Source organism: Ixodes scapularis, unplaced genomic scaffold, assembly GCF_016920785.2.
Source record: "Ixodes scapularis isolate PalLabHiFi unplaced genomic scaffold, ASM1692078v2 PGA_scaffold2__306_contigs__length_199485367, whole genome shotgun sequence".
NCBI lineage: Eukaryota > Metazoa > Arthropoda > Arachnida > Ixodida > Ixodidae > Ixodes > Ixodes scapularis.
In genome coordinates, this window is record NW_024609857.1 from 75,601,702 (window position 1) to 75,673,790 (window position 72,089).

At 47.2% G+C, this 72,089-nt stretch overlaps 2 protein-coding genes across 2 annotated transcripts; both read left to right on the plus strand.

Moving 5' to 3' along the window:
- The first annotated feature begins 4,797 nt into the window (after nt 1-4,797).
- On the plus strand, nt 4,798-49,625 carry LOC8026177 (serine/arginine repetitive matrix protein 1). The gene is made up of 6 exons (XM_042291453.1): nt 4,798-5,467; nt 5,576-5,773; nt 30,763-31,187; nt 32,344-33,123; nt 38,283-38,464; nt 49,104-49,625. The coding sequence occupies exons 1-6, from the start codon at nt 4,798-4,800 to the stop codon at nt 49,258-49,260; spliced, it is 2,412 nt and encodes an 803-aa protein (XP_042147387.1). The 3' UTR covers nt 49,261-49,625.
- Nucleotides 49,626-67,016: 17,391 nt separating this feature from the next.
- Nucleotides 67,017-67,466, plus strand: LOC121836537. Its single transcript, XM_042291454.1, has one exon. The coding sequence runs from the start codon at nt 67,017-67,019 to the stop codon at nt 67,464-67,466; it is 450 nt and encodes a 149-aa protein (XP_042147388.1).
- Nucleotides 67,467-72,089: the final 4,623 nt, after the last annotated feature.

A 72,089-nucleotide genomic window follows, 5' to 3' on the forward strand; every position in this document is an offset into this window, starting at 1 on the left:
AATTTTGGTCAGCTTTGCGTCGGTTTCCCTAAAGGAACAATGGATGGGTTGCCGTGGGCGACTGAGGGAACTCAGCCACGCCGGACTGGCACCTAAAATATTTTTCAACGAAAACCTTTCTCGGTCTAACCGTGAGCTTTTCTGGAAGGCGAGGATGAAGGGAAAGGAGAAGCAGTACAAGTACATTTGGACGAAAAACGGGCAAATCTATGCAAAAAAAAGCGACGGCACAACTGTCCTACGGATTGCCTCCGTAGGGGATATTGAAAAATTGGTTTAAACCCTGGCAGCTACATTTGCGCAGTATAGTAACTTCTTGGACTTTCAGACTTCGCTCGACCAAAGAAAGGAGAGCACTTTTACATGTTTGCACGTGAACATACGAAGCCTCCGCAAATACTGGGATAATTTTCGAATAATAGTTCGAAACATAATGTTTCATTCGTGGAAATGGAGCGTGCTGGTTAAGTTACGGTGTTTGTGGAGAATAACATAGAGGACGAAAACAGGACGACACGTTTCTCGTGTCGTCCTGTTTTCGTCCTCTATGTTATTCTCCACAAACACCATAATGTTTCATGTCGATGCGTTTATTTTTACAGAAATCAATATTCCGGAGTTCATGCTGTGTCAATACACCCTTTCAGACTACAATACCTTTTTTTCCACACGATCGAAACGAAGTGGCGGTGGGATTGCGGCTCATATCCATCAAATATGGCAGGTCTCTCACCTCGATTTAACTTTTTCTCAAAGTGAGGTCCTTTCCCTAAATCTTGATAATTCGAATTTCTCAATTTCTCTACTTTGTTTTTATAGGCCTCCTGCGGAAAGTGCTCGACTGTTTCTTGGTGAGCTTGAATCAACACTTTGCAATTTCTCCTCTATGCAATGCCTTTTTCTGGTAGGCGACTTTAATATCGGCATATTAAACACAACGAACCCTATTGTGTGTGACTACTTAAACATTTTATCTAATTCTGGTTTGGAATGTGTTATTTCGGCCCCAACACGAGAAGAGATCTTAGGGACCAAATTAGTCTCTTCATGCATTGACCACATTTCCATACGAACACCGAATGGTCAAGTGGAATCTGCTGTAATTCTCGAAAAGTTATCCGATCACTACTTCGTGGCATGTCGACTAACAGATGATTTAGCTTTCAAACCTGAATGCGGAGCTTCACGACAAGTCCAGATTATTGATATTGTTTTGTTTGACAAATTGGTTGCCTCATATGATTGGAAAGGCTTTCTGGCTTCAGTTAACACTACCAACGTGTATCCAAGGTTTGTGGAGGCTTTTAAAAACTTTACCGAATCAGCAAAAAGAACTGTAATTCTAAGCAGACGCAGACCTAACCATCAATGGCTCAGCTCTTATATTCTTAAACTAATTAAAGAAAAGGACCTTCTTTGGAAACGATGCCGGAGGTCTCCTAATAACAATGATTTGCGTAATGAGTTTCGACAAGTTAGAAATAAGGTAAACGCAGTAATTCGCTCTGCAAAGCGAAGATATTTCATATCAAAATTTGAGGAATCAAGGTTTAGCTCGGCTAAGACATGGTCGCTGATTAATCAATTTCGAGGTACTGGTGCTGAGCGCTCCATTGATGACGCCCTTGAAAGAAATTTTGGTTCACTCACATTCTCACTAGCCGACGATTTCAACAACTTCTTTGCTAAATTTTCTGGCGTGTGTAGAGACCCAGTTGATAACCCGTGCGCATTGAGTGGTACGTCTTTAAAGTCAGCTTTCCTTCTTTCTTTAAATGAGATTGATCTCCATTCTATGTTGTTTAGTTTTAAAGCAAGCAAGTCCCCTGGTGCTGATGGCATTCGCGCATATGATCTGCAGAGAAATTTCACACGAATTAAGGATGTTCTTCTAGTCATGCTTAATAGCTTTATTACTTTTGCCAACATACCTGATGGCCTAAAGGTTGCCATCGTTAGACCCCTCTTCAAAGGAGGCGCCCGATCGAAAATCGAGAAGTATCGCCCTATTTCTTTATTACCAATTTTAGGCCAAATTCTCGAGAAACACCTATTTCAGTCGATGTATAGATTTTTGGATACAAATGAAATCTTCTCACCCACTCAGTACGGTTTCATTGCTGGAAAAGGCACGCAGCCAGCCCTTGACGATTTTTCTGACAACTTATATTCCACATTTGAAAATAATATGTTCGCATGCGCGCTTTTTCTTGACGTGTCTAAGGCCTTTGACACTGTCAACCACCAACTGCTCCTAAGGAAATTACATCGCCTGGGTTTTCGTGGACCTTTTTATTCCTCACTAGAAAACTTCCTTTCTCACCGTTCTCAACTCGTGTCAATCGGTGGCTTTAGGAGTTCTCTTCTTTCTCTTAAGGCGGGGGTGCCTCAAGGTTCAGTGTTATCACCTCTACTTTTCAACATTTTTGTTAATGACATGGCTAGCGTCGTCAGTGGATGCAAGCTCCACCAATACGCCGACGATACCCTTCTTGTGTCGCGTCATATTAATTTCCATGACTCTTTCAAAACACTTGAAGAGAATGCTACCCATATAATGGACTGGTTTGCTGAAAACATGATGGACATTAATAAGTCTAAAACAAAGCTAGTTTATTTTCGTAATCCTCTCAAAAGCCACCCTACTAATGTAAAGTTTATTCTTCACCGATCTAAATGTGATCCATGTACATGTATACCAATTGAGTCGGTTAATCATGTTAAATACTTAGGTGTTTATTTTGATTTTGATATGTCGTGGAACACACATATTTTATACTTATGTAGCAAAATACGAGCTGTATCTTGCATGCTTTACAACACTAGAGTCTTTATACCAGTTGGTGTAAGGCTGCTGATAGCTCACGCACTTGCTTACAGTGTCATTCGGTACGGCGTAACCGTTTTTGGAAATTGTTCTGGTCGCTTGCAAACCAAAGTTGATACCTTACTGAGAGGAATACTCACTAGCGTTGCATATAATACACCTTTGTCAACAGCTGGGGATATTTTCAAAGCTCTCCAATTGCCAAACCTCCGTTCACTGTATATTCAAACTGTTATATTACGCAACTTTTGGAATAAGGATTTCAAAACACCATCACTTACGTCTCGCTCATTGCGATGCACCCCTCGTTTCAAGGTGCCACGTTGTTGGACCCGTTATGGTAAATGCACGCGCGATTATTATGTTCCGAGTTTATTCAACGCTCTGCCGGACTCAATCCTGGACATCACCTCACTGAAAGCATTGAAGAAGGAACTGAAATGTGTTGACTTGGATATTACTTAGTGCAAGCCTAGTACCAGTGTGTGCATAGTGAATTTGCAGGGCTATTATTTTTTTCTCTGGCCCCTTCTTCTTCAATGATTCTGAAGACATTTCTATGTCTCCTGGCATTTTTTTTTACATTTATTTGCTTTTCTCGTGCCATGTAGTGTCATTTTGTAACTGTGTTTCATTTTGCTTTCTGTTTTTTTTCTTGTTTTTTTTATATGTGTATTAATTTGCTTATTCACTCACTGATTTTTTTTTCTTTTGTCACTGTCTGATGACAGTTACGACTTTTCCTTCTACTTTTCTTTTCCTTGATATGTTTTCCCAACGTCGTGTTTCCATTCAGTATAGTTCTGCTGAAAATGTTTAGTTTTTACTTACTTTTTTTTTTTTTTGCTAAGATTAGCGGCATTTTTGCTTGTCGCTGATGATACTTTCATTTCCATTGGTCTAATACAGGGGTGGCCAGGCTGACCCGGCCTAAGAGCCGCAAACGAAACCACGAAACTTCCAAGAGCCGCGGGGGGGGGGGGGGGGGGGGGGGGGCAAATTTAAATGTTTTCAGAGTCTGACTGCACGTATAAGTGCACAAGGCTGTACGACAGTACAGCCTTGTGCACTCATACGTTGTAAAGTAATACGTAATAGAGTAGCCAAACCGCGAGCCATACTTTATTCTGCCTGAAATCCCTTTTTTTTTTTTCCTGGGAAAACGCGGAAAGGGGCGGGGGGGTCCCTTTTTTGGGATCCGCGAGCCGCACTTGGACCAGCAAAGAGCCGCATGCGGCTCGCGAGCCGCGGTTTGGCCACCCCTGGTCTAATAGTTCTGATGACATGTATGTATAGTTTTCTCTCCTGACAATGTTTTCCTTTGCTTCGTCGTGTTTTTTTTTTTTTTTCTACTCTTGCATTTTGCCGATACCATTGTTCTTTTTTATTCTTTTAGGGCGTCATCACACAAGCCTTTATCTGGCTTTGATGTGCCCATACATATAACATTGCATTTCTGATGGGCAAATAAAAATTATTATTATTATTATTATTATTATTATTATTATTATTATTATTATTATTATTATTATTATTATTATTATTATTGACTTTGTGTTTACTTTTTATAATTTTTAAGTGTATTTTTCTAGGGCTTGTCCGTTGTTTGTGTTGTCCGTACTATTGCTTTATACCCTGTTCTGCCTTACATGTTAACACAGTGCACCTGTACCAAGACCGCAAGGTTGTTCCCGGGCACGAATAAAAACATTGATTGATTGATTGATTGATTATTATTATAATATTTGAGCTGCAACGCTTGACCCGTGTGCTTCGTGAGGTGAATCCGGACCTGGTCAGAACTGTCGTTTTTGGCCTCGGCTGCCAGGGCACGTTTCCGCCTTATTACCCTGCAGAGCTTTGTGTTCGTCCAAAGCCAGCTGTCCAGCAAGACCATCTTCGCGGTGAGCTAGTCGATTTCTCGTTTATCTGCACGAGCCTTCTGAGCAGAGATTGAACTGGTGCAGACCATGGCTTCAGGTGTGGAATGCGCTAAGTGCAGCAAAGAAATTCGGAACGATGGCAAACACCTGATTTGTGCGACCTGCAAGAACGCTTTCCATCTTACTAAAAACTGCGCAGCCGTTTCTGAATCAACGTTTACCGCCATGAGTCAAGTGAAGAGAGACAATTGGATCTGCAGGTCTTGTCGCAATAATGAGAGCCTCTCAGTTCCAAGCCCAGCGCATTTCAGTGCACCAAATCCATCAAAGGAAACTGGCTCCTTAAGGGAAGAACTAGCATCCATGAACGCAAAACTTGAAGCCTTACTCTCCCTGAAACAGAGCGTCGACTCCTTGGAAGTGCTCCCCGCCAAGCTTGACGAACTCCTCGCCCTGGGGCCTATTATTGAGTGCCTCCAGACGACAGTGAAAGACGTCCAAACATCGATTGCTGACTTCTCTGCAAAATATAACTCTCTTTTAACGCTAGCAACATCAAATAATCAAACGGTGAAAGCCCTCCAGGCCGAGGTCTCGGATCTCCAAGCCAAGGTACAGTCCCAAGCAGCAGAGATCCTAAAAATACGTACTGAGCAAACTGACAGCGAACAGTACTCGCGTCTTGCTAACATGGAACTGCACGGGCTGCCGACCTCTCCGGGAGAAAATCTCGTAGCGTCTATAGCCGAGCTCGCGAGTAATCTGTCTATTGCTAAGACATTCCAGTGTTCTGATAATCAGGAAGTACATCGCTTGCCAGGCAGGCGGGACGGGATTGCACCAGTCCTAATCCGATTCTCTTCAGTCAGTCTGAAGGAAGCCTGGATGGCTGAGCGTGGTGCCCTTCGTTTGCTGAGTCAAACAGGGGGCATCCCACAGCTTTACTTCAATGATAACCTGACCCGAGCGAACAAGGAGCTGTTTTGGCTAGCAAGACAGAAAGGCAAGGCTCAGGGCTACAAATTCGTATGGGTGAAAAGGGGAAAAATATTTGCCAAGAAGAGTGAGGAATTTTGCTCGAGTGTCAGATTTTCACAGACTTCGTAATTTGTTTTGAAGATTCTCTAGACTCATCCTGCACAGTAGTTCATGTTAATATCAGGAGCCTTCGAAAACATTGGAATGAATTCAAAGTAATATGTAGTGATATCAACACTTCAGTTGACGTTTTTGTTCTCTCCGAAATAATATTGCAGCAGAAATGACAAGTCAATTTTCTATGCCAGGCTATTGGCGACGTGCGCGACCGAAAGCGTCGCTGTGGTCGGCCTTTCACGATTGGCCCAAAAGCTGACTATGACGTTGGGAAGGGTATACCATCGACGGAAATAAGAAGAATGAAAGAACTTTAATTTCGACGGTGTTGGCAGTGTTCCTTTGAGAGCGAAATGATTTCAGGCTTCCACCATGCTATTTACAAACACCATCGAACGTGTTGTTCGCAAGGTAATGACGTCACAAGGGGGAACCATAGGAGGGCGCCACCAAAACATCTCGCCGCTAATAACAGTACATTTACCACTCGGCCATGTGGCAGAGGGGGTGGTATTGCAGTCTATGTTCGTGACAACTGGTCCATGAATAACCTAACGGTTACGTTCAATCACGCCGAATGTATTGCGCTCAATATCACAAATGAACTTAGCTCTATATGTTTTTTAGCAATATATAGGCCTCCATCAGAACACGTACGCGATTTTTTGGATGAACTAGATGGTGCTCTTCGGCAGTTGTCCACTTACGATCAATTATGCACCCTCGGCGATTTTAACATCGACATTTTGACCCCCTCAAAGCCTTCAGTATGCTCTTACCTCAACTCTCTCTGGTAACGGGATTAGCAGCTTGATAAATGCTCCGACCCGTGAAGAAATTCTCTCGGGTCGGTTAATCGTCTCATGTATAGACCATATCAATCTCCGAACTTGTTCACAAAGAGTCCGGTCAACAATTATCACACAGAAGCTTGCAGATCATTACTTTATTTCATGTCGGTGGTCCAATGTTAACCCTTCTCCGCAAAATAGCTTACTAGGCACTAGAACATCTGTTATTGACACCGCTAAATTTGATCGTCTTGTTTCTTCCTTCGACTGGAATTGGTTTCTTCAATCAGTTAGTTCCACGGACGAATACCAAAAGTTCGCTCATGTCATTAATATGTTTTACGTTTCCTCAAGAAAAGAAATCTGCGTTAAAAGACGTCGGCCTAATCACTACTGGTTGAATGCAGACATTTTGGCGGCAATAGCGGAAAAGCATAACTTGTGGGCTCGATATAGGCGTTCGCCTAGTAATACTGTACTTAAATCGAACTATCAAATTTGCAGAAACATGGTAAATGCTATGATTCGCTCAGCAAAGCGAAAGTATTTTCATAAAAAATTTTCAGAGTCTCGCTCGAACATGACACAGACTTGGATTCTCGTCAATGAGTTTCGTGGCAACCCTTCTACAAGTTCTGTTGATAACGTTTTGAAAAAAAACTTCGGTCCAAATCTTTCAACTGTTGTAAGAGATTTAAACAGTTTTTTTGCAACCTTTTCTGGTAAAAGCAGAGATTCTTCCATCACTTTCGACAATGTCGTCGCAGCTTCTGCTTTTCTTCCACCGCTCAGTGATGTCGACCTGCACTCGTTACTGTTTAGTTTCAAGTCTTCCAAATCTCCAGGCATTGACGGCATCCGAGTTTCCGATCTCCGCAGAAATTATGAGGTTATCAAGCATGTATTGCTTCATATGTTGAATGGCTTTATTGAGAGTTGCGTTCTTCCAGATGAACTAAAAACTGCTATTGTAAGGCCCTTATACAAAGGAGGTGGAGCAAATAAGATTGAAAATTACCGCACAATTTCTATATTACCAATTATTGTTCAAATCCTAGAAAAACACGTATTCCAAGTTATGTCATCCTTTCTAGACGTGCATAATGTCCTCTCACCTAGTCAGTTTGGTTTTATTCGGGGAAAAGGAACTCAACCTCTGCTGGAAGACTTTTCTGATTTACTCTTTTCCGGTTTTGAAAGAAATCTTGTTAGCTGTGCCCTTTTTTTAGACGTATCGAAGGCGTTTGGTACGGTCAGCCATTCAGTCGTCTTGAGAAAGCTGCATAGCTACGGCTTGATCGTGGCCCGTTTTTTTTCTTTTCTGTCCAATTACCTTTTAAATCGCTCACAGCTTGTAATTGCAGCTGAGTCCCGCAGTCCGCGAACAATGCTAAGAGCAGGGGTCCCCAGGGCTCAATTTTGTCTCCACTTCTATTTAATCTGTTCGTTAGTGATATTTCAACATCCCTCTCTGAAGCCAAGCTTTATCAATATGCGGACGATACCGTAATAGTCACTCGACATCTTAATTTTGAAAATGCCGCCCGCTCACTACAGTGTGCTGCGACTACAGTCATGGACTGGTTTCAGCGAAACCTTATGGATGTTAACGTAAATAAGACTAAACTTATCTGTTTCCATAATCCCCTTAAATACGTGCTTCTGGATTTCCCTTTTGTTTTACATCACTCAAAATGTGTACCACGCAAGTGTTTCATTGGAATATGTTGAATCTGTCAAGTACCTTGGAATTTTATTTGACTGCGGCCTAACTTGGAGTGCTCAATTCGTGTCACTTTATGCAAAGCTAAGGAGTGTAAGTTGTCTTTTATATAACACCAAATCGCTTATGCCGTTTTCTGTACGTAAAATAATCGCCCACACACTTGCATATAGCGTGTTAAGGTATGGGATTACAGTGTTTGGAAACTGTTCTACCCAGTGGCATGGTAAAATAGAGAGCATTTTAAAAAATATTATGAAAAGTGTATCTTACGGCTTGCAAATACCTGACGACAGTGACCTGTTTAATTTCCTGCAATTCCCATGTCTCAGAAGTCTTTTTACTCGAACTGTTGTCCAACGTTACTTTTGGTTGATGATTTCAGGAGAGAAAACGTACCTACTCATTCCCTTCGTTTTCAAGAAACATTTAAAGTCCCTTTTGTCCGTACTCGATATGGTAGGAATACGCGCGAATATTATGTGCCTGAGACGTTTAACAATTTGCGCTCTGAAATTCTGCAGGCTAATTCTTTGAGCAGCTGAAAAGAAGTATGAAAGTTCATCTTTCCGGAGGAGAGATTACATAATGTTTATATTTAGTTGCGTATGTATTTGTGTACGTATTATTCATGTTTTGTGCACTCCTAACTGCTTTATTCTTGTTTTTCACGTCCACGTTGCTTTATTTTTGCGAATTTTTGTACTAACTTTGTTCTTGGTCGTTTCACAATTGTGTCTATATTTACTACATTTGCATTTGTGTATATATTAGTCATCCTGTCTTGTGCACTCCTAACTGCTTTATGATCGTTTTCTTTCCCGTTTTCTGCTTTCTTTGTGCTAATTTTTTTACTGACTGTGTTCTTGGACATTCAACCTCTGTCTCTTTCTTTTTTTTTTGGGCGGCGTCACACAAGCCACCGTTGGCTTTGATTGCCCCCGCACTCCTGTATGAATTTATGAATGTTCCTGAATACAAATTTATTATTATTATTATTATTATTGAAACTCACGATCGATACTATGCGCAACACCATTAATGAAATGCAAGCATCCCTGAATTTTGTTTCTTCTCAGTATGATTCGCTGGTGAATTCGACGCAAGCCCACTAAAAAGCTGTCAAAGAGCTTCAGACAGAAACCAAGGCCGTGACGTCATTAATATCGGACCAGGCGCTTGAAATACAGCAACTGAGAGCGGTACAGAACGACGCCGATCAATCCAATCGTACGTCCAACCTTGAAATCCATGGCATTCCCTTTCAACCAAATGAGAATCTTGGAGGCATTCTCACTAACCTTGCAGGGCAGTTGAGCATTGAAGGCTTTCGGCCAGCGCATGTCGAGAAAGCACATCGCCTGTCTGCTAGACGTGATGCCGTGCCCCCCATACTGGTTCGTTTTTCATCGTCTCCACTAAAAGAACGCTGGATGATGAGTCGTGGCCGCTTGAGTTCTATTCCTTCCGGAGACTCACAGCCTCGAATCTATTTCAATGACAATCTTACCGACTACAACAAAAACCTCTTCTGGATGGCGAGAACCAGAGGAAAGGAAAAGGACTATAAGTTTGTGTGGGTTCGACATGGACACATTTTTGCCAAAAAATGCGAAGGATCAACTTTGCTTCGTATTATGAATGTTGTTGATTTGGAGCAAATAGTGTAGACCCTAATGGCGCATTTTTTTCAGTTTAAGTGTAGTGTAGACCTTAATGGCTCAATTTTCTCAGTTTAAGGACCTCAAGTCTTGCTCTGAACACTTTAATGTGAACCCAGGGACATCTTTTACGTTATTCCATGTCAACATAAGGAGCTTGCACAAGCACTGGGATGAGTTTAGATTAACCGTAGATAGCGTGCTTCCGATAGCTGATGTGATCATTCTCACAGAGATTAATATCCACAGTGACGACATTGGACAGTTTTTGTTACCCGGATTCAACAATTTCTTTTATACTCGCGATAAAAAGCGCGGTGGTAGTATTGCTGTTTTTCTCAAATCCACATTGTTTTATTCGGAAATTTCTGTATCATTCCTATCGTGTGAGTCACTGGCGTTACGTGTCTTTACTTCTACATGTGAACTCTACCTACTGGCAATTTATAGACTCCCTTCGTATAGCATTCTTGACTTTCTCTCCGAACTTCGCTGCTGTATACAGTCGTTGCCACTCACTCCACCTCTTTGTCTTACAGAAGACATTAACATTGACCTCTTAAAGCCTTCCAAAGCTATTGTTTGTGAATACCTCACTCTATTGGCCGAATGCGGAATAGAACCATCTATTCAAGCCCCGACAAGAGAAGAATATCTAAACACAAGACTTGTCAGCTCATCCATTGATCACATTAACCTAAGGGCACCTTTCTCAACAATCAAATCAGCCGTTATAACCCAGAAACTATCAGACCACTACTTTATAGCCTGTCAGTTGGAATTTCCTGGTGTATAGTGGGTGCTGGGCCCAATACTCAATTCCGCCAGATTGAAATAGTTGACCGTCAGAAATTTGACAAGCATGTTTCCGATTATGACTGGGTAACATTCCAACGGTCTGTATGTCCTTCAGAAGTATATTCTTCCTTTGTTGAACTCTTCCAGAAGTTTGCTAACGCATCAAAAGAAGTAATTTTTTTAAAGCAGGGAAACTCCAATTTACGCTGGCTTAACAATGACATATTAGCTGCAATTAAACTTAAAGAAATTGCTTGGAAACGCTGCCGGCGCTCACCACAGAACCAAAGCCTGCTTGTAGAATTCAGATCTATCCACAACAGAGTTATACCCCTGTTACACGGGCAGACTTAACCGCGGTTAACTCAGCTTTAACTGCGGTTACGTGGCAGCACAGATGCCGCACTATACCCTCGGACAGCTATTTCAAAAGAAGTGAAGAGAGCGCGTGCACTGCTTTGATGGGTGCTCAAGATGCTCAAGCGCACGTTCGCCCATAGCTCTGACTGCATCGCCGCAGAATGTTGTCGGCAAGTATTGTGCGCTAATTGTGGTTTAGCGTAACCGCAGTTAAGTGTGCCCGTGTAACAAGGGTATTAGCGCACTCATTCGCTCTGGTAAACGGGCTTATTTTCAAAAGCAGTTTTCTGAATCTCGGAGCAACGCTGTTAAAACCTGGTCATTGATCAACGAATTGCGCGGTGTCTCCCCGCGCGTGCAAGGAAGCATTTTAAAAGGCACCTTTTGTATTAACTCGCTTGCTGCTGCAAATTGTTTTAACGATTTCTTTGCTTCCTTTTCCGGAACAGCCAAAAAAAGCTCAATCTGTTCATCTATTCCTAACTCGAATCCTGCTTCCGCTTTTCTCCCTTACATGACAGCAAGCGACTTAGAATCTATAATACTGAGCCTCAAATTGAACAAATCCCCTGGAATAGATAAAATACGCCTTAGCGATCTTCGAAAAAATTTCACTTACATTAAAGATACACTCCTTTTACTTGATATAATCGAGACTGGTATCATACCCCATGCATTAAAAACTGCTGTTGTCAAACCCTTATTTAAGGGAGTTCAGAGAAGTAAGGTAGAAAACTATCGCCCAATATCTGTTTTGCCATGTCTGGCACAAACAGGGTGTTGGAACGAAATGTTTTTCGTTCCGTTTTCATTTTCGTTCCCTACAAAAAAGTTCCGTTCCGTTTTCGCTCCGGAACGAAAAAATAATGCTCCGTAACGGTTCGTAACGGTTTCTTTCTATGAAAAAAAAAAAAAAATCGCAGCAAAAATTAAAAGGAACGTAACGTTTATTTTTACACAAAAATAGATAATTCAGGCGCTCTAGAGGAATCCGCGGAAACGACATTGCTTCTGAGATCATATTCATTTCCTTGAGAATGAGATCATTATCAATAAGGCACCGAGCATGATCTCAGAAGCAGCACGTCATCAAGTGTGCTCGGTGAAAGGCAAGACCTCTGGTCCGATAAAATAAATTTCAGCGCCGAGAAGGCCCTGAAGGCCCATAGGGATGAAGAAGTACACTTTTGCAACAGAGTCTCAGGCTGCCGTATCCGTAGAAAAACAAAAGATGGACTTCTACAACGCCGGGTCACAAACTTCCCGCGCTTGCCGTGATCTGTTGTCTGTCTGTGTCGTCCGAAGAAAGCATGGAGGGAGAGGGCGCAAGAGCCAAGGAGAGCATTGCGAGCGTGTGGAGGCGTCGCGCCACCGCGCTCTCATTGGTGGGAAGCAATGGCGCCTTGCGTCATGTTTTTTGTTTCTCGTTGTATTTTTTGTCTTTGTTTTTGCTATGCTTGTTCGCCCGGAGTTTAGACGCGGGGGCGATGGCTTGCTTGTCTTCTCTTTAATTATGGTACAAACCAACGGCTGTCTCTTCGCTGCGTGAAACGAATTACTGAAATACCTGATATTTTCCCTTGAACCGAAAACCGATAAGAAATTTTTTTGGTTTCACTCCGGAACAAAATAATAAATAACGTTTCGATTACGTTTCCGTTCCGCCAAAAAATATCGTTTTTTTTCGTTTTTCGTTTTTGGTTTTCGTTTTGTTCCGATACCCTGGGCACAAATATTAGAAAAATATGTTTATTTGACGATGGCATCCTTTATTGATAAATATAAGATTATGTCTCCGAGTCAGTATGGCTTTATAGCTGGCCGAGGAACACTACCTCTCTTGGACACGTTTTCTGATGACTTAAATTATGGCTTTGAGAATAACTTGTTCACTTGCGCATGCTTCCTTGACGTGTCAAAAGCGTTTGATACTGTTAATCACTCTATACTACTTAGAAAAATTTCAGCCATAGGATTTCGTAGACCTTTCTTGTCACTTTTAGAAAATTTTCTGCTTGGGCGCACACAGTTGGTTTCGGTGAACAATGTGCAAAGTTCCACAGTTAGTTTAAAATCTGGCGTTCCGCAAGGGTCCGTTCTTTCTCCACTATTGTTTAACATCTATGTCAATGACTTATATAGCGTGGTTTCAAACTGCATTATTTACCAATATGCAGATGACACCCTTTTACTAACACGTCATACTTCCTACCCAGAAGCGCTTCAGATGCTCCAGCAATCCTCCAACAAAGTCATGGACTGGTTTTCTCGGAACTTGATTTCTATAAACGTGTAGAAAACAAAACTCGTCTGCTTTCGCAATCCCTTGAAAGTAGTGTCCTTAAATATTCCTTTTTTGCTACACACATCAAACTGTAGCTCGTGCCACTGTGCTGAAGTGCCGTATTCCGACTCTGCAAAATACCTTGGCATACACTTCGACTCCGACCTTTCGTGGAATTCTCATCTAACGAAAATATGTTCGAAGTTGAGAAGCGTTTCTTGTCTGCTTTATAGCATCAAAACTTTCATGCCCCTCGGCTTACGCAAACGCGTTGCCTATTCGTTAGCCTATAGTCACCTGCGCTATGGTATAACTGTTTTCGGTTCATGCTCGAATTTATGGCAAACGAAAATAGACAATATCTTAAAAGGGATTTTGAAAAACATGTGGTATAACCACAATTATTCTCATTTAGACCTTTTTGAGACATTGTCAATGCCGAACTTTAGATCTCTTTTTTTAGAAACAGTTGTGATCAATCACTACTGGTCTGACGACTTTAAATCTCCTCGTATCGTCTCACGGCAATTACGAAACGTTTCGAAATATCTCGTCCCGAAATGCTACACACGGTATGGCAAAACTATGCGTTCATTCTACGTTCCAGACATTTTTAATCAATTACCATCAGATCTCTGGAACCTTACGTCAAAGAAAAAACTAAAAAAGCGCCTCCGTCGTATGGATATACTAAAAGAAAAAGGACAACTGTCTTTTTTTTTTTTTCACATTTCTGTGGTGTATGTTTTTGTGACTCCGAGAGACTCATCACCTGGAAGTTCTGTCCCTCATATTTGTGTCGATCTTCGAATGTGCTGTGAACAGATCGTGCCGTGTGAATGCGCCCTTTTTTGTTCATTCTGCTTGACTCCTCATCCCGAAGTTCTGTGCCTCAAAGTTTTGTGCCGATTTTCTTTTAATGTCCTGTGACCAGACGGACAAACCAATTTTAACTCTTTTTTTTTCCTATTTTCTTCAAATAATTTATATTGATTAGTACCGCTGAAGTGGACATTTACTGTGGTCTTCTAGCGTCTTAACGTTTTTTTTTACTTTTTTTTTCTTTCTGACCGATTATGTTACCAATTCTACCTAAAGGGGTTCAGTCACACAAGCCCATGTCGGCTTTGACGAACCTGACAGCTTCATGAGTATAGTCCTCGAAAATAAATGTATTATTATTATTATTATTATTATTATCATACATTGTACATTAATTGTACAATGGACATGTACATTGATTCAACATGTAGTTCCCTGAATTATGTTGACATTGTTAAGTACTTAGGCATATTCTTTCATTCGGATTTGTCGTGGTCAACGCATTTAACCCACGTTTCTGGCAAGCTTCGCAGCGTGTGCTGCTTACTTTACAATAATAGGGTATTTATGCCATTTGCCGTAAGTAAGTCAATTGCTAATGCTCTTGCTTATAGTATACTAAGGTATGGCATCACATTATTTGGTAAATGTGCAAAAATATGGCAAACTAAAATTGACCACATCCTTAGGAATCTGTTAAGAAGTGTCGGTTATCATTATGATCTTTCATCAGAAACTGACATCTTTGAGGCTCTACAACTGCCTAACTTCCATTCATTTTTTTTTTTTTGCAATGTGTTGCGCTTTCTCATTTCTGGTGTAGTGAATTTAAACATTCCTTTGTGACCCGCAGAGATTTACGTACCTCGGATCGCTTTATAATCCCCCGGTGTTTTACAAGGTATGGTACTCCCCGACCACTTCTATGAAGCTACAAGTAGGAGCAAATTGTAAACTCTACTGAACACTTTTACGCTCTAATTCATTGTATAAATTCAATAATGTACCGCTGTTTGATATTTTGTATCTAATATGTTTGCTGTGACATTGTGAGGTGATTATTTTTCGTTTCTCGTATAGTGCAACACATGTTTTCAATGTGTGCTATACGGACGTCTTCTGTGCTATCTGTGGCATTCCATTTGTTTCGTTCTGTCTTTCAAGCCTCTACTGGCTTCGACACACCCGTTGCCTTATAGTGTTATGAAGGTATATAAATAAATGAAATGAAATTATTATTATTATTATTGTTATTATTATTATTAAATTATATGGCCCGAACGGACACCAGAACAGTGGCTTTTGTCGTGCAGGGTTCAGCACACGCACAAGTATGCCACCTGCCGTACAGGGGTCGTATACGAGATTCCGCTCTCCTGTGGGAAAGTGTATGTGGGCCAATCTGGCCGGTGTGTCAACATCAGACTACGTGAACGCGCCCTTTCACTCAAATCATTTCCGGGAGGACACCTCGCCCTTCATATCCGAGTCTGCAAATGCACCCCTATAGGTTTGCTAAAACTAGAATCCTGAAGCAACACGACAGCCAGAGAGCCAGGGAGATCTATGAGGCTGAAATCATCCAAGTTGCTTGCATTAGGGCACCGTCAATAGCCTTATCTGACAGAGAACTCCAATACCTCAATTTGTCTTCTTAAAACGCTTCACTTTTTCAATTTTTTTAAATTTCTCTTTTGATTTTTTGTAAACTTCTTTTTTTTTCTTCTAATTTTTGTTCCTAATTGTGTTTTTGTTATTTTCTTTCTCTGATCTCATTTCCACAGTCCTGTATTCTTTTTTAGCTTTTCATCAAAAAAATAATATTTCCCTCCCTTCAGTTTGGCAACCTTTCTCTTCCTTTTCTATCACTAAAAAGTCTCCAGGTTCGTTCTCCTCTCTCACATTAAAAAACGCTAGTTGATAGTAGCGCTTTGTCCTGTCCTGTTCTTCTACTTGTCCGTGTCTTTTGCGCTCTTGTCTTCTATAATGCATTATCGACTAGCCCAGCAGTTAATTCTGATAAAAACTTTCAGCCTTTCCACTTTGGTGAAGAAGGAAGACCAGCGGAGCTGTACAATAGAAAGAAACGGCCGGCCGCAAGTCGGCAAGCCAGAGTGTAGGGTGCTTACATGTCTGTCTGTCTCAGGGTGAAGACATCCATTGTTGCCCTGAGTGTGCAAGCGCGTGACGCTCTCGCGCACTCGGTGCGTGACTTGGGCGGTAAAATGGCGCCTACGCATTAGCCAAAGCTACGCGCTCGTGCTGAGTGACACCAGATTGCCCGCACTTCAAAATGCATAAAAAAAGATTGGGCGGAAAAATGGCTGAGATGTCACCACTCAAGCAAAAGCGCGCGTGTGTATGAAGGCACTCTACCAAAGTGGAAATGCTGCCGCCATCTATGAGCGACGGCGGCAACCAGATACGTGGCTTGCCGCCGTCGCTCATAGATGGCGGTAGGTGTCCAGAGTTCGGTGTCTTTTCTTTGCGGGGGACACGATCCTGGGGAAACTCGCCCTTGACAGCTCCGCTTTAAAATCACGCTTGGCGTTTTCTACAAGAACTGACAAGCAGTATTGGCGAACGCGTGAGAGGCGTATCACGAGACTACGAGCGAGAGCCGCACCACAGTTTCTTCTTAGGGACCGCTCCATAGCCGCTCACTTCGCCGCCATTTGCTTCCAACTGTCCCATGAGTCACGGGCTCCTACATTGACATATTTGATGATTTGATGACGCTTGCAAGACATACAAACACATCAAGGGGATCTACTGAGGGCGTGTGACTCCTCGGTGTGACTTAGGGACTCGCGGAGAGTGAGGTTACGTGGCAGGCTCATACCGCTAGATTGGCTGCACAGGTTGTGGCATCGGCCGCGGTCACTATAAAAGTGAAAGCTCTTTGCGCGGCAGCAGACACAACACGTTGCCATGGCATCACTACGTCATAGATGCGGCGCCTCTCATTGGTCCTTTTTTGTGTGTGGTGTAGTACAGAAAGCTCACACAGATCATTCTCCGGCAAAACGGCAAAACTGATCTCGGCAGTGTTTTAGGCAGTGTCAGGCAAAGGACTCGTGCCGCGAGTCGCCGTAAGTGCAAGCTCGTGAAAACAACAGCAACAGCAACAAATGTTCTCGCTTGGAACATTTGTTACGTGAGTCGCCATCTCGTTGAACCCATTGAAAATGAATCTAGCAAAAACGACCCTGTGAAATTTATTTACACCAATACACAATTACTAAAACATTTGCTTCCCATAAGTGTCTTAAAATTAGGACAGGAGACACCTCTAGTACGTACTACCATTCGTTTTGTCACTGTTGTCATCTAACTGATTTCAATTTCCAAAATTGGCCCAAAATGCGCTCGAAACAATCAAAATGGTCATATATCTCAATTTTATTAAAATTATCCAGCACTCTCAGCGGAAAATCCAGGGGTCGTACGACCTTTATGACATCCTCAGAATCAACCTAAAAAATAATCAATACTCTGGTGCATTCCTGAAACGCAGGGTTGTGTTGCGGAATTTGCCTCGGTAAGACAAGAGAAGGTCATCAATAGCGGCTGGAATCTGGCGCGTGTAGCGTCTTCAACCGTGTTTTGTGGGCTCACGTAAATAAACTATGCATCGCAGAAAGCTTAGATTGCGTGAGAACGGGACGCTAGCGATCTTGGGATAGAACACGAAACTCTGAGAACATGACATTATTTAGATCAAATGATAATCGAGAAAGATGAAATTTCTTTATGGAGCCGACCCTTCACCTACCTTACTTATAATATTATCAAAACAAGAAATTACTTCGCGGAAACTTGTGTCATTTATATCAATGAAAAACGCTTGTCAGCAAGAGAGAGAATGTTTTGTTTCCAGCTGACAAGTTTTTTCCTCCACTGAATAGACCATACACGAAATACACCGGAACTAACTCGTCCCCGTCGAAGGAGTGGCCAACACCTTCCGGCTTTCCGCTACCCTCATCACTTACTACTACTACTGCACAAAATACTCAGCGCAGCTGGGACGCCGAAGAACATGCTCTCGTTTCACCAGTTGGCTTCGGCGCTGGCATGGCGCGAAGGCGTAGTCCTGAAGAATCCTTCGCTCGCACCAGCACTCGCGCTGAGAAAGCGCTCTCGAAAATAAGCGGCCGCGATTTGCCGCGCCACCGAAAGCCAAATTTCGAGGTGAAGTGTACGTCCATCATGAAGTGTACGTCCACCATGTGAGAAACCAACGACCCGTGGGGCGACGAGCACGTACATGGGCAAGAAGAGCGTAAGACAATACTAACCCTTAGCTCTCAGGCGTGGGTGAGGAATCGACGGCAGTGAGAAGTATAGACCTCGACTCCTACCGGCAACGACACGAAATTGACAAACAGCAGAGGAATCTAAACGTAACAATGAGGCAGCGCACGAAGTGCTGCAGACGTTCGAACAATTTCGCATACGGTCCTTTTGGGTATAGCTTAAGTGGACATGTTCCCAAACTTTCGCCTTCTAACCTTAGCACATAGCGTCGCAATCTCACAAAGTATGAACTTTTTGCGATGCATATAGGTTATCTACGCGGGCACACGGTTTTCTTTTCTCAGGAACTCACTGTGTCTAGGGTATTCACTGGGAGCCATACTTGAGCGCGTTTTAGAAAATCGCACTGACGACTATAAGGTGGAGGCGCCCTAAGCACTCATCGATAAAGTGAAAATGTTACCGAAGTTTATTAAAAATGAACTGTTGCGTATGATCAGCAGAATATAAAAAAAAGGACCAGGCAAGGTCGTGAGAACTGGCATGCGCGACCTATATACCTAAATGATTATAATCTTTCGCAATGGCAAGAAAAAAAAAACAATCAGTATTTACTGGGTAGAAAACAACGAAGTTGAACAAACATTTCAGAATAAATTTGTCCAGGCTTTGTCGAGGTTCGCAAAGTTATAAATCAAGGCGAGAAATCGATGAGTCCGTCCAGCGTATGTCTCCCGGCTGTCTCTGGCGTTACGTCTTGCGATTGCCCACAGTGGACGTTACGAGCCCTCGCAGCCAATCCGGAGAGATAAACGAACCACGTGACTACGCGCCCCACGCGTCACGGTAAGGTCACGTGGTACTCGGACAGCGCTGGATCGGCTTCAGTGGATGGCAGCGTCCGCAGCGCTCCACCGTATATAGCTGAAACAGAGTTCAGTAGCAGGTCGATACACGCGGACCTCCACAGCCGCGCTCCACGCGCGTCGGACGCAGCCGACGGGGCACCGCGTATTCGAGAGAGTGTATTGATCAGCCCCCGCAAGGGGAAGAAGGGGTCCGTCCCCGGGGCAACTCGCGGCGAACGCGCGACGTGTCGTTCGTTCACAAAGGTGCCAACGCCGGGGGCCAGCACAAGCGTCGTCCACGACGACACATCGCTGCCGGATGCCCGCGTCGGAGCCGCCTCCGGCCTCCCACGATAACGCAGAGCCTCACTGGAAAGTCCCTCTATCTCCAACGGAAGGTACGATACCGAGACGCGCCCCTCGTACCGTAACTCGGGGATTGGTATATATGTGTACTGCTACCGCGCGGCGACCACGGATGGTTGGCGGAATTCAATGCCGTCGGAGGCATCGGAGTGTTTAATCGAGTGTTGACGCTACAAGCCGTATCTGTGTCATCGCTGCATCGATTTAGTTCCTTTTTTGTTGTTGTTGGTTTTGTTGTCTCGGCGACGACGACTGCGCTGCAGCTGGCTGAACTATGAAACGTCTCGTCGCCGGGTCCTTGCCGTTGCAGTGATGTTTGACGACGAGCCCGCGGACGACGCCAATGCAGAAGAACGACGTCCCGTCCCTCAGAGTACCGAGCGTTTCCACCGGGGCCGTTGAGAACAGCGCGGACGAGGACGAGGACGACGACTACTACGATGGTGAGTCGTCGTGGCCCCCCGACTGAATCCGCTCTTAGGAACAACGGAAGCGGTGTAAATCAGCTGGTTCCAAACATGACACCCTAAGGGTGCTTTTCAAACACCCTTAGGATGCTGGTAAGCGGCCTAAAATTAGAATGCTGGCTATCTTAGCGACCTCCTGTACTCGTTGTCAACTAAAAAAAAAAAGTGTTGCGCATTGTTTATACGCTGCACGAAGTAGTTCTTTCAAGATTTGGTTGTCGGCAGTGTTGGGTAAAGTACATATAAAAAGTACTTGAAGTAAAGTACAAAGCAAATGAGAGATTATCTGCTTCAAGTAAAGTAGTAAGCACACCGAGCCCAATGCACATGAAGTAAAGTACTATAAATGCAACGTACCGGGCGTCCGCGAGAAAACCGAACACTGTTTTTCGCATTGCAAAAATAAATTAGACACCGCGGATAGCTCGAACTCCGTCAGAACGTAGCCCCCAGTCGTTCGAGCAAGATGCCAAAGTTTCAGCACCAACCGCTATCTAATTAAAAAATTGTAAGCAATTTTCTGAAAACTTCAATGGAAAAACGACGCCGACGGAGTTCTCGAATACTTTGGGCTATATGGCGCCAGATACCGAAAACGGGCGAAAATGGTCTCCATTTTGCCATTGAAAATGTTAGAAAATCAGTTATAACTTTTGAATCTTGCGCTGAAACTTTTGCATCTTGCTTCAACGGCTGGGGCTACGTTCTGACGGAGTTTGAACTCTCCGTAAAGCCTAACATGGCGGGCGAAATTGGGCCCGTTGAGAACGGAGAAATGCAAAGATATAAGAGTACATATCAAAACTACAGCTCGTATCGTGGAGGGGGGCGAAAATTCTATCGTGTAGCAGGGTATCGAAGGCTTTGAGGGCGTCAACTTTCACGAGCGCATGAACCTGACCGCCAGTAGGAAATAGGAAGGTTTCTTGCAGTAGAAGAAAAAGATCCTGGGTGGACATGTGAGGGCGGAAAGCAATTTGGTTGTGAGTCAGGAAATTGATTTTATCGAGAAGATCCTTCAGACGAGTAAGCGCCATTCGTTCCATGGTCTTTTTAACACAAGGTATAAGAGAGATGGGTCTCAGATTTGCAAGGGTAGCTGATTTGCCAGGTTTCGGAATAAAGGAGACAATGAAAGGAAGTCCATTCGGTTGGGAGGCTGCAGCTGCCTAGTGAGAATTAGTTTGGAAAAGGAGAAATTATTTGTCAGTGTCGGAGAGATTTTTGAGCATTGAGTAGGTGATCTGATCCTCGCATGGGATGGTACCGGCTTTACTCTGGGCCAGAGCGAGGTTCAGTTCGAGGAGTGTAAAGGGTTGATCTAGATCTAAAATGGGAGGGCTTGAGTACACGGGGTGTAGAGGAAAGGCAGCAGAAGAGGTATATACAGCTCGGTGGAGTGTACTATTTATAGAGAGTCGGGACCATACATGAATATGTGTTTTTGAAGAGTGGGAGGTGGGGACAGGTTGTGGGCCAAGAAGTGGACGAAGTAGATACCAAGGAAATTTGGAGAGCAAGGTTCGATTAACTGAGTCGCAGATGCGATTCCCGTTCGTAGTGGCGAGTGTAGTGCAGTGAGTGAGAATATCAGAGTGTAGGGTATCTAGTGCCTGTCGGAGCTGTGAATTTCGTGGTTGGCTGCCTGCGAATGCGGGTGAGTAAGCGTTTGCGGAGCTTGAACAGCTTCGTAAAGTAGGGGTGGGGTTGATCCGCCGGGAGATCCGCATGCATGTTAGTGGTAGCCTGGATTGCGCTTGTCGCAACAAGCTTGTCCAGGAGGCGTAATCAACGCACGACTCTGAGTTCCGAATCCGGCAAAAACGGTCTCCGTTTGTGTGGTGATACGCTTTTGGGGCTTATGTATAAGTGAAAGAATTATCTTGATAAGGTGGTGGTCTGGAAGTAGGGTGTCAGGCAAGACTTCCCAAATGTCGGGGGGGATGAGGACCAGTGTGGAACATGAGGTCTGGTGTGGTACGTCCTTGTGCGGCGTGTCCATCTCGTGTAGGCAAGTTCGGTGTGTTTATAAAAGAGTATGTCTGTATCATGGTGAGTGTGTGCAGAAACCGTCCTGGACGGAGTGTAGCGGGGTATCCCCAAAAAGAATGTGACGTATTAAAGTCCCCGGCAAGAATGATAGTACACTGGGATGTGTAGGTGCGGAGATACGTAATGAGGGGAAAAAAAGAGATGATGATTTAAGAGGGTTATAGGCATTAACTAAAGTGAGAGGTAAAGATGGGGGGTCTGGATAGCAGGGTACGGCAATTACGTAAGGGAGGAGAGTGTCTGGAACGTCGCCAGAGACATATGCAATGTCTTCGCGAACGTAGATGGAGGAGAGCGGCGACAGCGTCGGCATGTATAGAACTTCGTATCCCGGTATGCTTTTGGCATGCCGTATTTCTTGGAGAAGAAGAAAGTGTGGGAGTGTGTGTTGCGTCAGGAACCATTGACGTAACGAGGTATGATTTTTGGAGAGGCTACGACAGTTCCATTGTATCAGTGTGATTGCCTTGGTTTTATTTAGAAACGAGGGTTAGGAGGGATGAAGAGGGTGGCCGGCCGAAGTGTTGGAAATTTGCCGTCTAAGGCACTTGATGGATTTGGTTTGCTCGTCTATGGGTGCAGGGATGTCAGTGAAATTCTTGGTGAATGTATGTGTAAGGGTTTTGAGTGATCCTGTGAGCGTGGTTATTAGTTTCCTCGAGATGGGCCATGTGTTTGTCCTGGGAGTCGAGACGCCTTCGTATTACTTGTTGGGCTTGTGTGTCGTCGCGCTTCACCAGCTCTTCGCAGTACTGTCAAGTCTATCAAAATGTTGGAGAAGGGCGGGAGGGAATGAGGCGGGCCCGGCGGGCCGCGGCTGGCTCACCTCTGTCGTGTCGATAGCTAGCTGCAGAGAAGCTGGGACAGTGGAGACTGATGATGTTGTGGCTGATGTTTCGGTGGCAGCCATCTCCAGCAGAGACTTCATCGGGTTGTTTCCGCATATGACAAATTTTGGCAAATGGGGAGTGATGACCCTGCCAGTGTAGACACCAAGTTGTGCAGGTATGAGGTTCGTTTGGGCGGGCCAGGCTTGTGGAACACGTGAGGCGACGTCGCTAATTGCCCGTGAAGGCCAGCTTACGGTGCCCGTACTTGAGACAGCTATATTGCAATGATAGGCTCGAGGTTTGTGGGGGGACGGCAGCAAAATTCGAGGCGGTGGTAGTACACAGTGTAAGGAACATGTATTCCGATGAAGGTGGTGAGGGCTGAATTTGTTGTGCCGATTCGCCTTGCATGTAGAATGCCAGCTTGAGAAGACTATACAGGTCATTGATGATCTCGTCGGGGGTGGCTCCCGGGACTATTTCATGAATAACTTCCCGGCAGGAGTTAGTTGGATCGGCTAGGTAGATGTGGACGGAGAGGGAAATGTTGTGTAAGGTGATGCTGGTCATGCGAAATAGCCGGTTGACGATCGCTTCGTGATGGGTGCGGAGGACGGCGAGATGGTTAATTTGACGGAGTTGAAGCGGCACATGTATGAGCAGGGAGCTGTGTGGCTTGCAAGAACGCTGGAAAAATGTCAAGGGGCTGCGCAGCTGTGCCAGCGGGAAGGATTGGGAGATTTCCCAATCCTTCCCGGATGTTTTGCACTATAACTGCGTGAAGTTCGGGGTTGGCGTGAGCCGGAAGACGAGATTCGCGGGTATTTCCAGGGGTGAACCATTTCCCATTAGGTCGTGTACCTCTAGAAGGATTTCCGTGTCCTGGCTCGGGATGGACGCAGAGATATTGATGAACTGTGAAGCGGCGGTGTCGGCTGTAGCCATTTGGCTCCGCACAGCTGTGGCGGCACCACAATCTAAAAAGAAGGGTGTATTCTCACACCGTTTGTCCCATATAGTACACCCCAAAACTTCAGTTCGACGTACAGCGCACTGACGTCGATCTGACCCTACTAACTTTCAAGAGAGACTTGGTAGCCCGTGTGGTACAACTTATTAAAATAGCTAATGTACGTGTTACTGACTACAAAAAAAAATAATCGGGGTTTTCTTGGCCCTACTGCAAAACCTCAGTGTTTTCTTTCTGTGGTCCTTGATACGTGCTTTAGATATATTTCATAAGTTATATAGCACCGTTTTCTAGCCCCTCGTAAAATTTGAGGCCGTCTGTTCAACTATAGCGCGCTATAAGTCGAACTACAGTTTTTGTGTGCATTATATGGGACAAAAGGGTGTAACATAATACCCCTTTCTTTTTTTAGATTGCAGGGCTAGCGGGGCCGTGTCCGCATCAAACGTTTAAACGGCCTTCGAATGGCAAAACAAGAAACGAGCGGGCAAAAAACGTTACTAGGAGAGAGCTGTGTACTTGCCGAAAACGATGCAGTAAAGGACTCAGGTGAACGGTGAAGGTTTCCGGAGTATTCGGGTATTTTCGGAGTATTCGGAGAGCGTGACGCAGGCACTGTGTTCCAATGAGCTCGCGCGGCGCTCCCCCGCGATCACACAAGTTTGCTTATTACCGCTGAAAAGAGTAACGCTCGTATTGGCGTGGAAAGCGAGGTGTACTGAAACTACAATTTTCTTAAAATAAGTAAAACCATCACACTCATGTTTGCACCCTCCCACAAACGAATGACCAAACAGACAAACAAACAATATCACAATGAGATTCTAGACCCTGACGAAATTGAAATTTCTCGTAATTTAGAAATCTTTCGTGGTGATGTCCTATCAGAATACACATGCCTTCGGGACAGTCACGTAAATTAACTTAGTCCAAGGCCCAGGGTCGTAGCACGACTTTTTCGTCACGATAGTTTTCTTACCACAAGTGTAAAGTAATTTGTCCATTAAATATTATTTTTTTGCCATCTTAATTGTTGCCAGCTTGTTTGCTGCAATACTACTCACACGAAACCTCGTGCGCCACATTGGCAATGCTTAGAAAGCACAGTACGCGATGGCTATTCGAAATATAAAAACATTAGACGTGTGTGTTAAATTTATACTAGTACCGCTTGTAATTACGAAAAGAGAAAAAAAAGAAACACTTTGAGGTGACCGCGTTGGTATATTGTATAAACTTAAGAAATAATTAATCATAAAATGACAGACAGAATAGATTTTAACTTTTCAACTGACCCCCTCCTGCCCTTCTCCCTTTCCCTTTTCCCTGCTGCGAACTTGGGAAGAAAATTTAAGAAAATGTCTGTGTTAAAAGCAGGTACGTAGCCAGGGGGAGGGGGAAGGGGAAGCATGGAGGCCCCCCCCCCCCCCCCCCCCCCCTCTCGAAATCTTCCATTTTGCTGGGAATCCTGGCTACTTGCCTGGTTGAAAGAAATATGTACTGTAAGTGCTCCATCATTCTATTTTTAATGATGTCTGAAGTTTTCCCTTTGTTTTGTTCTAAAGATTGCTTGAAAAACTCGTTCAATTGATTACACACATATACATTCACACAATTACTTTATTTTTAATCAAACTGGCTCAGCACACGGGTACTAGAATCTGGCCCTGTGTCGTGCCAATCATTTCTTTTTTTTTTTTTTTTTTTTAAACACACACTGTGTGCAATTTCTTTTCGTTTTCTGAAATTGAGTGATATAGGTTTCCGTACCAGCCTTGTTCGCAATGTGGTTTTGGTATTGTTCTGCAATTATATATATATGTATATATTAAACAACCAGATTAAGGGTCTTGTCAAGCTACGCTGGCCTTTTCCTTGCGCGAACTTTTCTTGGCATTTCCGGGGAGAGGAGGAAAGCCCGCGCACAGCTTTATCCAGCGCTCAAATTTGGAGGGGAAACGCGTGCTTGTATCTTCTACTGCAAGTGTCAAGAAAAGTTGTCGCGGAGTATAATTATGTAAATAAATGAACGATAAAGACCTCACTGGGCATTCTGAATGCGGGTATGAAAATAATTCCTCCAATACGTTTTTCGTGTCAGCTTTATTTTTCTCATGTACATGTGCGAAGGGTAAGTGACGTACCCAGAAACTTTTTTTTCGGGGGAGAGGGGAGCTTGTTCGCGCCCGCGCCCGCGCCCCCCCCCCCCCCCCCCCCCCTTCTCGTGTCAATATCCTTTACCCAGATATTAACATTGCTACAGTTGATTGGATTCCGAGCAGTCACGTCAGAGACGTCAGTGTTAGGTATATTTCTAATGCCAGAGCCCCAATGGAGTGACAAACAGAAACAACCAACACCGTGACAAGCCTCAAACACGTAAATCGCGTGCACGCGATGATACCTTTGGCAGTCTCCCTCGGAGCTCGTGACGTAAGCACGAGTGACTGCAAGCCTGTCAAAGGCACCTTCGCGTGCTTGCTGCACGTGTTGGAGGCTCGTCGGTTGTTTGTCGCTCTAGTGGGACTCGGGCACAATACCTCGCCACACAACGCGCAGTCGCGTGTCGTGCACATGGGGGAGTGTGGAAGCAGAGCAGAAGAGTGTGCTATTACGTCGAACCTGCCTGCACGTACTTTACAATGACTGTCATTAGATCTCTTGGGGGGGAATATAGCCGTGACGAAGTCGTGCGTCGAACGTGACGTGGTTAGACCCGTCTTGCTTTGCATTATGTATGAGGCATATGCATGGATAATTTAGATTAGTCTTCCTGGTGGCACCCGAGACCTTACGTCAGAGGACCTTCATGCATTCAGAGCGTTCCCTGCCTATAGTGAGTCATTAAGAGCCCATGAACAAGGAAAATGAATCCCTGCTCAGGGGTATCTTGCGGTGTTGGATAAAATACTCGATAAAAGTATTTAAGTTAAGTTACTAAATACCTGCGTCATAAAGTATTTAAAATACTACTCAAGTTAGTTTCACTGTAAAGTATCTTGAGTAGAGTACAAATACTTAGAAATGTATTTCAGTTACTTTTGAGGGTACTTCCGTATTGCTTAATTTGTATCGACGTCATTGACAACGACAATTATGCAGCTACGCAAATCTGGGTTAGCAGAAAGGTTTATTATCACGCAACAACCCAAAACGGGAAAAAGTATCGTATTTTATGCAGTCAGACTATAAAGAGCAAAATATTGTCACGAATGATAAATGATGAGGTGGCAAATAACTGAAGAAACTAAACGTTTAATGGGGAAAACTTGTTCCAAAAACAAAAGAGAGAAAGGCTAGCGTCGCAGGCGTCGATGTCGGCGAAACAGCAGAATCGACCGCTGGGGCGAGACTGACTCCGGACCGCCACTCGGAGCACCTTTTGTACCCGCGTGAGTTTCTGGAACATTCGGCGTAGAAAGTTCGGCGGGTAGGACATTCGTAACTCAACCAGACGACAAAATTAGCGAACTTACCAGGACGTCCAGTTGAAGAAGTAAATAAAAGAGAAGTCCGCTTTCTGGTATCGAACCCGGAGTCTCCGCGCGAGAGCCTCCAACGAGAGCCAAGCGCGGTAACCATTCGGCCACGCGCTCCCTGGGCAACGCACGTGGCAATATCACTGATAGATGTTACAAAACATTTCTGGGACAACAAGAGGTCGTTTTTGATATTGGGGGAGATCAGACCGTGGTGCCCCAAGCGGTTAACTAATAGATGGACGGAAACAACAAATGCAATGGCTCAGCGCTCGGCTGACTTAACCGAACGCGGCGTCAGCGTTCGGCTGGAGTTCGTGTCCTCTGGTGACGGGGAGGAGGGGCTCTTTTGTTACCACTCCGGCCTGCATGAACAATGCAGCATGCACCCTGCCCAGCTCAGCACAAAAGCCCAAGTGGGTCAAGTTCGCATCCTCTGACGACTGCTTTCGGGGGAGATCCGGCACTTAACGTCACTTCACTAATTGTTGGTGTTTTTTTCATTACACTATGCCCCGAGCTCTATTAAAAAAAAAAAAAAAAGATGACACGAACATGCCACAAGGCCTGTGGGCATGTGCATAGGCCTTGCGTTGGGTAAACACCGAGGTGTAGGGGTGACAAACGGGTCAGAGCGCTTCGCCAATAGTGGCATCGCTGAATATCACATCCTGCGGCGCACCTTAGACGCATCGTTTTACTAAAATTCATATTCCCTATACGGGGAGTTCACTATAAACGAACTTGGGACACGAATATGAGTGAATGGATTAAAAAGAGAACCCACGTAATAGCCACGGCAGTGGTAGCACCTTCTTCAAGTAGGTTGCGTTCAGAAAGGCACTCCGCGTTGGGCGGCGCTTTGTTGGGATTTTGAGAGGTCGTCCAGCTTGCAGTTCGTTTCCTGTACTGTTCTCTGCTTATCAATGTTCCCTTGCAGACAGTGTTCGCGAGAGCTATAAGTGCCGGACTGACAACACAGAAAAAAAAAATTATAAACCGCGACGTTTTGCTTTAGCGGGGTCAAATATACAAAAAGCAAAACAAAAATGTCTACCTTTTGGTGTGTGTCCACTTTTCATTTTCTTCTATTTGTTATTTCTTGACACTTAGGTCTGCACTGTTCTCGTAGGTCGTTTCCCGGTCTGCTTGCGCCTCCGGTTGGCATGTTTACTTCCGTAAAACCACACCTTTGGTTTAAGGATTTTTTGGGGGGAAACTCTATAGAAACAAAAGGTGCCTTTGGGAAGGCGCGGGGGGAGAACCTTCATTATACGAACTTTGGGATAAATATGAGTCACAGTCGGCAAAAAAGCGATATTTTCACGAGCTCAGTTAAAGTCACCGTAGCTAATCGGAGCTAGCAACATGATTCGGTTGCTCGAAACAATGTTCACGTCTGCTCGTGCCACGCCCACCCCACTTCATACCGAAAAACTGGGAAAATGGCGGAATGTCAAAAATGTATTTAAGATAATGAGTACAAGATACTCGGAATTGTAATTAAAATAGAGTATTAAATACTCTCCATCAAAGGTATTTGTAAGATACCAAGATACTCAAAAAAGTATTTAAGATACAGTATCTTGAGTAGAGTATTTGAGATAGGCACAAGTCTGGACTGTGTTGTCAGGTGACAAAATAAAAAGCGGTTAAAGGGGCCATGAAATGAATTTTGGGCTGCGATATATAATTTTAGATTGTAATCTTACTAATCGCACATCGTTTAGTAGGTCAAAAGAAAGAGGGTAGAAAGTAAAAAAAAAACTGCCTTTTCGGTACAGAAATCTGAAAATATAGCCCACTCTTTTGTACATCCCTACCTTTCGAAAGATCTGTCTTTTCACTATTATACATCCGCGATACCCACAATCTAAAAAAAATCCGTGCGTCTACTTTCCCGCACAACACTCGGAGAGCCAATCACCGCAACTCACGGAGGCAGCTCAGCGAATGACGATGCAAAAAACATGTTTAAAAAAAAAAAAAAAAAACGAAAAAAAAGTAGTCTGAGTTGTGACATTAAGCAATGCAAAATGTCACGCTCCATTGCTTAATGTCACAACTCAGACTGCGTTTTTTTATTTTTTATTTTTGTCAAAACATGTTTTGTCAGCGTCATTCGCTGAGCTGTTTCCGTAAGTTGCGGTGATTGGCTCTCTGAGTGTTGTGCGGAAAAGTAAATGCACGTTTTTTTTTATTTTTTTAGAGTGCAAAGCACGTCAGTCGACCCCCCAGCTCACGCATGGAACACAATCAGCGCGTCACTCCCGGACGTATGCGCCGTCAACTAACAATCTGTCAACGAATATTTTGATTCGCGTTTGTGGCCAATGAGTGCCGTCACGGTACTTACATTTGCGAATGACAAGTTCCGGTGCGCTTAAAAAGTACGGTGGAAGCTTGGAGTCATCGCACCAGTGCCCACGCACGTGACACGATCACGTGATTTTCTATTTCGCTTCAGAGTTGAGGATTAAATCTAAGCAAGAAGTAGAAAAATATTTTCATGGTCCCTTTAATGAGATGCGACGTATAAAAAATTAGAGGGGGGGGGGGCAATGTTATTTTTGTGTATATCGATCCTTATAAGAGCATAGAGCAAGGACCTGAAACACGCTGTCGCCGCTTGCCTCCTTTCGCGTGGAGGAGCTCCCGTAAACTCTCCACCTCCACTCACTTTCGTACGAAAATGAGTTAAGTTTGTCCGGAGTCGTGCCCAAAAGGCTGCCGCCATAGCGAAATAATGTCTGGAGGGAAGAAAGAAGGAAGGCAATAGCCCCTTCCCGGTCCTCACTGTTCCGACGTCAGTGTTGGCCTCTCTCTCTGTGAGGCAGCACGGAAAGGCGTCTCCAGCTTGTGCTATCGCGGGGGCGGCGGCTATTGGATCTAGCACATTCGCTGGACGTTCTAGTGGCCGCGGCTGGATCGAACTTTCAATCTAGACTACAGCATAGAAAATTCAGGGCGTGTCTAGAGCGTGTTCTCAGCCAATGAAAGTGCGCCATTAGCCGATAAGAAGGCCGAAGACCCAATCACGAAGAAGGAGGTGTGAACACAATAAACCGCACTTTGCGTTTCTGTCAGTGGCTCCAGCAGCTCCAGAGGTCGAAGCCGCGAACCTCAGTGCCGCCAAGATGGCTCCCTCTCGGTACAACTATGACTTCGTGTGAAACAGAAAACGTTTCCAAGTGAACCGTCAAGCCGTCGACACTGACGGCCGTGTTCTTTGCTTTTACTTTCAAGGGTTCACGGACGACTACGAGTACGAGACTGCGCAGAGGTTGCGCGAGGTCAACGCTCAGCTGCGGGCAGACAACACCCCGGTCGAGTCGAGCCGCGAGCGGAAGGTCAAGTTCCGAGACCCCATCGACGCCGTCGTCCGCTTCACGCCTGACGACGACGAGTCAGATGCCGAAGATGCCGACGACGACCCGGGGCTCGAACCGGAGCCAGCAGACGAAGCACCGACCGCGGCGCCGACAGAGAGCGGAGAAGTCGACGGCCTCTTGACGGCCGCTCCTGCACCGACCGGTGCGGGGAACGATCCCAGCGGGCTGAGGAACGGTCGGAGCGGTGACGACCTCCAGGAGACTGACGTGGACAGCGGACTCTCCAGCGACTACTGGAGGAGAGGCTCAGGCTCCAGCGAAGCCACCGACGAGGATAAGGTACGGCTCGTGCTTTGAACGAAAGCATGGCTGGTCTGGTGCGTGGGGAAGTTGTGACGGCCTGAAGCTGAGCTAGTTCGTGTGACATGCTTCCATGAATACCAGCTTCAGGCCGTCACAACTTACCTTTCTGGTTCTCTGAGCACACCGTTTCTCCAGAAGCGTGTGTCCTTGTTTTCTCCTCTCCTTCGCTTTGCCTCTACGTTCAGCTGGTATTCAAGTGAGCGTAGGGAATCCATGAATTCCGATGCAGTGCACGGTCTGACGGCGCTGAAAGCTGGAAAGTACTGCCATGATATTTAGATATTTAGGACTTCGCGGGTATATTTAGCTTCTACTGGCGTGCGCGTGAATGAAGCGTAAAAGGGCGATTTTAATCATACGGCGGAAACAGAAACTTAAAAGCTTAGGAAAAAATGAAGAAAAAAACACATAAATTGTAGTAGTTTTTGTTTCACTGTTTTTAACATTCACGGGCTCATATCATTCAGCTACCACTACCAATAAGCTGGCAGCAGTGTGCAGTCTACGTTTTCATTGGACTAACTGTCGGCCAAGCGGCACCACGCGCATTCTCAGTAGTTTATAGTTGGCTGGTACTGCGTCACTTCAAGCATTATATTGCTTGTTTCAAAATAAGCTAATTTTTCGAAATTATTTTGAAGAAGCACGCAAAAGTTTTGATATACTCGAATGTATGTTTGAGGTGTTTTCCAAACGTATTGTGGTTTTTACGAGGTGACAGTAATGTAGTGGTGTGAATTCACTTGGGCTGCTTCTGTTTTCGTTTCAAGTATAGTGTTAACTAGCAGAAAAATGAAAAGCGCCGCGCGCGGTCGCTTAAAATATTTTCGCAGAGCTCTCTACGATGTTTGCGTTACTTCAATATACAGGAGCCTCCTCATACGTGCCTAGCGTTCAATTGTAATATTAAACTTTACAGAAAAACAACATCATTAGATGGTGACTTTCAAGTTTGTTGGCGCGAATACTTGTTCCGCTTTGATTTTGTCCCATGCATCCATTCCCACAAAGATTGATTATATATATTAATTTTCACACATACGTGATAAAAGGGAGGAAATATTTCTTTAGAACGTTTGCTCACTTTGTTTTATATGGTTCCTCATTCGAGATTCTTTGTATCTTTTTACAGAACACATCATACAGTTTTGAGTCGGACAGCGATTCTGTGAGCGAAGATATATCGGAACTTTCGGACGATCGCGTAAGCAGCACGAACCAAACGAACGGATTCGAAGAGACACCTGGTGATGAATCTCCAGACAGACTCACGGGAAGCCCGGAATCAGAATCGTCGCCACACTCCGAAGACCGAGACTCGCGAAGTGCGACCAGCGTGAGTTCCGAACAGCTGACCTCAAACTCAGGGGCGTCAAAGCCAACTCAAAGTGTCTTCAAGAGTCCGTACGACTCAACACAAACTCAAAAGTCGAACGGTACCTCCGCGAAACAAAGTGTTCCAGGTGCCCAAAGTAGAATTCACCACCGTAGTTTGCTAGGCCAACCCATCTCCACAGTGGACGTGACAGGGAATACAGGGGCCAACTCAAGGCCTCACAAGTCGGCAAGACCTAAGACCGCATCGGGACCTCTTGCTAGGCCTAGGCCGTCTTCAGCATTGCCCGCGAGATTCACTGCGTCTCCTCCGTCGTCTGCGACGCAGACCACGAAGCAGAGGCTTCCGGAGTACCGCGGAAACCCTAGGTCTGTTTATGGACTACCTCGCGACATGAAGGCTGAACTGCTGAGCAGGAGGCGGCAGCAGAAGCTCCTGCAGGAGGAGAAAGAGCTGGAAGAGAAGAGGGAACGTGAGCTGCGCAAGCAAGAGGCTGAACGTGCATTCCAGGCTTGGGTCAGCAGGAAGCAAAGTCAACAGAGGGGAAGTCAATCTACGGACAGTTCTTCGAAAGAAGTGAGAGAGCGTGCTGGTTGTCGAACGCTTCTTTTTTATAACTTTTGCGGTTCCTTCTATTGGCGAGGAGATCGAACTAGAGGGGGCACTTCGTCCCGGTTGTCTTTCACAGGCCTCGGTGTTTACCCAACACAAGGCCTGTGAACTGGATTCTTTACATCAACTAGGGTTCCGTGTCTTCGGTAACTACCGATAAAGCCGGAAAATTAACCCCCGAGCCCGTTTGATCAAAATCGGGGAAAACCGGAAAACCCCGAATTGGGGCAGTCCTTGATTTAAGAAAAAAAGCTACAACTTTATTCTACGTTGACATATAATACGACCTCCACTGACGGGTCCGCGAGGCTGCTTTCTTCTTCAGGAACCACGCCCATTGCCTCGTTTCCTCCTCTTGTCGGTGCCGGTACGTTTTCTAGTATTTTGAGCTCGTGTTCTCTCGAGATTAGGGAATTACATACCCATATACTGTTTTCTTTAACATAAAGTCCAATCAAAGCTAATCTTTCTTTTTCTGGTCCGAGACTGAAAATCGATTACAAAAATACCTAATCCGTGGGCAAAAATAAACCTCTTAAAAGCACCCTCGAATTCGAATTAGAAGAAACCCTTAAAACACGGAACCCTAATCATAACGTTTACTTCTTAATATAAGTAAAAAAAGAAATAGATAGATATTTTTTTTATCTGCATCAAAAACTTGCATGGTTTAAATTACTTCAGATGGAAAAGTTACTTTATTTATCGCTATACTCGTTTTCACCTCATGAAAAGAGCAAGCTTTGCACATTGTTGATACGCCGAGCGAAGTAGTTCTTACAAGATTTGGTTGTCAGAGGAGGAAGCATTGCCTATGGCGTTTGGAACGTGTACGTCTTGACAAGATAACATATATCTGATCTAAACTGCACCTACATATATCTTAACTCTGCACATAAAGAGGGAAATTTGTAATACTCCGCGAGGAGTCTGTTCTTACTACGGTTCTTGAGATAAAAACGAGTGTAGATGTGTGTGTGTGTGTGTGTGCGTGCGCTCGTGCGTCTGTACGTGTGTGTGTGTGTGTATTTAATAATGACTGCCTGATATGGATCTTTCCCGCTTGATTATTCGTTCCTTTAAATGCAAAATAAATGCCCACGGGAAGCAAACACTGATAGACAAACGGTAAATAGAAAAGATGTTCAGTATTGTATTGAAGAAAAGTGTTTGATTTAAATCATCATAGCCAAATCGGCGCAATTGAAATCACGATTTAAATCATCTTGACTTTTATTCTTCACCCCCTTCTCAATTGACTACTTCTACAAAATCCGTCACCGCGCGCGTTGAATTCTGGGATCCTGTGGACCAGAAGCGGAGCGCGTACGGATTTTGCTTCCCACTGAATCTCACAATCCATAATGTGGCATTACGCCCCAATGAGGCGCTTCGAGTTCTGGAATAAGTCTATACGGAGCGCAAGTTCGTCTGCTTCTTTTGCAAGGGTTGTGGTGACGTCAAAACGCCGAGCTCTCATTGGCTCTGATGGAAGGATAGTAGGTAGACCTCAAGGCAGCTTGCTTTGAGGTCTACCCACGATCCTTCAATCAGAACCAATCAAAGCTCGGCCTTTTGACGCCACCCCAACCCCCGCAAAAGAAGCAGACGAACTTGCGCTCCGCTTTGAGGCATTGGCATATCCTCCTCTATACTGACAAAGCCTGGCAGATCGTCACGAGAAGCGGCCGCCGAAATGAAAAAGGTGGATCGGCCGTCAACGAATGAGAGGAGAGCCACGTGACTGGCGCCCCGCTGCGGCGAGACGCTGAAACACACTCCCGAGCGAATAAAAGTTTTACAGGTGCTCGCCGCTGCAAAAGCTGTGCGCTGACGTCCAGGTTCCCCGAGAAATGACTCTTTGATGCTCAGTGCTACCAGATTCTCGCGCTCCTAATCTGCGACCGGGCACTATATGGCTCCGTCGTCGAACTGCCAGGCTTTGTAAGTATAAAGAAGGCTATGAAATTGGATACGCGTCGTCTTCCATAAGACGGGACTGGTGCTATCGAGCTTCATTGATTGAGACGCAGCCGAACGCTGAGTAAGAGCTGTGCGTCAGGAAAATAATTCTCTTGTCCCTGAGAGTTTTTCCAGAGAGCCTAGATTTAAGAGAGGGAGCAACTCAAACCATGGAGAGCGTTTGCAGTTTAATGACGGGCACCTCGTGGGCAGACTGATGCTCATGCGCATGCGACCGTTGCCACGCGGCGAGGAGGAGAGCGGCGCTGGAGATGCTGAGCAAAACTTGGAGACGCAAAACGCGGCCCATGAACCACGTGACCCTGATTGAGCTGCTGGAAATACTATCAAATCTAGGCACACTACTCTCTCATGGTTTAGATCAACGTTACTAAACCCTCAGTTGAGAAGCTCACCGTTGAAACCTGGGCCGCTGGCATCCACCGAGACCACCGTGACCGAGACCGAGCTAAATACGACAACAGCGCCACTGTTCACCATTTGTCTTTACTGTGGTCACCTTGGGCTTTTAGAAAGCATGTTTTTGCGTAAAAACCAACGGAAAAAACTTGTTTTGTAGAAACTTTTATCGGAGTTTAGTACAGAATGAAGGGCGCGTGATGTTTTCTAAAATCTTTAGTTTGCAAGGTTTTGCGGGACAATTAATATTGTTTTTATACAACCATGTCTCATCGGTGACTTCAGATAGCGCGTGCCGACCTAGGTGCATCCTAACTTCGCTAATAATTCGCGGTGCGTCCGCTTGGGAGACGGGGGTGGCGCCCCTGAAACCGCTTCCATGGACCGTATTTGTTTGCACTTCCTTGAGTGACCGCTGCGGAAGAAATGGCGGCGTTGCGATCGCCATTAGCTCGGTTCTCGAATACGGATCGGGGCCACTTTTTCAGAGCAGGCTTCATGGCAGTTTCCTAACTCAGTGTTTCTAGTAACGTTGGTTTAGACTAAAGTCCTTTGATACTTCGTTTTACATGTAACAAGAACCGTACAAATGACAAAGCCCATTCCGCTGGAACAAAATGGCGTCATTCAGTTCAGTCGTCTGTTGTGCGCCGCGATTCGCTTCCTAAAACCTGAAGCGTCACGCAGTCGGCGCTTCAAAGGATGTCGCTGTGCTTGTAGGAAGCCCTTATGTAGGAACTTTAGACTAGATCGGCTGCACGGCCGCTTTTTTCAGCCCAGGTCCGGCCCGGGCCTGGCGCCATGATTACTTACCCGCCCGAGCCCGACCCAGGTGTTCGAAACCAAGCCCAGGCCCGGCCCGAACACGATCAATATCTATGTTACCTGGCCCGCCATCTTTTAGAACGGGCCTGCACACCCGAATTCAATGTCCTGTTGCCTAAATTTCGCCGAGTGGAGCACGAACGTATTGGACAACGTAATTTTACGTTGTCCAAGGCACCCCCAGCAACCGCTGGGGGTGAATTGCGGGTACGCAACGCAAGCACCGGCTTCTTTGCAGCAGATGTGCATGGGCGGAGCAATAACGGACTTTCGGGATTTCTTTCCTCTCGTTCCGTCTACTTTACTTAGTCATTACCATATATAGACCAGGTTAATGCCATTTTAGATTCTACTCTGTCCTTATCCTCAGCATTGTCCTTTGTGGAGGCTCGTCAACGCCCGTTTTAGTATTTCGGTAAGACAAGAAAAGGTCAGCAATGGCGTCTGTAAACTGGCGCGTGTGCAAAGCGTCTATAGGCTATGCCATGGCGCCACGGGCCTTGCTTCGCACGCGGATCTGTCGGCTCGGGGGAGAGGAGGATTGTTTGCGCTTCGGAAGGTTGATACGTTCGTGTTTCCTCTTCCGCCTTCTCGAATAAGTCTCTCGGTGCAGCGAAAGGCGCAGGCAGACGCCGCGCTAACCGCGCTAACCACAGCGCAACGGGCAGTGGCGTCTGTCAGGGACGTTCGCTGCACTGGGTCTACTGGGAAACCAGGAGTTTGAAGGAAAAAATTATGCGACTCAGCCCCAGCTAAATGCTGGGGCTGAGTCGCAGCCCCAGCATTTAGCGCTGGGGCTGCGACTCAGCGAAGGATGGGAATTCCAACTTCGCAACTGTCCGGTTCTCCCGGACGACGGCAGTTTCGGATGCAGCCACCACGGCTTCCCTCGATCGCATGCTATTTTCTTCGAAGAGCCAATCTTTTCTCCCGGGCGTCGACAGTTTCGTGCAAATGGCGTCATCGCTGCGCCTCTGTTTTACATTGTGCGTACGTTGTGCCACCGCCATTGTTGCTCGATCCCCCCCCTCTCCCGCTCCCGCGGCGCGTCATTGGATGCGTGCCAGAAGAATCTTTCCCCCTTGTAAAAGGGAAAGTGGACGAACGAGCGAACGAACGGAACGAAAGTGCACGGCGGCAGCTGCGCACCGCGCCGTGGCTTCACGAAACCAGCCCAGTTCAGTTCTCCAGTCCAAACCAAACCACGACCGTCCAAACGAAACCCATCAGGGCAATAAATGCTAACGTATTAAAAACAATAACCTCCCGCAACGCGGACCGCCTCGTCTCTGCAAGGCGAGATTAGTAGGATGGCTCTTCCGGGTTACCCCTAAGCTGAGACTGCAGCGAAAGCTACGTCCTCGTTTAACTAGTCATAGGCCTCTCTTTCGCTGCGTCATCACGCTCCCGCCATACCCACGCGCGGAGAGCCGAGTCAGGCGATAAGAGGGAGGCGGCTGATTGGTCCGGGCCAGGTCAGGCCCACCAAAAACCCGCCGGGCCCGGGTTTTCGGGTGAGCCCGAGCCCTTGCAATACTCGAGTCTAGTATAAACCCCTAGACATAGATAAAATAACGGACAAGACGACGCGGGTTTTGTGTCGTCTTATTTTCTTTTTCCGTGTCTGAGAATTTGAGTGATGCTGGTTCCATTACTCCGTTTACCCCTAAGCTGACAGTGCGGTGGGAGCGACATGCTCGCAGGACCAATCAGCTGCTCTCCTTTCATCACCTGACCCTGCTTTTCAGTGCATGGGTATGGGCGGGAGCGTGATCAGGTGGTCAAAGATAGGCGCACAATTGGTCCAACAAACGCGTAGCTTCCACCGCCTTCTCAGATTAGCGGCGAACGGAGTAAACCCATTGAGTGCAGCCAAAGCTGTGCTGACCAAACTTGCGTCTCTGCCTCGTGGGCAGGACGAAGTGGTGAGCCGAGCCGTGGCCCAGGCCGAGTCCCAAGGGGCCTTCGAGGCCTGGCTGGAGCGTAAGCGGCAGCAGCAGCGCGACGAAGAGCTGCGCCGGAGGCTGCGCGACCTCGAGCTGTCGGCCACCGCCAGGCCCAAGGCGAGCAGGGAAGAGGCCCAGGCCGCCTACGTCAGGTACGCCTCCTCCTCGGGGCTCCTCTCTATGCGATTTCAGCCTCGAAACTATATGCTGTCCACAATCCATTCATGTTTTCTTTAAAACCAGCCGATAAAATCACACCGTGCACAGAGAAAGTTGCAACTTTCACCGAATGTGTATTTAGGTGGTGGATTTTACCTTATGAAACTTCAAGGTGTGGCTACCTTCCTGCGAGAAATGAGACCAAGAAACTTGCCGGGCTCAACGGCAGCCTTTTTCGCAGACGACCATTAAAAGTTCAGGGGGAAGCTCCTCTCACCTCTTTCCACGTTACCAGAGCGAACGCTGAAGAGGAGGCGACCTCCCCTTCGGCGTTCGCCTTTCAGTTCGTTGCTCTCAGAAAGTAATGCCATTACTTCGCAATTACTGTACTTTGAATGCTACCTTCTTTAAGGATATTGACGTGACAACACTTTTTACACCGAAATATACCTGCGTAATTATCATCTGGCCGTTTATAATAATACCATTTTGCGCAATGGACCTTTTCCTAGAAGCGTTCTGCGCACGCGCGAGCGCCCGATGCCTAGCGGCGGAAGTCGGACCGAAAAATCGAGGAAATTCGGAATGAGCCTGTGGATAAGCGAGTAGAACAGGTAATTGCAGCATACATATAATTGGGTTACACAAAAAAAGAAAGTGGATGCAAGGAAAAATACAACGATTGGGTGGACGCCACGGATGCCCATCTTTAAGCTCGCGTTGGACACGCGCCGCAGCTCGGAGAGCGAAGAAACTGGTAGCGTAGCTCCCGGCCGGTATCGATTGGTAGCGCAGGTAGGTCACTTTCTCGATCTTTAGTTCGTGCAGCCACCGCCTGGTGCCGTCGGTATGTGGAAAAGGTCCATTGTTTCACTGACTTCATTAATGGGACGCGGAGCTGAGTTCCGAGTACAATACGGATCAGACGGTCTATTATTTTGCAGCACCACAAATACGTGCTCTTTTTATCGTGGCACTTCAAGATAAGCGGCTTTTTGTTAGTAATTCAAAGAATCTGGCTTGAACGTTTAACTGTTCTGGAAATGACCCACATGAGTCAACCGTGTTAAAATATCCAATGCATCACAGTCGCATAATTTTTATTATTTTCCCTTCATCGTGCGAATAGAGAACAATCGTTTGTGGGGCATCTTCGATGCCCTTGTACACGGGAGCTGTGGCCTCGACAGCTGCCTAGCCCTGCGCCCATGGTCGTCGGCCCGTTGGCGTAGTCTCAGTGCTTTCGGAGCCCCACAATTTGACAGAATAGGTACCCTTTTCAAAAGTGCGCGCCACGTTTGAATCACGAGCTTCCTGCGGAAGAAATGGTGACCGCCAATGCCCCTTGATGGGGTCTTGAAAAGGGTCTATTATTTACCTGAACGACTTTATAAACGAACGCTCGTTCTTCAATACAGTAGCTGTGATCGTAATGAAAACTTAGACATTGCGGAGATTTAAATGTAATAAAAGTCAATACTGAAGCCTCGATAAAAGCAGTGAAGTCAATACTGAAGCCTCGATAAAAACATGGCCGCGAGGCTCGGTACTGATTGCTTTTGAGGGTGGAGGAGGGGGGAATGGGGGGGGGGGGGGGGGTTGGGTCGAGAGGCCATCTCAGCACAAAGGAGTTTGTGCCAGGTGGGAACCGAGCCCAGACCATTTAGATCATTTTAAGCGAGTGCCTTTCCAGCATGGAGCGACAGATCGCCGTGAGTTGAAGTGCTGTTCGTCGGAAAAGCCCTGCGGGGTATCCGCTCCGCGTCCAGTAGGCAGCAACTTGACACGCCAGTCGCTAAACTAACCGATGAGCGCCGAGAGCTTAGACGCCACACGTTTCACGTGCAAAGTAATTGTTTAGCAATTTGCTACGCATTTTTCTTTTGCTTCAAAATTAGGTTTTATGTTGTACGATAGTCGTGCAGGCTTAGCACTAGGGAGTTTTCGTAGACGGTGCTTTCCCCTCCGCTAAGCCCCCCGGAACGAGGAAGCCGCTACTGCGCCTGCGCGCCGATGGCCTTGACTGTAGAGTTCTGGGTGTCGCCGCGAGTTTCGGAGATCGTTGCGGGACGGCGGAAACGATCTACGAAAACTCCCCATTGTCTGTGATGAACCGGACGTAACCTTCACACGCCGCTTCGGATAGCGGCGTAATGGCAGGGTTCTCTTTAGAGCAGTCCTATATGCGTATATATCCCGGGGCGTGTTCGAGGATCGTCAACTAAGCAGCATTCAGTAGCAGACACGCAAGCTCTCTCATCGTATGCCCTTCAGGCGCCAATCCATGTTCTTCTCACGATGTGCGAGGATCGTTTCCGAACCTATCGATCCTTCGTCTGTAAAGGGCCACCCACACTAGCGAGAAAACGCGCGTGGCACGCCGATCGCGGCAAGTAACAAAATGTCGCCGAAGCACAGTCAGCGCCACGAGCGCGTGCAGAGACACGCCCTTTATCTTCCCGCTTAACCGATTTATCGGCGCGCCGGGCGCGTTTTCTCGCTAGTGTGGGCGGCCCTTAAGACGGCAGATCGTTACGGGACTCAGCGATACCGCCCCTTCTGTGTTCCTTCACAACGCTGACTGAATCGTCAGTTCAGTCTTTGATGTCTGGCGTCCTGTAATGAGCCCCGTCCTTCTTTTGACGACGACTTGGACACCGACTGACTGTTAGGCCCTTCAAAGCACTCACGCCCAGCGGTTGTTCCGCAGCCGAAGGCTGCGTTCCCGTTCGTTCCCGTTCTCTCCTCTTTCAATGCCCTATTTCGCCCTCCTTTCCCGTCGGCGCATACATAGTTCATTCTACAGCTGGGCATCGGACTAACGACGCTCGATCCCTCTTGATGGTGAAAACTATACTGTTGCCAGTTAGTATTTCAAGCTTTATTTGAAATCGCAGGGTTTTCTGACCTCTCCAGCAGCCTCATTCACATGGTGCGATTTTACTTGCGAATTCGCAGCTGCGACGTCGGGCAGCGCAACTTTCTCCAAGCTTTTTTTTTTTTTTTTTTTTTTACGTCGCAATTGTGATACTAGGGACTTTTAGCAAATCGTTACCGCGTTCCACGTACCGCACTACCAGAGCCTGTGAAGCACGCTCGGGTGATACCGTGACCACAGGGCGTGCGCTTAACAGCATGCTTCAAAGGTTCTGGTAGTGCAGTACGCGGAATACCGTAACGGTTTGCTAAAAGTCCCCATTGAATGTAAAATTGCACTATGTAAATCAGACTTAATAGATAGTTTTAGTAGTTGGTTCCGATACCTCCGATAACGATACGATGCAAGCGCAAAGGCGTCGGAGGAGCATCGGGTACCGCTATCGAAGTTATCGGAAAGATCTACTAACTCTCTTACGTTAAAACAATCCGCAACCGAGCAAAACGATATCGTCTGAGCTTCCTGGAACACTACACACTAAGAAATGTTTCACACTGAAAAGTGCACAAAGGGTGTTCCGCTATTCGCCGAGATACGACCACGTGAGGAGCAGACTCAAATGTCGTGCAGGAAAGTAGACGCTGCAGGCGCCCCGGCGTAGTATACGTTCCACTGCTTTTGAGCGCGCCGCGTTGTTAGAACGCGCGGCGCCGCTATTCGCCGCATTCAATCACGAGAGGAGCAGGATCAACCACAGCCGGACTGGAAGCGCGCACTCTCTTTCTCTTCTTACGGCCTTTGCAATCGCCCGGGAGTCAATGCCATTTTTCTCCGTATGTAGTTCACTTGCTTGCCGCCAGGGGCGCAACCGTCCCACCCCACTCGGAGAGTTCCTTCGAGCTGCTTTGCGTTGGTGTTCGAGCTTCGTAGGTTGTTTTGGCAACGGTTTATTGAACTTCGCTCTGATTTAAGTCACTCTACCGACAGGCAGTGTCGTCAGCAAACTGCGTTCCCCTGTGACATGGACGGCACCTCTAGCTGTTCTTGTCTGACCCCTAGCACGCGGTTGTTCGGAAAACGCGGCCACGGTCTGCTGCTGGGTTCCATTATGTCAGCCGAATTATTTTGCAACAAGCTCCTCGGAATACTTCTGATTAACCATGCAAAGACGGTCAAGGACAAAAGCGAAAAACCAGCTGGATATGTGCACAAGCCCCCGAGGAAGCACTTTAGGCTGTAATATGCACTGTGCGAAAATTGTATAGACTACTACACCCTCGTCTAGAGTAGCTGACCGACTTCATATGCGGCCTATGAAATGATGATGCAGACCACGACAATAGATCAATTGGGACTGCTTACATGTCACGAGAGTGTACGAATTATTTATCGTTTAAAGTTCCTCCACGTAGAAGCGGTCTTTCTCCTCCTGTTCTTGAGTTGCAACAGAAGTCCTGGAGGTAAAGACGAGTATAGTTTTTCCGCAATTGCATTCGCCGTCTCTACTTACCACATTTTGCTCCCGAATCTGTCGGAGATGTGCGTCAAATATTCACAGTTTTGGTCTCATCAGAAGCGGATTAGATAGTGGCTGAGGGTCTAAACGTAAGGACCAGGTGTCAAAGGCTATAAAAATCTCGGCCGCAAGTTGTGACAGCACTGAGATACACTGTCAGACGTGCTCTGTGCAAACGGCAAAGGGTAGCCCAGGGGTTAGAGCGCCTTACCAGGGGTTAGGGTGCCTACATGTCTGTCTGTCTCAGGGTGAAGACATCCATTGTTGCCCTGAATGTGCCAGCGCGTGACGCGCTCATGCAGTCAGTGCGTGCCATGGGCGGCATAATGGCGTCTATGCATTAGCCAAAGCTACGCGCTCGAGCTGAGTGAGACCGGATAGCGCGCACTTCAAAATGCATAAAAAAACGATTGGGTGGAAGAATGGCCGAGATGTCACCACAAGCAAAAGCGCGCGTGTGTATGAAGGCACTCTACCAGGGGTCAGAGCCGTTTATACTGAGAGAGTTTGGCCTTCTTAAGGAGATTTTGACAGTCTGACAACCAAAGCAGCGTAGTCTGACAACCGGGGGATGATTACTTCCGTCCGCCATATTGTGGCTCTGACTCATAGGAACTCTACGCGATTTCTCAGGAATGAACAAGACAAAGAAGTAACGCCATATTGTGTTATCGCGAAATCCGCTTGTTCTAGCGGCCAACAAGCTCCGCCCATCGGCCAAACTCTCTCAGTATAAACGGCTCTGCCAGGGGTGAGGTGACAGCGCCCCCCCGCAAATTGCGGCGGGAGGTGGCGATTGCCCCAACTGCAAAGGCCGTAAGAAGAAAAAGAGAGCGCGCGCTTCCAGTCCGGCCGTGGATCAACATGCCGTGCAGGAAAGACGGCGCTACGGTGATGAACGCGCAACTCTGGCTCCCGTAACACCCATGGCTACACCCTCTCAGCACCTTTGTTCTGTCTATTCCCTTTCTCGTATAGAAAGAGCGCATTTCTTTGCAGAAATAGGGGCGTGTCGCGATGTTCGATCACGTTTTAAGTATAAAAATAGGTCGCGCGACGATTCTTGAATTTTGGCTCATTATTGCGGGAATTTTTTCTGTCACATATAAAATGAAGAACATGAAACAATATTTTTTTTGCGTGCGATAGTTCTTATAAAAGAAAGCAAATTTATGACAAATCGCTAGGAAATTGTGTTGCGTACGTGAAACGTTCTATCATCACAAACTTTTAGCGACACTGTGTTTCCAGACGCCAGACGCCTACGTTGCCGATGCTCCTCATCAGATAGTTTAATACGTACCATGTGTACATTTGATAATTGTTCCTAGAATGAAGACCTGCTACCGCTAATCGGGCAGATAAACGGTCCATACTCTCAAGGTCCTAGCTCTCACTCGATGCGCACAGGTGGTCCAGCTCCTCCTTGCCTACACCTCTGGTCATATGACCGCCCCGTCAACCAATCAGCGTTGAGCGCCTCACTCCTCCTCTCCCACCCGTCAACCAATCAGTGTCGAGCCTCGCGGCCACGCTTTTATACAGGCCTCACTTTTGGGCTTCACGAAATGCCAAGCACTTAGCCGAAGAACGTTTCACGTTTAAATCAGGTCGGAATACCCCCCAGCTCATACCGTCTTTGAGTGAAATGGCCAGGGACGTTACTCGCAGCACCACGTTCGGTTTTATCTTCGGGACTCCCAGCCTTTGCTTCGCGGTTGTTCACTTTTCAAGGTCCGATTTCCGCTTAGCATCGTGGAAGGTCGCGGCGACCGATCGAGACAAAAGACGGTTTGCCACGGGAGAGATGGGGAGGCTAACGACGGAGAGAAAATGGCTTTGTTGACTTCCGATAGACGGCGGCACATATACTTCCGCACTCCGAATGACGTTACACCGTAGTTCTAATGACCGCCACGCGCGGCTAAAATGTATATTATATATGTACAATTTTTTTTTTATTTCTTGCGATTACGCAGCGAAGTTGCAGCAATTGGAGGAAGGTTAATGAACAAAATGTAATGGCGCAAACGAGCTGGTGTACATTGCACATGGTTGAAAAAAACCCGAGACCGCGGCTAAAAGACAACACTAAAAAGTTTATAAAAAGCTCTAGAGACTTTTTAGTGTTGTGTCGTTTACCCGCAGTCTCGGGGTTTTTTCAACCACGAGGAAGGTGGCGTTTTCTCTCACTTGTGCCAATAAAAAAAAAAAAAAAAAAAGAGTACAAGCTCCGAATTTCTTTAGGTTGACTTGGCACCTCAAAAGGGGAACTCAAAAATCTCTTCAGTGGTCTACTAATGACACGTAAGAAAGATTAGCGGGTATCGGTATGTTTGACGCGGAATTGTGTGGCGCCTTTCTGCGTCGAAAACTCGATAAGTTTACGTCCGGGATTCATTATAAGGTTTAGTGTATGAGTAGTTCTTGCACCCCGATAACGACATTCGATAATAACGCAATGCATGCGCAAAGGCGCTGGCGGAGTGTCGGATCTTGTTATAGGAGTTATTGGAATGATCTACTCACCTCTATAATATCACCGCTCTTTCGCAAAAATAGCACATGCTACAAACACGTCTAAGCGTGAACGTGCGAAGCGCCCCAGTAACACTGGCGTGCGGAAGCAGTCAGTGTTTTAATTCTCTTGTTACGTTAAATAGATATTTTATTTTCTAACCGAACTATACGGAGCGTGTTTGTTGCACGCGGAAGTTTGTCCGGCTGTTCACGCTCACATCGCCTATAGGATTTTGCATGCGATAGTGCTCGCTCCACGCGTGTAATGTAATTATGTCGTGTGTTTGTCTAGCCAGCGGGAAGTTAGTGAGCCACAATGGACGTCTCTTGCAGGGGCGGATCCAGACCTCCATTTTAGGGGGGGGGGGGGGGGGGGGGCGGTTCTTCGGTGTAAAACGGCGGGGGAGGGGGGGGGGGGAGTGTTTAAATTTTTTGTGGGGTTATCGTTTTTACTAAACTCTGATAACAAAATATAGATGTTGAGAGCTTTTAAATCGGTTTACCTGTCGGGGATGAACTCTTTGAATTAAAACCTTTCGGGTGACCACGCTAGAGGTAAGTATCTAGAAAATTGAGGTGGCACAATCCTTTCTGAACACCATAACGCAAGGAATTTTGTAGTTCATAGGAAACGGGATTACTCCATTCGCGTGGCAGCGCGCTAGGAAAAGAAAAAGAAGTTTAACTACTGGGGATGATTGTTTGGTGCTATAGCGGCTGTGACAATTGCATAGAGTGTAACTTGATGGCTCAGATATCCCCGGCGGGGCTACAACTTTTGGGCTTCTTTTGCTTGAATATCTATATATTCTCGTTACACCTGCAGAGCATGTACGGAGAGCCAACCTTTGCCAACTATACGGAGGAAGCTCATGCAGCTAATGACAATGCGAAAAATGTTTTAATCTAAAACTCGGCTGTTTTTTTAGATTAAGCTTGCAATAGTAGTAAAAACTTTATATTCAGTGCCAAAATGCGGAACGTGGTTTTAAAACATACTTTTCATTGTCGCCGGTTGCTTCAATGGAGCGAGTACGTTGCAAACAAGCGCCAAAAATGGCCCGGCGGCTTCGACGCTGCTCGCGGCGTCAAAACACTGTTGACGCAGCGAGCGAAACGAACGCTGCCAGGCAAGTTCGTCGGTTGTTCGCCGTATATTTGGAATGTCCAGAGCGCAGCACATGCGGCACTGCCAACCCAAACTCGTGTTTTCGCGTGTTCTGGATGCAACTCGAGAGAACGGAAGCGAATAATTGTTGAATATTTTTGAAAGCATGTTGCAGTTCGGCAACTATAACTTTTAAACCTAGACAAGACATTAAACCAGCAATGGATCCTTCCAAATTATATTTAATTGCACTTCGCCTGGATATTTTCTGTATGGAAGGAACACTTACTTGTTTCTGGGTAGTTAGCTCATTCATCAGGGTCGAGAGGACAGGTGCAGAGATATGATGGGGCAGAGCGCTTGTCCGGTCGGCGAACCTCAACTGGGTTAAAGGCCGATCACGACTGCAGCATGCATGTTTGGGAGTCGGTGTTCACTCGAACGGGCACAGGCACTCTCTATTTAATTTATGTATAGTCGCATCTTTGAAAGGGCTCGTTTTCCCCAAGTCCCTGGTAGGGAATTCGAAGCCGCAGTTGCAAACCAGCAAGCCCCGCCTCTGTTCCGTTCGACACACACATATTCGCTCCTGCAAAGCCGCGCGAAAGCTCTGCCATCAATCCACAGAAGCCGCGTTTAACTCGAAAAGTAAAGACGGCGCCAAGGGGAGACAAGGGGTAGCGGGCGCCTTTCCTAAAATCTGTCCCGACACCCCAAGTTGAAACGGCATTGTATACAAATAAATGCCTACTGCGTCGGCTTGAGGACCCCGTGTAAGCAGCCTCCAGCATTTAGACTGCTCGTACCGTTTATCTTTCTTTTATTAGCTTCCCGCCACGAGAAGTCGCACCGCAGGCAGCATGAAGCCCATTAGAGGAAACATCTCCCCCTCCTGGCGCCGTCGGCTTCTTTCTGTATTCCGCGCTGCGGCGCTGATCCTGCAGTGAGGGATGGAGGAGAGGACGAAAGCGGGCTTACGTTTAAGCCAAGGTCGTGGGGAAGGCCGGAGCGTCTTCAGGAGACGCTCAGACCCAGACTACACTGTACCCAGAGCATTTGCTTCCTCTCTCAGTTGAGAAGAAAAGCAATTGGTCACCTGGTTGTACCAGCTGCATCCCCCTCCCCCCTGGAACGTCTCCTCCTGGTACGTCCCCTCCGCACTTCCCTTGGCAATGAACACACCGTGCCAATAAGACACCTTTAGTGAGCCCGTGGGCGACAGCATCTCAAAGCAAGCCAAAAAAGACATTCCAAAAGACAAGCCCAGAACCACGAAGAAACCATCAAACGAAAAGTGATGAAAAGGCGGCCGCTAGAGAGGAAGGATAGTCGGCTGTGTATAGGATCGTACCCTTGTGGAAGGCTGCTCGGCGTCTGCGTTTGGGAGCTTTCAGGGCATAAATTTGTCGCAGACAACCTCCAAAGAGAGAGAGGGAGCTAGAGAGAGAGAGAAAGGGGACTAGATATGTTGAAGGTATCTTCCCCCCGTGCTCGACGTGCTGGCCTTGTTTGGAAGTGTGCCTGCAGTCGAGGACCCTGATATTTGGGCGCGCCTCCCCACTGTCTCTCCACTTCGAAACCCCTGGCGCCGTCCCTACCGGGAAGACGTACCGTGACCTTGACGGAGATAAACTCCACTTTGGAAGCGCCCAGCAGGCGCGTCCACCCACCGCTGTTTTAATATTTTGTCCCTCGCGTCGATTGCTTACGTTCTTTCTTCAAGCTGACGAAGAACCCCGGGGGGGGGGGGGGGGGGTTGCCTGGCGAGGCGTTTGGGGGGGGGGGGGGCGATCGCCCCCACCGCCCCCCCCCCCCTTAAATCCGCCACTGGTCTCTTGTCTCCGCTGATTAGAAATTTAGCTAACGCAGTACCACAAGCTGCTATAGCCTGGCGTCACGTATCGTGTATCACGCAGTAGTGATACACGAACGCACCTGATGCTCATCCAGATCGAAGCAGGCAGGGTAGCTTATTGAACCCAGGTTCTTTGGGGTTTGCCACCGATCCCCTCTTTCTTGTGCAACGAAGAAAGGTATGGGAGCCGAGCGCACGTCCGCCTTGAGCGCCGATCAAGGCCGTGCATATGCTCCCTCCGGTTCTACTGAATTTCCCCTCAAAGTTGTCCCCACATATACTGCTCCAACACACCAATGAAAAAAGCGGAAGTTGAATTTGTATTATCTGACGCAGAGGAGGCGTCGGCGGAACCGCAAATAGCTGCGTGTCAGATTGATTTGGCGTACGGAACGTCTTTTGTCAAGCGAGAATCGTGGCTCCATGTTGATTCGTAAATATCTCAAATCTGAAAAGAAAATCTAACACATTCGGCCACCGACCCCCCTTTCCACCCGTGTCATTAAGCCGGGCACGCACTGCTCATACGTCATGTACAAAAGACAGTCTGCATAGAGATTCGAACGCGAGTCATTACGAGATCCGTGCTGCGAATGCCGCGTGGCAAAGAGTTCATGGAGAAACTTGACACGTGGCGTTCGAACCACGGATATCGAGGAGACTAATGTCTGCAGACTGCCTTTTGTATGATGTATGGGCAGTGTGACCACGGCCTGGAACGACTGTTTCCGAGCGCGTCCTCTTTGTCCCCGCAGATGGCTGCGTCGGAAGCGCGAGGAAGAGAGGAAGCGCCGGCTCTCATCCCGCGGCCCGGACCGGAGGCAGGCCGCCCTGTCGGCCAGGTCTCTGCGGGCGCTGGAACTGTACCTGCAGAGCGACGAGTTCTGCCGCTATCCCGAGTTGGTCCTCTAGCCCACGTGTGGACGTCACGAAAACCCGTTCTGAGAGTGACAGTAAAGAAGACGTGCAACGTTTTCGAACGAGGCACGCGACCTTTTTGATTGTTATTTTTGGTTTAGTCCGTCAAACAATGAAATATTCTCAGAATGTTCCAACTCACCAACATCTGCAGTGCTGAAAAAAAGGCACGGGGCTCCAGAGCGTGGCTTTAGAACGTGCATGCCTTCGATGTGCCAGTGCTCGAAGAAACTAACCACTCTGCAGCACGAAGCTCGAACGCCTTTGTCCGCAGTGTAGATATTGGTAAGTTGCAGTATACTTTTCAGTATACTTCTATGCATCTGGACTTCATAACAATGAAATCGAGCGCAGACAAAGATTGGATACGACTGCTGCGTCAGCGCTCGGCTGAGCCTTGAGTCCAGTGAACGCGCCGAAGGAACGCTCGGCGTCGGGCCCAATCATCTGCCCGTGACTGCATATCGCCATCCAAACAGTGTTTATCTATTTGTTTTACCCTAAAGCAGTGGTTTCAAACTCTATTGAATGTGAGCGCCAGTTAGATACACTGAAAAGGTCGAGGGCCAACGTGAGTGGAGAGGCTTCAAAAGATTTAAAGTGAAGAGACATCGTGCTTTATGCTTTTTGTAAACTCACACTTTAGCCAGTGACATTTTTAGATTTAATTTGTTTCTATAACTACTTTGGGCCCTAACATAACGTGATAATGGGAATTCGGATGACATCGTCCCGCTTATGGGCTGGAATTTTTAAAAGAACAAGAGAGCAAGTGCACTGTCTTGTCCGTTGCCTAATTTACTCAGAAATTAATCAAGCTAAACAAGTATCTGAAACCAATCAGTTAATTTGACAGTTTGTACCTTCCTGACGATTTTTATTAGGACACTCTGAACGAAAAAAGTCAGAGTGCAGGCAAGCTGGTTTAAGTTGAACATGATTGTAAACCTGAGACTGGGGCAGAAAAGAGAACACAACAGAAGGTAGAAAAAGAGAAGGCAACGTCTCAATTGAGACGTTGCCTCCTCTTTTTCTACCTTCTAAATATCACCATGAAAAGACATGTGTATTCGTTCAGTTCAGAGTTGAACATGATTGTAAACCTGAGACTGGGGCAGAAAAGAGAACACAACGTTGTGTTCTCTTTTCTGCCCCAGTCTCAGGTTTACAATCATGTTCAACTCTGAACGAATACACATGTCTTTTCATGGTGATATTTTTTTCAAGGCGAGAACCCAGAGATCGTAGCTTTATCTCTGGCAGTTACTCCTGCTGATCGAGTTCGCACAGCCGAGATACATCCTTCAACGAATACCTCGCGCTTGCAGCCTTTGAATTGTTTAACATTACAAAAAAATAAAAAAAAAAAAAAAGCCGGGAAGCAAGAAATAAAGCGAGACGAAGGGCAAATAAACACAGAGAAATATAAACTATGGGAATAGGTGAAAAGAGCAGAGCAAGTTTTCGAGCGAAAATGAATGAACGAGTAGAAATCACACTGGCGCATGCCCTTTCTAGCGTTCGAGACGAGAAAACCGAGACTCTTAGCCGGTTCCCTGCGGGCCGGTTCCCAGCGAGTCGCGGGCCGCGTGCGGCCCGCCGGCCGCGTATTTGAGACCCCTGCCCTAAAGGCACAAGGCATTACAAAGGGGAGAGGGAACAATAGTAATAATAATACAAAGGGAACCAAATATGCAATACTTAAAGAACAGGGAACATGAAATGGGCAATAGATGTACAAAAAAGTGCGTGGTCATTAATTGGTGTGAGCGATGCGGGTAAGCGGTTCTAGTCTTTGGAAGTTCTGGGAATAAAGAGTCATAATAAAAGTTAGAGCGGCAAAATGGGACACCGAATTCGTGATGACGATCAAGACGTGCTGAAACACAGTAGGGGGGATGATTAGTTGTGATTTAAGCTGAAGAATATTGTGATCGATTTTATGAACAAGACAAATACGAGAGACTGTGCGACGATGTACGAGGCTTGGGGGTAACAAACTATCTTAAATTGATGTTGCGCTTGCGGTACGGTTATAATTGGCCATTGTGAAGCGTGCAGCTCTGTTCTGAATACCCTCAAGTGAATCAACAAGGTAAAGGGTAGAGGAATCTCAGATGGAAGCTGGATGCTGTAGTTTGGACCTAACTAAAGTGTTTTATAAAGTAATAGTTTTATTGACGATGGGGGAGATAAAAGTTACGTTAGAGAAAACCAAGCAACCGATTGGTGTTGTTAGTCACGTAAATATAGACCAACTCATGTTTACAAACAAACCGGAGCGCCCCTAGCGGACGCCACCGGCGCCGTGCATGCGCGATGGAGTGTGGGCAAGAAGCTCGCCATCGCCCATAAACAAACCATTGGAAGGCGATGTTGTCGGCGTCAGTGTGAGTCCCCGTGCTCTTTTCGCGTTGAAATTGTTGATTTTACGTCCTCCTGACAATGTCTGATTACTTTAGAGGTCTCAGCGAAATTAACGAGGCTCGCTACACCGCAAAACGTCGCTTGAATAATGTGACAGGCGGCGATTCATTCCGTGTGGACGCCGCAGAATGGGCGCTTAAGCCTGATCCGCATGATGAGATTCTACTCGCTATTTTCAGTAGCGACGTCGCTGGAGCTGCAAAAGCGTGGACCGTAGCTGAGATTGTCGACGTCGATACTGAAAATCGAAATCACAGCCGGACCAAGTGAATCAGGCATAACAAGTCGGTGATGGCCACTGGTAACAATCATCAAGATCTCGTCTCTACTTTTTATATCGAGCCTCCTCCACCCCACCTTCAAACCTAAGTCTTTTGAGGCTTGAACTTAATCCTTATCGTAATTACCGGGCCAACGTTTGGTCTACGTGCCGCTGTCGTTTGAACCAGCAGACGACAAAAAGCAGACAAGTTTGAATGATCAGACGACAGTTCGAACGATCAGGCAGCCGTTTGAACTTTGACGAACTGAACGTAGTCCGCAGGTGGTCCGTACAACTTGGCGGTTTTCCTGCGTCCATGATGGAACAAACCAAATAAATCTGGCGACCAGAATTATCTGTGAATTCAACCCAAAGTGCTTCCCGCACAAGCAATCATGGTACGACGGCGTCTGGTTTTTATTTTTCACGGCACCCATCATCGTTCTCGGACGAACAGAGCAGGCAGAAACATCAAAAACTGTCCTTCAAACCTTTCCCGACTTTTTCGGTACAGTTCCAGTGGCGGCGCTTTGACGAGAAGGCAGGTTTTTCTCCGGTATCTTCCAAAAGCAACACTGGAATGCACGTCCCGCATGGCGACTTCCGCCAACAGCCCCAGACCGGAAGGACTCCCGACGCGCCACCACCGCGCCATGACGAAACAGAGCTGAGCTCGTTCATAAAGTTTCCATGAAAGGTCAGCACTTAAAATCACACCCAGATACTTGTATGAGTTTACAAGTTCTAGGGGTTAATATTATAATTAAAATTGAAGTTGGCTTTAATGGAGCTATGCAATAATTTTTGTACTTTGCGCAAATACCGCTTCAAACGGATCCCTAACGTTAATGACCTATGAAACACGCGTTCGTTTTTCACCCCACGCTATAGTAGTCCCAGAAAAAAATTAAAGAAAAATGAGCAGCGTTCACCCCCTCAACTCGCAGACAGAACAAGCGGCCACGTGATCTGGAGCCGATTATATGCCGCCAGTGTTGATCATAGCCACGCGCTGGGGTTGGCAAAGCGCAAGACACGCGCTGAGTTCCAGACATTGTTATGGCTCGGCTGTTGTCGTCGTTGCAGCGATTGGACACGGGTCACAACCCGAATGCTTCTCGAGCTAGCAATTGTCACGAGCCCAAGTCGAGTGCCCACGCAATGCTCGGGTCCAATCTATGAACCGCATTCAAATATCGTCACAATTGGGTGTACTGCGATCCCCGAGTTGCATCATCAAATTTTGCAAAGGAGAGATTGAGTGAAAATGATCGCTTTTGTCCTTGAAATTACACCGCAACAAAGGAGTTTCTTGGCCAATGGCGTTGCGTGTGAGTATCCTTGAGTCCCAGGTGTGCCAGTAAGCTCGTGTAGAGAGAAAAACATTCCAATTGCATATCGTTGCACAGCTCCTTTAAGTATTATGCGCAATATTTTACATTTATTAACATTAAGCTCCATTGACCAGAGTTCGCACCAGTGTAGTATGGATCTATTTTATGTTGTAGTTATTGTGAGTCAGTCATTAGATATTACTTAATAAATAGCACAGTCGTCAGAAAAAAGTGATTGAAGAAGAAACCACCGTATGCAGGTCATTCATATATATTAAAAAGAGTAGATGTCCCAGAACAAACCTCTGAGTTACTCCGAAAGAGACGGGTGCAGGGGAGGAGTTAGTACCATTACACGTTACACATTTTGACCGATTCGTTAGAAATGATACTAGCCAGTTAAACACGTTAGAGTCAAATGTTTTGGCAAATTCTAGAAATATGCAGTCCACCTGAGATCCCTGATCAAATGCTGAATGAAAGTCGCGGGAATCAACACGAGAAAAGTTGCGTTTAACAATGTAAATATTTTCTAAAGTTTTGTTGAGCTGGGGAAAAAATGAATTGGATTCTAGGAAGTTAACGAGTTGCGTATAGATTATGTGTTCAAAAATTTTACAGGGAACGCTGGTTAGTCAGATGGAACGTGCTTATTACCAGATTTGTGCAAGGGAATAACTTTACCAATTTTCCTTTAGGCTGGTACAAATGATGTCTCAAGTGATTGCTGAAAAATATCTGCAAGGATTACGGAAGAGTATCCATTTGTAGCTTTAAGAAATTTCAGTTAATCTCATCTATTTCAGTCGCCGAGGACAACTTAAGACAATTGATGATGTTTAGAACACCATCGGGAGAATTGATGATAGAATCCATTAACGGAAAGGAGTTAACATGATAGCTTGGGTTTGCACTGATGACCCCCATCAGTGGGGGTCATCAGTGCAGCTAGAAAAAGACCTAACAAACACTTTCTGGAACGTTGTAGCCCATAAAGATTCCTCGATCAGAGTTTCGTCTAGCGTTTTCAATGAAATACATGAGGGCCTATCCCGGTGGGACAATACATTCCAGAATTGACGAGGATTATTTTTTTAACATAGATGCTTGTAAATTGTAGAGGAAATTGAGCTTAGCACTCTAAACTGCACTCTTGTAACACTGAGCAGCACTGAAATAATTCTGCCAGCGAATTGGGCAGGACGTGATCCTAGCAGCTCTAAATTAACGTTTATTTTTGTTCGATAACCTCAGAAGCGCCCTGTTGAACCACGCTGAAGTAGAATTTACAATGATGGTTTTAAGAGGTATATATATTTTTAGTGAGCGAATCACTGATTTCTTGAAAAGCGTCCAGTTAGTTTCAACAGAGCGCTCTGAGACGTTCTAAAAAGATCATATAAAAATTTGAAAAATTCAACATTAATAGCATCGAAAATGACTTTGCTGTAGTCCCGGATAACTTCCTTTTGATTTCTGACACAAGTTGAAGGAATGCACCAGACTTGTACACGGTCCTACAAAAAGAAAGTAAGAAATTACATCTACAATTACCTATGGCTAAATGTAACTAATTACAGTTACAATTACACTTCCATAGGAGTAAGTGGCCGTTACTTCAGAAAGTAGGGCCGCTTACTTTTTGAAGGCGGTGAGTGCGTGAGGGACGTGAGGGCGGTGAGTGCGCGAGGAACGTGAGGGGTGCGAGGGTCGTGAGGGCTGTAAGGACCGTGAGTGCGTGAGGGATATGAGTTAGTGGTGCAAAACTATCGATAGTCCTATCGGTAGTATCGATAGTCACCAGAAATCTGACTATCGAAAAGCTATGGACAATACTATCGATAGTCGACTTTCGGAAAATTATCGTCAATCGACTATCCGAAAACTATCGATAGCCGACTGTCGTAAGCCTATCGACAGCACTGTCGACGGTTTACAATCGATAGTTTTTGCGACACTATAGTAGTTTGCGTCGCTCCCTCTTCTCTTTTTTTTTTTTTTTGCCTATTATTTTTTCCAATTGGACACCAACTAGCCCAAGCACTTACCATCCAAACTTTGGTTCAGCTTTCAGCGGTGACGAAGACGTGAGTTGGGGCAAAGAGAGGAGGAAAAGAGGCGAGCGGCGGTGCGGCAACTGTGTTCTCTCTATTGGTGCAGAACTATTATAGTCACACAGACAGATGTGCTAGGCTCGCAATGCTGGCTATCACGAGCGCCAGCCTCTGCCAGCGCTCTTGGCTTGGGAGCCAGGAAAATAAAGAAAAAAAAGTTGACTCTAGCCAAAGCTCTGGTTCGGACGCCTGCATTTTTCCTCCGGCGTCTATAGAACACCGCCGACAAACTGGTGACTCGGACGTCCGACCAACATGAACCAGAGTGCTGCTGGCACCTCTTCCAACGGCGACGGAGCTTTCTCCACCGTCCACCTCCGCCTTCCAGCCTTCTGGGCGAAAAACCCTCGGGCCTGGTTTTCCCAAGTGGAAGCACAATTCCACCTGCGGCGCATCACAAGCCAGACCGCCCGCTACTACCATGTGGTTTCCGCTCTTCCCCCAGAAGTGGCTGATGAGCTGGACGACGTACTGGCGTCTCCCCCTCCCTACGACGCCTACGACTAGATCAAGCGGACAATCCTCGCTAGGAAGACGGAGTCAGAGGCTTCAAGGCTACAGCAGCTCCTGAACACAGATGAGCTTGGCGACCGTCGACCCCTGTAGCGTCTGGGAGGGTGACGACCTCAGGCGCGGACCCACTAGTCGGGGCTGTGGCTCGCTGCTAGCGTGGTCCCGAGGAAACAGGCCTGGAGTGGGAGTACTAAAGTATAACTTTTATATACAGAGAATATACAAGTAACATGGTCGACTGGTTAATCGGCTATCGGCAGTCAGCAGTCGGCGACTTCGGGCTCTCTGAGCCCATGTTATATAACCCTCCGAGGGCGAGAAGGCCCGCGGAGCGAGAGGGGAGCCTTCCAGGCGTTCACATGGTGTTCGAAGTTAGGCTGATGCAATTTCCGGGTGTTCTTTCGCCAAGGGCAGATGATGCAATCCCTCCACGTTCTTGCCCCGCTTCGGCGGCTGATGCAAGGAATCGACGCTCTTGCTGAAACCCAACACCGACGGACCCACACACACACAGGCACGCACACGCACGCCGGTGCTTCTCCTTCCGAATGCTGGCGGTCCCAGACGGTCTCGTGGCCTCCGGGAGATGTTGTTTTTGTGTTTGGAGCACTCCTCGAAAGCCACCACCGGCCCGATGACTCAAGGGTCGGTCTCGGGAACCCGAACGTGACTGTCTAGCGCCGTCGGCGAGCGCCGGGGCCCATCGTGTCAATAGGCTTTGCTGACGTTGGCGACAGGTGAAGGCCAAGTCCGGGGGCCTTTCACTACACCCCCTCAGCTACTTCATCGCATGCGCCAGCTGTAAGGCGAGTAAGCTTCGGACACGAACAATCCGATTCTACGGGAGTTGTTTCTCCAGCGCTTGCCACAAGGCATTCGCATGACGCTTGCACCAGCCACCGGTCTTCCACTCGATCGCATTGCCGAGATGGCTGACCGCGTCGCGGAGTATGCTGCGCCCGCCCGTCAAGCGTCACGGATAACGCTCATTAGTGTTCCGCCATGCGAGCCCTTGGAGCCCGCATCGACGCCCTGACAACCGCCGTCGCAGCACTCAGCACAACGAGAAACGACTCGAGACGTCGTCGGAGAAGTCCTCTCGACGTCGCTGTCCTTCACAACGACGGACTGACGTTCTCTGCTGGTACCACCAGAAATTCGGTAGCGATGCACGTAAGTGCCAACAGCCGTGCGAATGGCAGGGAAACGCTCTGGCCCGTCACTAGAGGCGGCAAGTGACGTCGGCCCAACAACAAGCCGTCTCTTTTTCGTCACAGACCGAATAACGGGCCGCCGTTTCCTCGTCGACGCAGGAGCTGAAATGTGCGTAATTCCACCTACACATGCAGAGAGGCGACGTCCATTGCCCGGTTGGCATCTCGTCGCGGCAAACGGCTCAAACATTCCAACATATGGCAGAAAATCTCTGACTTTGGACTTAGGGCTTCGTAAGATCTTTCGATGGATTTTCATCATTGCTGACGTGACCTACCCCATCTTAGGCTCAGATTTTCTTTCACACTTCGATCTGGACGTCAGCATGCACCATCGACGCCTTATTGACAGGAAGACTCATCTCGCTGCATGCCAACGGCGTGTCCACAACTCTATCTCCCCTTTGCGTCCGGAACATCCTGTCTCCTTCGAGATTCTCAGACGTTCTTAAAGAATTTCCTGAAATCACGAAGTCCTCCAACATGGCAGAGCCGCCACCGCATGCAGTGACACACCAAATCGTCACCTCCGGCCATCCCGTTTTTGCTCGTCCTCGTCGTCTGTCTGGCAAACGCCTGCAAGTAGCACGACGAGAGTTCGAGTATATGCTAGAACTAGGCATAATTCGACCATCCAACAGCTCTTCGGTATCACCACTCCACATGGTTCCTAAGAAAGACCTAGGGGACTGGAGGCCGTGCGGTGATTACAGGGTGCTAGACACCCATACACAACCCGATCGCTACCCACTACCTCACATACACGACTTCACCGAACACCTTGCAGGAACCTCTATACTTAGCAAAATCGACATGGTGAAGGCGTTTCACCACATCCCGATCGAGCCTGCGGATATTCCGAAGACAGCCGTCACAACACCATTTGGCCTCTTCGAGTACGTTCGCATGCCTTTCGGATTGAGAAACGCCGCGCAAACCTTTCAGAGATTCGTCCACAAAGTTCTTCATGGACTGCCTTTTGTATTTGCCTACGTGGATGACTTGTTGATCGCGAGTAAATCCCACGAGGAGCACGCAACACGTCTGCGCCTGCTCTTCGGACGCCTCCGCGATTACGGGCTTACAATCAATGTGGCGAAGTGTACCTTTGGTACTACGGCACTCGAATATTTAGGGCACCGCATCACTCCCGATGGCATCGAACCTCTCCAATCTAAGGTGGAAGCCATACGAGACTTCCCACAGCCCAAATCTCTACGTAAGCTGCGGGAATATCTGGGCCTCATTAGTTTTCATCGGCGTTTCATCCCACATTGCGCAAAAATCATTCAGCCTCTCGCAGACTTGCTCCGAGCTCCGAGCAAGTCCTCGGCACAACTATCATGGACCACCAGCGCAGCGGAGGCTTTCACCGCGGCCAAACAAGCCCTTGCCGATGCCACACTACTCGTGCATCCTAAGTGAAACGCCCCAACGCGTGTCATGGTAGACGCGTCCGATGTTGCTGTCGGCGCTGTCTTACAGCAGTACGGCGAAAATGGGTGGAATCCGCTTGGATTTTTCTCACAGATGCTCAAACCTGCCGAGACACGCTACAGCTCGTTTGGACGCGAGCTCTCCGCAATTTATGCGACCTTTCGGCACTTCCGGTACTTCTTGGAAGGCCGAGTTTTCCACGTGCTGACTGACCACAAGCCCCTGATTTACGCATTCGTGGGAAATCACAATTCCTACTCCGCCAGAGAAATTCGACACCTCTCGTACATCTCCGAGTATACCACTGATCTACGCCATGTCGCCGGAACGGACAACACGCCAGCAGACGCACTCTCACGCATTGACGCTGTTTCATCACCTCCTGTTGTCAGTTTTTCGGAACTGGCCTCCGCACAACAGGAAGACTCCGAGCTGCAAAAGCTACGAGCGTCCTCTATATCTCTGCAGCTCCAACCCGTCACACTGCCACTCGCCAACTGCGAGCTTGTCTGCGACGTGTCAACCGGCACCACCTAGACCATACGTACCCCAACGATTTCGACAAGCCATCTTCCACTCCATTCATGATCTTAGTCATCCGGGCATTCGTGCAACGCAACGCCTCGTTTGGCCACGATACATCTGGCCCCGGATTAACGCTGACATCCGTCGATGGACCAAACTTGCAGCAAATGTCAACGTTCCAAAGTACTTCGACACACGAAGACACCGCTGCATGCATTTCGACCTCCAGATGCCAGATTTGATCACGTCCACATTGATATTGTGGGACCTCTACCATCGTCAAGCGGTTTCCGATACGTTTTGACATGTGTGGACAGGTTCACGCAATGGCCGGAAGCTGTTCCACTCACCGACATAACAGCGGAGACAGACGCCCACACCTTCCTATCTACGTGAATCGCGCGGTTTGGCTGTCCGTCCACCATCACGACCGACCGTGGCCGACAGTTTCAATGTAAATTTTTCACGGTCCTCACCTCACCAAGATCTTGGGCGTACGCCACGTACACACCACTGCATACCACCCTTCATCCAATGGTATGGTTGAAAGGCTGCATCGCCAACTCAAGGCAGCATTGATGACGAAAGAAGGTCGTGCTCATTGGGTTAGCCACCTTCCTCCCGTCCTCCTTGGAATCCGTTCTACCTTCGAAACAGACATCGCTTGCACCTCAGCCGAGCTGGTCTATGGCGCTACGCTTTGGTTGCCTGGAGAATTTCTCACACATGTACCATCGGAAGATCCTGACATCCCGCCCTATCTTCAAGAGATGCGAAATTTCTTTTCCTCCCTGCGACCAGTGCCACCCAGACAACAGACTCCACGGCAGATTTTTATTAGCAACGACCTCCAGACCTGTACACACGTATTCGGCCGAAGAGATGCTGTACGAGCACCCCTCACGCCCCCTTACGACGGACCGTGTGAAGTTGTTTCTCGAAAAAAACAAAAAAAAAAACAAAAAACATCACAGTCAACATCAACAGACGTCACGATGTGGTCACGCTGGACCGCGTGAAACCTGGCTATTTAGCTTCCTCCGTGACAAATCCTGTCGTTTTCCCGCTTGAACTGTCCAGAACAACTACTCAAGTCACCAACACCCACCAGCAACCTGGTTCCAAAAAGATCGTTACGTGGAGCACAACCACAACTATTGCGCCGCGCAACTAGGGGGGGGGGGGGGGGGGGGGGGGGGTCCTATAGTAGGGAGTTTTCGTAGATCGTTCTGGGGTCTCCGCTACGCCCCCGCTACGTTTCCCGCTACACCTCCGCAACTACTGCGCATGCGCCAATCTAGCGCAGACCTTGCGGAGTTGCGGACGTGGTTGCCGAGGCGCCTTACGAAATAGCGGATCTCGAGATACGCTGGCCGTTTCCTTTTATATATCTTATTTTATTTATACATATATGCGCGTATAAATAAAGAACACAACGACGACGACGTTGAGAGGATGACAAACCGGGCGACGGCCGTGCCTCAGTCTGAGCCCTGGGGGGCTATGTTGCACGTTTTGAACTCCCAGGAGACTAGGGAGAAGGAAGTGACATCAACAACGCAGCAAATGCAGATTGGATGTTGATTTTGTTTTCTTCTGTCAACATCCAGTCTGCGTTTGCTCTAGTAGTTGACGTCACTTCCCTCTTCCAAGTCTCCTGGGGGTGCAAGAAGCGCAACATAGCACCCCTGGTGACTCGGAGGCGGCAGATTCTACTTTGACTGGGCTACCTGCTTGGAGCGTGATGCTTCGACCCCAGTGGACCCCAGTGAGCAACAGCGCCATAATGTTCCGGAGGCTCCTTCATGCACCGATCGAACAGCGTGCCAGATCCCCCAGCTCACTTCTCACCCGCCCAACCCGCCTTCACGAAATCTGGACTTCTGCGAATCGGACTGCCATCCTCCCCAATACCAACAATCCATGTCTCCGTCATTACGCATGTATATACTCATGACATTATCATTTTCACTAGATGCGGCACCGCGGACCTCTATGGTACGAGCTGGTGCCGCGACTCTCCACAGCAAAATAAATAAAGTTTAAAGACTAAAGACAAAATTCTTTCCTGATCAACAGTCGGTAGCGCCTTAAAAAAAAAAAAAAGAATAATAGTGTTTCCCCGTTTATAGAGTGCAAATTCCAAAACTACATTATACCAGTGGCACACATCAGTGAAATAACATAACACCGCTTTGGCGGTGCCGAAAACATAAAATACCACCCCCATCCTTTATTTCCCTCCAACTTAAACTGGACAATAAAAGTCGGTCATCAAGAACGCTGAGCCGCTGCATCTTCGGGAATTGGCGGAGAACGCGTCCACGAACTTAAAGGGATTGTCCGGTCAAAACTTGTATTCGAGAAAACAATTGAATATCATTGTTATTGCCTCGAGACGTATCGTACGTGCAATATCTGAATTTTATATGCCCCTCTGCATGAGTAATTGAATTTATACTGCTCCAATCGCACTCTAGCGTAAACGCTGTTTTCGGTGGCAACATGGGAGCTCTGACGTCACACAACACAAAGCGATCATTTCTGGGGGAGAAAGAAGTGCGCCTGTATATACAGGGTGTCACAAAAGAAAATTTACACGGTCTTTTTTACCGCAAAAATAAACTAGGCATCGCTGAACGCTCATTTTTCGCCCAAAGGTAGAGCTAGAGGTCACAACCAGATGCCGAAGTTTCAGCCCGATCCGATAACTTAATCAAAAGTTATAAGTGATTTTCTGAAAATTTCAATGGGAAAATGGCGGCCGACGGAGTTTTCAAACACATGGGGCTCTATGGCGCCAGAAACCGAAAACAGGCAAAAATAGGCTCCATTTTCCCATTGAACTTTTCAGAAAATCACTTATAACTTTTGATTAAGTTATCGGATCGGGCTGAAACTTTGGCATCTGGTTGTGACCTCTAGCTCTACCTTTGGGCGAAAAATGAGCGTTCAGCGATGCCTAGTTTATTTTTGCGGTAAAAAAGACCGTGTAAATTTTCTTTTGTGACACCCTGTAGACGTCCTTTTTCGAGCTCTGCTTATTTTCCTGATTAGTTTGCAAAATCTCTATCTGCCGGTCTGGAAGGGGGCCGAGAACCAGAGAGTTTACGGCCTGGTCGGTAATTTCAGCAAGCATTACGCCTCCAGACGCTCGACGACATCGCCCAGCTTGATGGACACGGTTTCTCCCCAAGGGGAAGGTAAGCCTAACCAGATAGTATGCGATGCCGACGCAGCACATGAGATGCATGAAATGGACTGCGGACAAAGTAGCGATGAAACCCTGCAGGGGGGAGCAAGAAAACGGAAGACGACCGTGGACCTGGCCAGAAACCTCGCGGAAAGCGAGGACAATGATCAGCCCACAACAGTCTCAGAAAAACACCGTCAACTACGAAGCATCCTTGCGACGCTTCTAGCAGAGGAATCTCAAGAAAATCTCATCACGAAGATCTTGGGCCTCCTTACGGAAATCACCGCGAAAAAGAAAACTTCGAGGAAAAGATAGAAAACTCTCAAGGAAACGGAAACGGTCAAAGACTCTCCCACCTCGAACGCGAAGCCTAGCGCTACGCCTACGCAAGAGAGTCTTGCGAAGTCTATATCAACGCCACGCCAGCAGGAGGATGACGCAAACCCACCCGAAGAGCAGCAGCCATTGCGGCAGCCGCAACCACGTGGCAAGGACACAACGCAGGGTGGGCAGGATGAAAACGCCGCGGACAACGACGACGACGGCTTCATCAAAGTTACAAACAAGCGCAAGCGATCCAGAAGGGAACAGCAGCCAGATACACAAAAACCAAACGAACATCTCAAGGAGGTCAGAATTCGCCCAAAATCCAAGACACCCATGGGAGAGTGGAAACTCGAAATACTAGGCTACCTTGAGAAGACACTGGAAATTAAACGTAAGGATATCACTCTCAAATACTTTCCCAAGTCGAATACCATATCCATACGCACAGACTCAAAGGAGGTCCTCCAGAAAATAATGGAGAACTACACCTACGAGAATGCGAAAGGGGAAAAAATTGAAGTCAGCACGTACCAAGCCTACTGAAATAAACATACTAAAGGAGTCATTTATGACGCCGATATAACAGGAGAGGCAGAATCTCTTATTGACCTCGTCGATTCAAAACAAGTCCCGGTGGTGGCAGCAAGACGCATGGGCAACACCAAGACTGTAGCGATCACCTTTGAAGGAGAGAAACTGCCTCGATCCATACTATTCAACAGGTACCACGCTCCACTGTACCCGTTCAAGCCCAAAACGATAGTCTGCGCGAATTGCCACCGTACGGGGCACAGGCCAGACATTTGTGTTCAAGACCCTGTCTGCGCCAGATGCGAAAGGACACACTCGAGAGAAGGAATGGACACGAACACGAGCGAAAGCGAATGCCCGGATCCCAAGACCTACTGTAAACAATGCAAAAAGGAAGGCCATCTCGCTATATATATACGGAAAGAATTGCGCAACGAGAATAGAAAATAACAGGAAGATGAGAGCATCCATCCAGGCAATGAAAGCACAATCTCGATCATCGCAGATTGGAGCTCGTATCGACCCTGTATCAGACCTGTCGAGTAACCAGACAGCAGCTCCTGCAGCACCAACTGCGACGCCGCAGACAACGGTTCCCGACAAAAACCCAAGCCCAACCTCATTGGCAAGCTCCTACGCCAACGTCTTGTGTAGGAGCCTGGCTGAAGCAGAAAACCAATCAATTCGCGCAGAATTGCAAGCTCTGAAAGGAACTCTACAAGCATTTGTCGTTCAACAAGAACAATGGAGAGTGCAACTCCAGCAGCAGCAACAGATGCTTCAGCAAATGCAGCAACAGCAGCAACAGACACAAAACTTCATTCAAAAGTTCTTCGGAGGGGCACTCTCCGAACTTAAGGCTACCGCATCCCCGTAGATGATCAAGGTCGTGCAGTGGAATTGCCGAGGGCTCCGACTTCGGGCGGCGGAGCTCAACGCGCGGTTTCATGAAGATCACAAGATCGTACGGACGTTCTGCTGATGCAGGAAACTAACACGACCCTGACATGTATCAGAGGATACGCAGTGTACTCAACGCCCACTATCACGGACAAGAAGGGTGGCGCACCAGGAAAATCGACGATCTTCATAAGCCATGCCTGTCCACATCACCAAATCGATCTCTCTCGGTGGTGCAATGACGAGCAAGAAGTCGTCGCAATACGAACAGAGATCGAAAAGAAGGCTATCATACTAGTGTCGGCCTATTATAGACCGAACAGGAAAACGAAACCTTCGGATTTCTGGAACGGCTGGATTGCCCATCTGCACCAGACATATCCAAAAGATCAAAAACTATACTGCGGGGACTTTAACCATCAGCACGAAGCGTGGGGCTACAGGAAGAGTTCCAAGACAGGCAAAGAACTTTATGAGGAGATGACGCAGCACGGCATGACGTTAATGGACAAGGAAGGCGTAAAGACGCGAACCGGACTGGGGCCTAAAAGTCAGGATACGTCTCCGGATCTGACGTGGGCAAATAACAAATTTGTGAAACACCAAAAGTGGAAATGCGGTCCAGACGCATAGGGCAGCGATCACTTCCCGATTTTTGTGGAGATGTCACTAACTAAAAAAAGAAAGGACGTAAATAACAAGAGAGTCACGCGGACGGTGAACTGGGACGAGTACAGAAAAGCACTTACTTCACTAGGAAAGGACGACAACCCTTTCGAAAAGCGCCTCACAGACGCCCTGAAGATTGCCACCATAATCAAGAAGGCAGACGAGGACATTCCGGTACCCGATCTCTATCTTCTAAAGCAAAGCGGCTGCAAGCACTTCAAACGTACAGGAAGGGACCCGAAGCGGTGTACGGTCGCAGAAAGGTTACCAGAATAACGATCGAAGCCAGGTATTACGCGAAGCGTCTAGAGCGCCAACGGTGGCTAAACTACAGCGCCTCTCTCTCGGAGAAAACGTCCATAACTGCGTTATGGGCAACCTGCAGAGCCATGATGGGCAAAAAGAATAAAAAAGCTCCCAAGGCCATGACGCTTAGAGCGAACAAGACAGAAGAAGAAATGGCGAAAGAAGCCGGAAATCTTTTTTTCCCACAGCATAGCCACTGCCAAGACACGGGATGCTACGAACGTGAAATGCTGTCTCCTGACGACAGAATGGATTCACCCATTACTAAAGGCGAATTACAAACAGCCCTCACAAGCGGCAAACAGCGGACAGCACCCGGCCACGACAAAGTTACAGTACAAATGCTCAGAAACCTGCCACAGGAAACGAAAGAGGCCCTCCTTGAGAAAATCAACGAAGTGTGGGAACGTGGGGAGATCCCCACCGAATGGAAGCACTCAATAGTTATACCAATCCCGAAACCGGGTAAAGATCACACAGTCCTTGCCAACTACAGGCCCATCTCGTTAACGCCATGTGTTTGGAAACTCATGGAACGTATGGTCCTCGACAGGCTCAACTGGTACCTGGAAACAAACACCAAAGCCTTCCACCCTGCCCAAACCGGCTTTCGAGCCAACATGGGTACACAGGAAAGCTTATTCTTTATTTCAAGAGACATGTCCAAGACAGACAAGCCACTATACCCGTTTTCACCTTAAGAAAAAAGTTGGTGTGTCCCTCTCGTCGCATGCTTATTGGTCGCATGCCGTCGCACATATTATTCCGTTCTGCGAAGTAGTTCCGATAAAGGTTTGCTCTATGGGATGCTAGCGTTATCTAAGCTTAAATAAATTTGTTATTCTCAGTAGGATAAATAATACACCTCTATAGTATACGCGTGTATTCACGTAATTCATCGCCTCACAAGATCTGAGGATCGATGTTCGTAGCCAGCCGGCCAGCCGCTGTTGCTCGCCTTCCAAAATGGCGACTCCAACTGCTCTGGCTGATCGGTCTGTGATGTCAGCACTCCTTCCTGAAGACGTTACCCCTCGGGTGTACTACAAACGTCACGCAAGTGGAAATGTCCTGTCGAGCCAGACAAGGCAGTGTGTTTTGCACGTTTATTCTTGGATGCGGCGGCAGTACCAAGAAAAAAATGTGGTGGAAGTCATCAACCTGACTGGCCGCCGCAACGGGGATCAGTGTTAGCTCGGTCTACGAGATCAAGCGTGTCTTCAAACGTGCCAACGGAGCTGTGAAATCACCTTCAAAGAAGCGCCCGAAATTCGCCGAGAAAAGGAAGAGGATTTCAAATCACGACGCGTGCACTTTGACGGCCGTGAGAAGCTGCCTGCACAATTTCTTCCGTCGAGGGGAGATCCCAACGTTGAAGAAAATTGCCGCTCGTCTCCAAGAAGACGGTGTGTTGCCGCCCTGTTCCGGGTCTAGCTGTATCGCCTGCTGAAGGACATGGGTTTCGAGAAACAGAAACGGAATTGCAACTCCTTCCTGATTGAGAGAGAGGACATCGTCGAGAGGATGCGGCGGTATTTGAGGGCAATCAGAAAGCACAGAGCCCAGAACCGCAAGATCTACTTTCAGGACGAGACTTGTGTGAACGCCGGCCTCACCGTTGACAAGGTGTGGACTGACAGTACCATAAAGTCAGCAAGGCAAGCCTTCATGTCTGGACTGACGACCGGGCTAAAGGTTCCTTCTGGAAAAGGTGAAAGAGTGATTGTCACCCACGCAGGTAGTGACACTGGCTTCGTGTCCGGCTGCCTGGACGTGTTCCGTGGGAAGAAGGGGGACTACCACGATGAAATGGACTCGAACAGGTTTTAAGCATGGTTTCTTCATCTGCTGGACCACATCGAGCCTAACAGCGTAATTGTTATAGACAACGCGCCATACCACAGCAGAAAGGCTGAAGCTGTTCCCACAACTGCAACAAAGAAGGGCGAGATCCAGCAGTGGCTCTCTTCCAAGAACCTAAACTGGACTGCCACAATGAAGAAAAAAGACCTTCTGAGCATCGTGGCGATGGTGAAGGATCGCTACACAAAGTACAAAGTCGACGTCATAGCTACGGACGCCGGACACACAGTGTTGAGGCTCCCACCGTACCATTGCGAACTAAATCCCATAGAGTTGATATGGGCACGAGTCAAGCAGGAGGTCACCTCCAAGAACATCACATTCAAGCCCAATGACGCCGAGCGGCTCTTGAGGGAAGCAGTGGACAACGTAACAGCTGTCCATTGGCATGACTGTGTAGAGCATGTGAAAAAAATGGAGGCGAAGTTTCGAGAATATGATGTCCCAGAGTCGAACCTCGAGCCAGTCATCATACCCCTCGATGCAAGCGACACGGAGGAGGAGAGTGGAGACGACGACGAAACTGACGACGAGGATGAGGGTGAAGAGATCTCTGGTGTTGAGCCTTTAGAATGGAATTGACCGTGAACTAATGTCCCCCTAGGACATGTTCTCTTCTGAAAGTGGCTAGAACTTTGGACTCTGTTTGTCATACCCCAGAACACAGAGCGGCCCTTTTAAGGACCATTCACATACTGCAAAATCGGATTCCCGACTTCACACACGCCTAACCGCCAGTGTCATGTTGTTGTCGTGATTCTACCTTTCATTACGTAATAGCCTTGTTCATGGCTTCTCGAGGTCTTTGAAATCAGCTGTATGTATCCCATTGTGTACAAAGATTCACACTACAAAAAAAAAAAAAAAATTCCAGTTGTACTGCACTCACTAATTTGCCCATTACAGCAGAGGTGTCAGCGCTATTTTGCCCTTTTGTATTCTAAACATATATGCATACAATTACACTTTAAGGGTCGTTTTCAACCACAGAAAGAAGACGAAGTGTTGGCGGCATGCCGAAAGTCGACCATTGTTCTGAAATGTGACCCTGAGCTTAACATTTCACTTGCTCACCTCATGCATATTCAGTGTCGCTTACACCTCATTTTGAGGTCTAAACATCATGTTCAGCCTAGTCTTTCATTGAGATAACTCCTTTATTGCAGTGATCAGTTCCCCAGGCGGTTTGTGGGAAAGTAAACTCACAAAATGCCATCCACATGCCTTAGGGTCGCTCTGGCAATAAACGTATCTCTCATCCACCATGCTGTCTCAGATTATAATCGGGATTCTTATCGCCATCCTCACACAGTGCCACTCTGGCAACAAGCAGAAGCTTTGATGGGACCCTGGAAGAACGTATCTCACATCAACCACGCTGTTTCTGCTTATAATCAGGATTTGTACCACCATCCCCACACCACGGAACTTAAGAAAACGGAATTAAAGAATAAAAATTGAAATTCACCGCGACACACAAGGAAACCGATTGCCCACTCAATACATACACATGAACGGCAACGCAATAACGTAAACAAAGGTATATTAGGACAGAATAAACTATGCAAACATAGGTTCGTGGCTGGTAGCAGGTCTGATCAATCCCAGTTCATCAAGTTTGCGGCGATGTCGATGATGTCAGCAGCCAGCTGATCTTTTTGCTTTAGTGCTCCATGGTTGCCGTTAAAAACTGTAAATGCGCTAAAACTGGCACATTCTGATTTTTTTCTCATAGTGTTTTTAGAAAGCCGACGAAATAAACATTGTTAGATATACAAAGATATGTTTATTGAAGACAGTTTAAAGAAGCGATGCAAAATTGTGCAGAGCATAAGCATGTTTATCAGAAACAAACGCTATTTAACGAGATATGTTCAAGCTTTTTGCCACTAGAAGATGCTGCACTGCTAAATTCGTTTTGGTTTCGGTCTCTAATTGTGGATCCCACCACCTCCCGACGGAGAGTGGTTAAGTCTATGCGATATCGCGGCATTTCATTGGTGGAAACCCAGAACACTCCGCCACCAGCCGGACTTGTTTTACTTCGGTTCTTAAGGTGCAAACGAGTATAGGCACAGATACAAAAACCATTGTAGCAATCGATGTTCGAAAGGCATTCGATTCCGTGCCCCATGCTTCAGTCATCAGAGAGGCGATAAACTTGGGAGTACACGGCCGGGCACTCAACTTTAATAAATCGTTTCTCGAAAACCGAACATACTCCATTCGCTCCGGAGACTTCACCAGCGCACCGGCGAGAAACGGAGTCGGAGTACCACAGGGCTCCGTCCTGTCACCCCTCCTCTTTAACATAGCTATGGCCAATTTACCGAAGCTACTTCACAAGATCCCCAACCTGAAGTTCACAGTGTACGCTGATGACGTGACGATCTGGACTACCCACGGAGACCTAACGACGCAACAATCCACCTTACAGAGCGGACTCGATGCTGTCGATTCCCATCTCAACGAGGTTGGTCTTAAAGCGTCCTCAGAAAAGACTACGTATATGGTAGTGGCCTCAAGAAAACAAATAATAGCGGACGTCAAAAATAGGATCGTTCTGTCGCTAGATGGGAAACGTATCCAACCCTCACAGACCATCACAATCCTCGGAGTCACATTTGAGGACACTGGCAGCGCAGAGGAATGGATCAATGCAACACAGAAACGTTGCAACGCGGCGCTGGGAATCATCAGACGAATCTGCTCAATACAAGGCGGAGCATCGGAAGAAGTAGCGCGACGAATGGTCAAGGCACTATTTGTTTCAAGGGTGTGTTACGGCGCACAACATTTCAAACTGACAAAACGCCAGTGGCCCAAGCTCGAGACTTTAAACAATCATGCCAAGAGGGTGATCACGGGTCTGCCGCGATTCACTCCCCTAAACAAGCTACGACAATACGCCCAACTCAATTCCATGCGGGAAACGGTGGAGACAAGAAAGAAGGCACACATGGAGCGGCTGAAACACACAGCTGCCGGGAGAGGCATACTAGGACAAACAAACATGGCATACATGGCGTACACGTTGCCTTCACTACCAAGAGAGAATCCGCCGTGGATATCGCATCTCGACATCACGGACGGAAGGCCAACAACGCAAGCGAACGCGAACCCGCAGAACCAGGCAAGAAGAGAAAGGCTAGCAAAGGCCCATCATAAGATGGTCCAATGCTGGGAAGACCCCTCGAAGATCCTGGCAATATACACGGACGCGGCGCATGATGCCGGTGCTAATGATATATGTGCTGCAGTAGTCATACCCAGACTCTGCAAGACGCAATTCAAACTCCTTCCCAAGGGGACAACTGTCAAGGGTGGGGAACTCTCCGCAATTTCCCTAGCACTCGAAACTGTCAGGGACCTACGGAAAACAGAAGCAGCGACGCCGCAAGACATCCGCATCTTCGCGGATTCAGCCGAAGCTATTTCGGAATGCGGCAAAAGATCAAGCGCCAGCAGAAAGGTGAAGCTGATAAAGAAATTGATCGGTGAACTTCGACAGCTGGGCACCAATACCAAGATATCCTGGGTTCCCGCACACATGGGAATTGAGGGCAACGAGAATGCTCACGCACTGGCTCGCGCGTCTCTTCTGTCTCTCCTCTGCGAGTCCAGACGTGAGATTCCACACTTAACAAACCATGACTACGCGCGGCCTCCGATAGAGTGAGATCGTGCCAGAGAAATGGAGACTAATTATGACCCGGAAGAAGAGCGGCAACTTGTCAAGCTCGAGTGTAGGGAGAAACTCAGAGAGCTCCTCCCAGACGCACCGGGAACAATTCCTCGAGGTTTCGGCCGAAGAGAAAAAATTATTCTAACGAGAATACAAACAAGCACAACATGTACGCCAGCGCGAATAGCCTCATGGTCGCGATCCCCATCCTCTTCAAACCAAGGCCGATGCAATTTCTGCAACGACAAAACGAAGAAGGCCGACCAAACCGACCAAACACACCTCATCTGGGACTGTCCCGGACTAGAGGCATGCAGACGCAAACACAAACCGACGGAAATTATTGCACTAGAGGGGTGGACTCACCCACCAGGTCCTTGTGACCAATCAAGAAAAAAGACGCTAAACTCGTTGCTTAAGTTCATCTTCGAGGCGGGCATCGACGCCTACTGCTAATTTTTTTGTTTAAAAGTATCCCCTTTCCCACAACCTCTTAAGTGTTTCATCCCTTCCCTTATGGCCCAATGTACCAGCGTCCAAGCCAAGAGCAACTTGACGCACTCCCTATTCCCTTTACCCTGTACTCTGGTCAATAAAGCGCTTACAACAACGAGCATTTCTGTCTCGTCGTTTACCTGCGAGTGAACGCATCAGCGTGCTTCGTTTTTGTTGCTGTGCTTGACTTGTTTCGTGGTTGGGTGAGATTTGTGTTGCGCGGTTGCGTGCCACAACCACTGGGCAGCACATGCGAGCCAAGACATGACGTTCCGCACTTTTCCGCGAGACGTGCAGTGACGAGCAAAGTGGATCGTCGCCGTGCGTAGGGACTGGGTTCCCGTCAAGATCGAGACCCCGCTTTTGCAGTAATCATCTCACAGAAGAGAGCTACGAGCTGAGCTCTAAGCGGACAGAAGGTTCGTAAGCTGAGGTGTGATGCTGTGCCAACGATATGAAGCTACGTCCATCCACTCCTCGCCCAAATCGGGTCAATCAATTTGTTTATGCAGCGAAACCGAAACCAACAGCTAGACCACCTGGAAACGATACCAGGAGTTGTACAGGGTGTCACAAAAGAAAATTTACACGGTCTTTCTTACCGCAAAAATAAACTAGGCATCGCCGAACGCTCATTCTCTGCCCAAAGGTAGAGCTAGAGGTCACAACCAGATGCCAAAGTTTCAGCCCGATCCGATAACTTAATAAAAAGTTATTAGTGATTTTCTGAAAATTTCAATGGGAAAATGGCGGCCGACGGAGTTTTCAAACACATGGGGCTCTATGGCACCAGAAACCGAAAACGGGCAAAAATGGCCTCCATTTTCCCATTGAAATTTTCAGAAAATCACTTATAACTTTTGATTAACTTATCGGATCGGGCTGAGACTTTGGCATCTGGTTGTGACCTCTAGCTCTACCTTTGGGCGGAGAATGAGCGTTTGGCGATGTCTAGTTTATTTTTGCGGTAAAAAAGACCGTGTAAATTTTCTTTTGTGACACCCTGTATTTAGCACGCGTGCAGC

Bases quoted from the DNA above. Each gene is read 5' to 3' on its own strand.
- LOC8026177 (XM_042291453.1), top strand. From the start codon at position 4,798: ATGGCTTCAGGTGTGGAATGCGCTAAGTGCAGCAAAGAAATTCGGAAC. The intron at 31,188-32,343 runs GTACGGCTCGTG...ATCTTTTTACAG, and splicing joins AAGCCACCGACGAGGATAAG to AACACATCATACAGTTTTGA. The intron at 33,124-38,282 runs GTGAGAGAGCGT...CCTCGTGGGCAG, and splicing joins CGGACAGTTCTTCGAAAGAA to GACGAAGTGGTGAGCCGAGC.
- LOC121836537 (XM_042291454.1), top strand. From the start codon at position 67,017: ATGAAGAAAAAAGACCTTCTGAGCATCGTGGCGATGGTGAAGGATCGC.